The sequence below is a fragment of the Zea mays genome, chromosome 8 (assembly GCF_902167145.1).
Source record: "Zea mays cultivar B73 chromosome 8, Zm-B73-REFERENCE-NAM-5.0, whole genome shotgun sequence".
Classification (NCBI taxonomy): domain Eukaryota; kingdom Viridiplantae; phylum Streptophyta; class Magnoliopsida; order Poales; family Poaceae; genus Zea; species Zea mays.
In genome coordinates, this window is record NC_050103.1 from 110,001,207 (window position 1) to 110,072,993 (window position 71,787).

General features: G+C 50.7%; 2 protein-coding genes across 2 annotated transcripts; both read right to left on the minus strand.

Annotated features, from left to right (window-relative positions):
- Nucleotides 1-10,556: 10,556 nt before the first annotated feature.
- Nucleotides 10,557-11,575, minus strand: LOC111589953 (uncharacterized). Its single transcript, XM_023300867.2, has one exon. It carries the CDS (start codon nt 11,415-11,417, stop codon nt 11,052-11,054), a length of 366 nt encoding a protein of 121 aa, XP_023156635.1. The 5' UTR covers nt 11,418-11,575; the 3' UTR covers nt 10,557-11,051.
- A 20,676-nt stretch (nt 11,576-32,251) lies between these two features.
- On the minus strand, nt 32,252-37,779 carry LOC118473125 (uncharacterized). Its single transcript, XM_035961743.1, has 2 exons — nt 37,258-37,779; nt 32,252-32,500 (listed from the first exon to the last, which is right to left on the minus strand). The coding sequence occupies exons 1-2, from the start codon at nt 37,742-37,744 to the stop codon at nt 32,388-32,390; spliced, it is 600 nt and encodes a 199-aa protein (XP_035817636.1). The 5' UTR covers nt 37,745-37,779; the 3' UTR covers nt 32,252-32,387.
- Between the last annotated feature and the right edge of the window lie 34,008 nt (nt 37,780-71,787).

The window sequence follows — 71,787 nt, forward strand, 5'->3', positions numbered from 1 at the left end:
CGCCACGCCAAGACCGATGGGTGCGTCCTCCATCGCCTTCGCCGGAGCGGGTTGCAGAGCGGTTGCGTGAGTCCGAGACCCAGCAGCCGCTCCGTCCAATGCGGTACTGCCCCCTCCATGGATGGGGGCCGTGTCCTGCTCGCCAACCGCGGGCTCCTCCAACGGATGCAGACACCGCCGCCCCCGCTGTTCGATCGAGCGGACTGCTCGTTCAAGTCACCTCTCCAGCGCGCCCTCGTGCCCGGACACGGCTGACTGCGCGGAAATCAACCGGCCCTCGCGGTCGCCCCGTCGGCCAGATCGCATCCACGTCCACTGCGGCGGTTGCCGTCGACGCCACCTCTTCCTCCTCCGACGATGAGAGGATCGCCTTAGTCCTCGGCGACGGGGTGCAGCAGCGACTGCCTACTCCGACTCCCGACGATGGCCCATCCGGAACGGTCTCACCGCCGGCGCTCTTGAGCCCAAGCGGCAACAGAGTGGTCCGTCGGCTCGTGCACCACCTTTCCCCACGGCCAAGTGCTCCGGGGTCGTGGTCTGCAACCGCAAGACCGTCCGACGACGACGTCCGTGAGCGCTCGCGCTCGCCGCCTCGTCGTCTTCCATGAGTGTGGCCTCGCTCGGCCACGGCGTGCTCGGCCCTGCGCGCGTGGACCGCCCCGGCAGCAGGCGGCGCGGCCTCGGCAGGGCCCACGGCGACTCGCCCTGGCCTGCGCGGCTCGCCCGTCCCGGCAGCAGGCGGCGCGGCCTCGGCAGGGCCCGCGACGGCTCGCCCTGGCCTGCGCGGCTCTGCCCGCCCCGGCAGCAGGCGGCGCGGCCTCGGCAGGGCCCGCGGCGGCTCGCCCTGGCCTGCGCGGCTCTGCCCGCCCCGGCAGCAGGCGGCGCGGCCTTGGCAGGGCCCGCGGCGGCTCTCCCTGACCTGCGCGGCTCGCCCGCCCCGGCAGCAGGCGGCGCGGCTGCTTGCCCGGCGCCCGGCAGCTCGCAGCCCGGCCTCGGCAGGGCCCGCGGCTGCTCGCCCGCCTCCGTCACCCGCGGCCGCGCGGATGCCCTGCGCCCTGACCGACGCGACGGCAGCCCTGGCCTGCGAGGATTCTCTGCGACGGACGAGGACGGCGCGGCCTCTGCCCTTGGCGGCTTGCACAGGCAGCGGCGGCTCATGGGGCAAAACCCTAACTGCCATCCCTTAAAGAGGCCACGCACGCCCATAGATGGGCCGGTTTACTTACCCATGTCGTAGGCCCAGTTAGCCATTTTCCTTTTTATTTTAGCTATTTTCAGTTTTCTAAATCCTAGAAAATTAGATTGCTTTGATTAAAGAAGTTTATAAATCCTTCAGTAGCAGCTTCTGTCACGAATTTTTCCAAAGTTTTAGTACTTGGAAATGGTGTCAATAAATATTTTCTTTACATGTGATATTTATTGTCATGTGTTCTATTTTTTGCATTCCTTAAAATGCAAACTCAAAACAAAAAAATTCATCTCAATTTAACCAAAAAGGTTTAATACGAGCAGAATTAATTTTTTTTGATAGAACATATAGAATAATTAATATTCATCTCAATTAAGTTATTCAAAACTTAATACGAGCAAGAATATTTATTTATTTATTAAATTCCATACGCAATTCTGCTACTCATATATTCATCTTATTAAGTTACTATAGGTACTTAATTTCATTTGAATATTTTATTTACTACATAATGAAATTTTCGATCTCTTGCATCGCTTTGCAATTGAGACCTTAAATTATCATTCATTTATGCAATATCGCATTATATTGCATATTTTTCATCTCAATTGGATTTTTCTCTTAAATCCAATACGAGCAAGAATACATGTATGTTGTGTACAACACACATATTACAACACACCCATGATGATTTCTTAACGAAATTCTCTGGTTGCTTGTGTAGGATCATGGCCCGCGAGTTCGAAGAACTTGCTCTTGATGGTCACAACTATCCTACTTGGGCGTTGGATATCAAGATCAGCTTAGCCTCAAAGAATATTCTGAGTGCATTACTCCCTCCCAACGAGAGGGTTGACCCACTGCATGATGCTTATAAGTACAACGCTTTGTACATTATAAGACATCACCTCCATCCTGATCTGAAAGTAGAATATGTGATGGAAGAAGAGCCAAATGTATTATGGTTATCTCTTAAAAACAGATATGAGCAGCAAAAGGCTGTAATCTTACCAGAGGCGAATCATGAATGGACCCATATTCGTCTTCAAGACTACAAGTCTATTGGTGATTACAACCATGTTGTTCATAAGATCTGTGCTCGCTTGCGTTTCTGCGGCAAGGAACCATCAGATGCGGATAAGATTGAAAAAACACTTCAGACTATAATCCCATCTGAAAGGGTCCTGCAGCATCAGTACCGTGCTCGCAATTATCAGACTTACTCTGAACTCATACATGATCTACTTCAGGCAGAAAAGCATGATGAGCTTACGATGAAAAATCATAAGCAACGTCGTGTTGGAGCTGCTCCTATGCCTGAAATACATCATGCTGTGAAGAATGAGAAGAAAGGGGATGGCCCCAAAAGCCATCCCAAGAAGTCTGATAATTCAAAGAAGCGCAAACGCAACAAGCGTCCGGATAAGCAAAATACAAAGGCTCCGAGGAAAGACACCCCCACTTCCAAGCAAGAGAAGTGTAAGAAGTGTGGATGCTACAACCATCCTACTAAGAAGTGTCGCATTCCTCGCCATTTAGTGGAACTGTACCAGCAATCTCTTAAGGGCAAAAATGCTGAAGGACAGGGATATGAAGCTCACTTCACTACCCCACCTAACTTGAAGGATGGAGCTGGTTGCTCAAGCATGGCTACAATGGAACCAAGCACGACCAATCCTCCGCTTCTGACCGACACCGATCACATGGACTTGGACAACGCCATCATCGAATATGCTTCGAGTGATGTGTTTGGAGACCTCAACTAGGATCCTTATGCTCCACCAGATATCATCTATCTGTAGTCTATGAGTGTGTGCAACATGTGTGCTGTAATAAGTACCTAGACATTGGTATTTGTGTGTATACTCCATACTCTACTGTATAACTATGTATGTACTTATATGTATAATTAATTGAGTTCTTGCAATTCTTGATTATATAGATTATGCGGAAGTCAATCCAATGGAGGAAGAATTATGCCTTGTAGACAGTGGTACCACCAACTCTATTCTTCGGGAAACAAAATATTTCCAAACTCTCACAAAGAGGTCAGGAAATATCTTGACAATCGCTGGGCGCGATGCGAAAATAGTTGGCTCTGGACGAGCGACTATTACGCTCCCTATGGGTACACAAGTCACTATCGAGGATGCTTTATTGTATCCCGATTCAACTCGTACCCTTCTGAGTTTTCGAGATATTCGGAAAAGTGGTTTACATATTTCTACTCATACAGAAAACAATGAGGAATTTCTCCTCATTTCCAAACCTTCTGAATATGGCACTAACATTCTGGAAAGAATACCTTCACTTCCATCCGGATTGTACTACACATACATAAAACCAGTACCTCATGTTACGTACAAAGTGATTTTTCAGAATGTAGATTCATTCATGACCTGGCATGCACGCCTTGGTCACCCTGGAATAGGGATGATGCGGAAAATCATAGGTAATTGCATCGGTCATGATTTAAAGTCTGCCAAATTTCCTAAACCATCTGATTTTATATGTACATCATGTGCAACGGGAAAGCTAATCTTAAGACCATCTCCTCTTAAGATTCACGCTGAACCACTCAAGTTCCTTGAACGAATTCAAGGTGACATTTGTGGACCCATACAACCATTATCTGGACCGTTCAGATATTTCATGGTATTAATTGACGCATCTACACGATGGTCACACGTGTGCCTTCTGTCTACACGTAACCATGCCTTTGCTAAAATCATGACGCAAGTCATTCGATTGAAAGCACATTATCCTGAACATAAAATCCAGAAAATCCGCCTAGATAATGCGGCTGAATTCTCTTCTAGAGCATTCAATGATTATTGTATGGCCCAAGGAATACACATTGAACATTCTGTGCCTTATGTACATACTCAAAATGGTTTAGCTGAATCTCTTATTAAGAGGATCAAACTTATCGCAAGACCTTTACTTCATGAATGCAATTTACCTACATCCTATTGGGGTCATGCAGTTTTACACGCTGTTGATCTTATTCAACTTCGCCCAACTGCATATCATACAACATCTCCGTTGCATCTGGTTCGAGGAAACCCTCCAAATATATCCCATCTGCGGAAATTTGGATGTGCGGTCTACACCCCTGTATCACCGCCTCAACGAACAGCTATGGGACCTCATAGGAAATTGGGCATCTATGTGGGATATCAATCCCCATCGATCATCAAATACCTAGACCCCCTTACAGGGGATTTGTACACAGCTCGTTTCGCTGATTGCATCTTTAACGAGGACCATTTCCCGGCATTAGGGGGAGAATTCAAGTATCCTAATGAATGCCAGGAAATCAATTGGGATGACAAATCCATCCTGTCCTCAGATCCTCGAACCCAGGAATCTGAGCTTCAAGTTCAGAAAATTATAGAATTGCAACACTTTGCTAACAATCTGCCTGATGCGTTTACTGACTATAATGGTGTCACAAAATCCTTGAATCCTGCTGTTAATGCGCCCAGTCGAGTGGAGGTACCACGAAAAACCATTCAACCATCTTCTCAACCGAAGAGGGTGAGGGCTGCTAAGCAGGATAATGCTTCTACTAAGCGTCAAAGGAAAGAGAGGAACATTCGATCCTCCAAATCAGTAAACAAAAGTCAACCACCAGTTGATGGACACCAAGTGGATACTGTACATCCACAAACCAGCACTCATGTGCACAATTCAGATGTTGCTGGTACATCGGAACACCCCATATCTACTCTTCCTGTAAATCAAGAAGACTTTCATGGGGTACAAGAGATTTCCATTAATTATACTAGTTCTGGAGAATTGTATGATCGTAAAACTACGGTCATAAATTCATGTTTCTCATCAATCATAGCTGGTAACCTTCTATCTGACCCAGATCCTAAATCCATGGCAGAGTGTCAACAACGCTCGGACTGGATCAAATGGAAGGAAGCAATTAACTCTGAATTATCCTCACTAGCAAAAAGAAAGGTATTCACCTCTGTGATACCTACACCTCCTAGAATCCATCCTGTTGGATTCAAATGGGTTTTCACCCGGAAACGGAATGAGAACAATGAGGTTATGAGATATAAAGCGAGATTAGTTGCTCAAGGGTTTACCCAGAGACCAGGAATTGATTACAATGAGACATATTCTCCTGTTATGAATGGAATAACTTTCCGATATTTAATTTCATTGGCAGTACAAAAACGTCTACTTCTGCAGTTGATGGACGTCGTGACCGCATATCTTTATGGGTCACTAGATTCGGACATATACATGAAGGTTCCTGATGGAATACCTGTACCGAATAATGGCAAAAATCGTAACATGTTTTGTGTCAAACTCACCAAATCTCTATATGGCTTAAAACAGTCAGGGAGAATGTGGTACAACCGACTGAAGGAATTCCTTATGAATAAGGGTTATTCTAACAGTGATGATTGCCCATGTGTCTTTATAAAGAAATCTTCTACAGGTTTCTGCATCATATCAGTATATGTGGATGACTTGAACATCATCGGCCATAAACGTGATATTGATGAGGCACGCAATCTTTTAAAGACGGAATTTGAGATGAAGGATTTGGGTAAAACCAAATTTTGCTTGGGTTTGCAACTTGAGCACCTTCCCACGGGCATTCTCATTCATCAGTCTGCTTATGCGCAGAAAGTATTGAGTAAATTCAATATGGATAAAGCATATCCGTCTAAGACTCCTATGATCGTCCGTACCCTAGAAAGGGATAAGGATCCTTTTCGACCACGAGTCGAAGGAGAAGAAATTTTGGGTCCTGAGTACCCATATCTTAGTGCAATTGGAGCACTTATGTATCTAGCAAACAATACAAGGCCCGATATTTCCTTTGCGGTAAATTTACTTGCTAGATATAGTGCATCCCCTACCAAACGCCATTGGACTGGAATCAAAAATATTCTTCGATACCTCCATGGCACGGTAGATCTCGGTCTATTCTACGGAAGAAATCAAGATCCTAGCCTTGTAGGGTACACAGATGCTGGTTATCTTTCAGACCCCCACAATGGAAGGTCTCAAACTGGGTTTGTATTTCTGAATGGTGGAAGTGCTATTTCTTGGAAGTCATCCAAGCAAACTCTAGTAACAACATCCACTAATCATTCAGAGATTATTGCCTTGTATGAAGCCTCACGTGAATGTATCTGGCTTCGAAGGGTGATTAATCACATTCAATCATCATGTGGGATTCATCCCATTGAATCACCCACCATTATCTATGAAGATAATGCTGCTTGTGTTGCTCAGATGCAACAAGGTTATATCAAGAGCAATGTCACCAGACATATCTCCCCTAAGTTATTCTACCCTCATCAACTTCAACAGAGTGGTGAGATTAAGGTCATGCAAACTAAGTCTTGTGACAACCTCGCAGACTTTTTCACTAAGTCGCTACCTTATTCCACATTTCGGATATGTGTTAAGGGTATTGGTATGCGTCGACTTAGAGATTTGCTTGCATCAGGGGGAGTATCTCTTGACTAATCTAATACTGACATCACATTGTACTCTTTTCCTATATGAGTTTTACTACCATGTTTTCTCATGTTAGGTTTTTAATGAGGCAATGTCAACACAAGCATATGTCAGTCTCTTGATTTTTCCCATCAGGGTTTTTCGACAGAGATACCAAAGACATACCATATACTGTTGATTTTCTCCAAATTTTTCCCACTGGGTTTTTCTGGAGTTTACACAGTATATTATCACAAACCACCTTTTTGCTTACAGGTTTCAAGGGAGAATATACATAATGGACAACTGCTTAAGGGGGAGTGTTACGAAAAGTAAGCAGTTGTTGACTGCTTTCTAACCGGCATTTCTCCAAGGGACGTGCCCCTGCACGATCCCCATGTACGGACGTGGCTTTTGGCCACTCCTTTAGTGTCTCTTTCCTTTGTATAAATATCAAAAGCAATAAAGGATACAGTGCCCCTTTTCATTTCATTCTCGCACAGTTTCTACTTTACAGAATCGAGTTTTTATCCTTGCAAGGTAAACCTAAACACACGACATGTAGGGGCACTCCGTCCCCACACACATCAACCGTCCCCATCGATTCCCCGTCAGCAGATCAGGGCTCACCGCCTTGGCGTACAATGCCTCACTGACCCCGACTGCCGTCGTGCAGTGACCGCACTTGTACCCACCATAACCGGAATGGGAGACCACGTCTCAGGTCGCGTGAGGGGTAAAGTCCACTGCCAGGTTCAATCAGGTACTAGGCTTACCGATTACCATATTTCTCAGCATGTGCTTAGTACGTTCAAACGCTTGACACAGGTATCCGCACGTTAATCCTTATTCCAATTTCCGTCTCGTAGACCACGCGTCCCCATGGACCCGTGTCCACAGACCATCATCATTCTGTATCAAAGTGGATACAACCGATTCCTGACCTCGCGCGAGTGCTAGAAAAATCACTCGACTTCTATCGAGATCCCTAATTAGCAAAGCAGCTACTCGACCTAGCATACTAGTATCCATCTCAAAAAGGAATCCTTAGTTCATGCAACTAGGGCTTCAACCAACTCCTACACTTAAGTGCACGGTACAAGCCTACAAACATTAAGTGTAGTAAAATAGCATATATAAACGGTTATGCATAAAACCGGGGCTTGCCTTTAATTTAACACTTAGATAGTGTTTGCTGGGGTGGGTACTCGCTTGGCGAGCATCCACTGGGTAAGTCCACCATTCTTTAGGTCGTCCACCAACTGCATCTTGTGGTTGGCACCACATCACTGGCTCGATCATCGTCCCTCGGTCCTAAATGAGATGCAATATGCATATGTATGAATATAATGAAATAGAACAAGATACTTTAAGTACATGCTAGCGAATTAAACACTAAGTAGCGAGACATCACAAACAACCACACCCACTAGCGTTAGCTAACTACATATCGTCGAGCGCACAACATTACACCACTAAAAAGACGACAAACATTTTGGATATTTACGCAACACAATACTACATCACAATTAACTAGAGAAAGAAACGTATAAAAACATGACACATATGTTATCTCAAGCTTAGCCATGGCAATTCTATATGAATTTAGTGTTAACCAACCATTTTTAGCCAAAAGGGTGAACTAACAATTAATTGAGCACATGCAGATTTTTAGGACAGCAGCACAGCAGTTACTAGTTTTAATCATATCTCTTCAAATATTCATCCAAAAATAGCAAACTAGGATTTTCTGGAAAGCTTAAAAAGTGAACTATAACTTTGGTATTTTCACCTCAACCTGATTCAACACATAGCAAGGTCAAAAAGTGCAATCACAGCAGCTCTGTCCAGATTTGGACAGATTCAGACTTGCAACTTCAAAAATTCACAACTAGAGATTCAGACATCCAAATAAGTTGATCCTAGACTTTCTGGAAAGGTAATAAAATTGTCTACATATCATTTATAAACATCTCAAGGTGATTCAATATTTAACTAAGGATAAACATCACTAAAAGACTTTGCTGTCCATAACTGGACAGATTCAGTCTTCCTATTTGAAACATTCATAACTTAAGCTTCAGACCACCAAAAATAGTGATCCAAGACTTTTTGGAAAGCTTGGCAAAAGAACTACATAACTTTTATAATCACCAAGAAGTGATTCCAGGTTTAATCAAATCAAACATTACAGTTTTCAAAATCTGTTCAGACAGAGGACAGAACAAAACAACCAGTTTGTAAATTTCATAACTCTTAAACCGTCAGTCCTATGGTTATGAAATTTTAACACAAACAAGATGAGAAAAGCATCTACAACTTTCTTATAACGACCATGAACAGGTTGCAACATTAATTTGAGCAAACAATGCAGTTTCTGAAATCTGTACATAATTCGGACAGATTCAGTTACTGAATTTGTGAACAGCATAACCAACAAGTCGACTTGCAAATTTTATTCAAGTCATTTAGTGCACTAAAATTACTACAATCAATTAACAACACATTCTTCACGACAATCACTCAACAATTTGCGTTTTAAATTAGACATCACATGAGCACTACTACTTTTTATCCGCGACCATAAACATACACATTTAGACTACAATAAGAAAATCATCGTGAATACAAGTTTAACCAAGTCATCTAAAATTCGGCAAACTAGCGCAACAACATAGGCCGCTATACATCCTACACGTCGGCTTGCCTCTTATCATCGCAATCCGAGACAACACATATATAACAAACACTTAACGAAATCGACTCCTATTTAACATGAGTTGGCTAATCACAGTAGAAGACCTAGCGAACCATTTTAGACATCGTAACTCAAGAACATGGGTTGGAGCCGATTGATCAGTGTTTCTCAACCATTGCTCAACTTGAATTAGTTAACACACAAGTCACCTAAATAGCATATTTTTGGGGTCTATCGTGGAGGCATTTACACATGGTGTAAAACTTCATAAGACTTACATTGGCTACTAAAGAACCTAAAGCACTTATGTGCATATGTTATCGAATTGTTCTTCAATTTTATCAAGGACGGACTCATGAACGCTACTCGCCTCCAATAATTATTGAGCTGCGATAACGCTCATATTAGACCTCCAATCGATTAACAAGACATTTATTTATCCAAAGGGAATGGAATGCAATAATTGACCAAGCAAGGCATCGATCCGCCATACAATAGAAAGCATGACGACACCGACAGATGCTATCAACCAATCGTTTTAAAATATTAAACTTACTTCTCGCTTGCCATTACATCACTCCTAAATCACACGATCATCATGAGCATCCTTCACACGATTATATAATAGCAATTTAAACGTCATGTTACACCATACATACATCTTTCCTCGTTGCGAGTATAACCATAATGCGGCATATACTCGCACACCTCAACAAATATCTTACGCCACCACTACTATATCACACCACGGCACACACACACCTACGTGCACTAATTAAATCCTCGCATCCCATGTATTTCCAATTTACCTATCACATTAAACAACGCAACATGTTTGCTTACCAAAACGTGAAGGCAACCTTGCTACGACATATAACCAAAACATTTTATACCCACACACACTCCAACACCAATGTACACCATATCGATAAAAATATAATTATACAAACTACAAATCGCACACATCAAACAACACATCGCATAAATTCCTATCGAAATATAAAAACATTCGAGTTATTTTCTACTTCTTTTTCTTTCGCCACAAACTTCAATCCATACCAATACAATTTTTAAACATGCACCACCTCGACCAAAACATAATTAGACAACTGCAAATCGCATACAACACATAACCTTTTGTTCTCCAATCGCAAACACGATCCTACCAATGCGCATAACCAAAACATTTTACACACATCCATTCAAATTAATTAAACGAGTCGATCGAGAGCGACATGCATCGGCTCACCATAAACAAACTCAATCGGTGTTTGTAAGGACGATGGCGATTCCGACTCGTGCATCGCTCCGAACATCGACGAGCGTCGAGCGGCTTGCCTTCTTCTCCATGCAAAACACGGGATTCCTCTCCTCCACAAAACAAAAATAAAACAGCACACATACACAATTAATGATATGAAGATAACGCCGATGCGGAATCAAACAAGGATTGTCGTGGTCTCACCGGGTGAACGACGACGACGACGGGGCTGCGCAAAAACAGCAAACACCTGATGGGCATCCCGGCGTGTTGTTCGCTGCGCAACACAAAGCAGCGAGCCGCGCGGCGACATCGGGGCTGCTGCACATTTTGCCGAGCACCCAGCAAGCATCAACGGCGCAGGCGCAGCAACACACACGCAGGAAGGAAACCGAGTCGCAAGGTATGGAGGGAATGCTCCACGGCATCTACTGCAGCGCGCCATGGGAGAGGGCTGCGTCTGCGAGGAGAGGCGGGGCGAGCTGCTGCTGTGTCCTGCCGTGAGGGGAGATGGAGCTGAGCTCCCTGTTTGCTGCGCGCCGTGGACAGCAGGGGAGGAAGAAGACCCAGTTGCTGTTGCTGGGCGCCGGCCATAGTGCTCCCTGCACGCAGGGGGAAAAAAGAAATAGAGCAGGGAGGGCGCCGAGGCAGAGGGGAAACTGCAGGGGGTGGCGCCATGGGGAGGAGTGGAGCTCGAGCGCCGGCCATGGAGGAGAGTAGGGCGTCGGCGTGCTCCCAGGGAGCTCAGCCATGGACTCGGCTGCCAAGGAAAAGGAGAGAGCAGGGGGCGCCATGGGAAGCTCCAAGTAGGGGGAAGAAGGGAGAGGGGCGCCATGGGTGGGAGCTCCGCTAGAGCAGGGGCTCGGCCATCCTGCGTGGAGGAGGGAGGAAGTTCCCTGCGCTGGCTGCTGCTGCCGTGAGCAGCGAGGAAGAAGGCAGGGAGTATGGCTGGTGGCGGCTAGGGAAAAAATGGAGGGTGGGAGTGCAAAATAGCCCAAGTGCAAGGGAAGGGCACCCCTATTTATAGAAGATGGCTAGGGTTAGGGTTTCCTTAGTGGGCCAAATGGGCTGGGTTGGGCTGGCCCAAACACGTTATCGGGCTGCGCTAATTTATTTTCCGGAATAAAAATGCTCTCGCGGAATTCGTCGCTACAGAAAAACAGAGCGAAAAGAGTTCGGACGAACGGAAGGTTGAGCGATTAATTCGGACGAGAGTTTGACTTGAATTCGCTCGGAAATAATTCCCTACGCGTGGTTCGAAAATAAATCGTCCCGAGATACGACCGGCTTTCAGATTTATGATTGAAAGAGATGAATCGCGACATTTAAAAATCATCGCCGAGGTTGATTTTTAATTCGGGATCGAACACAGAGGTATGAGTCGAGTCGGATAAGAATTAATTAGAGGGCGACGTACTGAGTATCCCGTTTGAGAAAGCGGATCCGAATAATTTAGTCGAACATAGATCAAGGTTCGAAAAATTAGACTCGGGCTCAGATCAAATAACAGTCGTCGAGAGTTTGATTAAATGAGCTTCAGATGAGATTTATAATTCGAGAATGATTTATCGAGTTCGTATTCGTGTCGAGAATTAACAGTTTTAACAGGCTCCAAATTCGGCATTCGTCGAGATCGAATAGCTCCGAACTCGGTGAAGTATTTACGATTAACTTGATGAAAGAAGATAAATGTGATAAGAAGATAGAAATTTTTACTGAGCGTCCGAGATTAGGACAAACCTCCCGACAGAACACAAAACTGACACCTGGGGTGTCACAAAACCCCTCCCCTAGCTGGGCTGAATCCAGCCCATGCCGCGGCCGCTCCCCCCCCCTTGCGCCCGTGACTCCCTCCCCTCGGCCCATTTCCGGTCTGCTCCCGCGCGCGCGCCAGCCCGCCCTGCGCTCTCTCTCTCTCTCTCTCTCTCGATGACGAACCGATCCCACCCGCCAGCCGCCCTCTCTCTCCCACGCTCACTCCCACTGGCAGACCGGCCCCAGCTGTCAGCCACTTCGTCGTCCTTCTTCCTCCTCCCCGCGTATGACCCATCACGGTCACCTCCGGCCATCACCTCCGTCCCCTCCTTCGTCTTCTCGCCGCACAGGGAAGTTGGGCACCGCCCCGTCCTCGCCGCAGCGGCTGCGTCCTTGCACGGCACCGCCACCGTGCGGTCTCGTCATCGCCGCTGTGTGGCATTAACTCCGGTACGGTGCGCCTCACCGGCACCGCGGAGCTCCGCCGCTCCCCTTCCCTCGGGCGCCTATAAAAGGGCCGCCCCGAGCTCCTCCTTCCCCGCACCGGCCTCAGCCACCCCTCTCCTCCCTCGTCCGAGCTCAATTCGTGGAAGAGCCGCCGCCGCCGTCTTCTCCCTCTCCGGTGAGCCTTCCCCTCTCTTCCCCCTCCCCTCTGGATTGCGTAGCAAGGAATTAGCTAGGCCTATCAGCTTCGCCACACCGCCGTGAGTCTGGAACGCCACTCCCCTACCCCAATCCCCGCCCGGAGCTCACCGGCGGCGACTCCCGCCGCAAAGCTCCTCCACCTCCCCGCGGACAGCCCCATCCCGGCCCCCTCTAGCCAAATTGAGCCCACCTCTAGGTTCGCCAGCCCCTCCCCGTGCTAAGGCACCTGCACATTGTCCAAGAACCGGGCCACCGGCGGCGAATCGCCGCCGAGCCCACCGGCGGCCGGGTCCTCCCCCGCGGACGGCCGGTTCGTCCCGCCGTCAACCGCTGACGCCGTTCTCTCCCCCTTCCGCTCTCTCTGGCGTGTGGGCCCCGCGGCGACGCTGTCGCTCTCGCGCGCCCGCGCCGTCTCCTGCCTTGGGCCGCAACTGGGCCGGCGCACTCGCGCCCGCGCGCGCTCTGCGCTCGGCTGGGCCAGTTCCCCCCCCACGGCCCACCAAAGGCTTAATTCCTTTTTCTTTTCTTTCTTCAGCCTTTTTCCCTTTAATTAGTACTTCTTAATATTTTGTGCACAAAAAATTATCAAAAATGATTTCTAAGGTCACATGCAATAATGATGTTAGAAAATGACACACTATAATTTGTAAACCACTGTTGATGTATTGTTTTATTGCCTGTTTTCCTAGAAGAAGCGGGGACCGAGGGCCCGGAACCCATAGCCCCGGAAGAAGGGCCGGAGCTCGATCACCCGGAGGTAGATCTTTTGTGCCAGGAAAGCTTCGACGAAGGCAAGTCCATCCTTCCCTTGATGCATAAATTTCCTATTCTCTCTACCACTGCCTAGGCCGGGAATTCAGGGGGAATATTGCATTGTGAGTGAGAGATGGCCCGCATTAACATATACATTCTGGACACGAAATATGAATTGGGAAGAAGGGCAATGTGTTTCTTCAAAAAAAATCTCTTTTTGAAAAGTTATGCAATGAAGGGTACTCACCCTCATCACCTTGGGAGTGGGATGATCAGGGACTCCCTGGTTTAGGGGAGGGCCTAAGGTGTTGGCTCAGCATGTTTAGGCGTGAGCAGAAGGATTTTCCCCTCATATAAGGATCGGCTTGTCATTTTCACTACCTGTACTCCTTTGTCGTACAACCACTTGAGACTGTGTGGGCAGTCACTCAATCCGAACTCGTGCGGTCCAACCCCAGGGTTAAGAAGGCTGGGGAGCACCGGGAGGATAAGGAGGGGGAAAGTTTTGTCCGGTTTGGACATGGTGGTGGCCTGACTCCTTCTGGATAACCGTTAAGGTTAGGACGTACGAGGAAGGAAAGAGATCCGGCATTCGGGTCTCACGACGGTGAGATCGCAGAAACCGGGCTAGTGGGTAAAGTGTACCCCTCTGCGCAGAGTCGAAAACCTATTCGAATAGTCCGTGTCCACTGGTATGGACGGGTCTGGTATGGCATGACAATTAGAGATTTCGTTTCTATAAGTTTCATGAAAAGGGAAATGTGTGATTAAATGGGTGTTGAGAAAGAAACTAAGGCCACGGGAGCGGGAAGCTCAGTGGTGGTTGAGTTTTGGTTACTTTTAAGACTATGGGAAAAACCTTTCAGCACTTGCCTTTCTCTAAGAAAATGATGAGTGACTTCAGCTCCACCAAATAAAGCATGTATATTATAGGTCTCTTTCTCTCTACGGGAGCGGGGTGGGCTTGCGGAATACCTAGTGTATTCACCCAGATTTATTTATGTTTTTCAGCATCCGAAGACTTCTTTTCTGCTATGCTTGATTGAGAGGGCTGTGTCTGCACCCAGTTCTGCCTGTGGCTTGGGCTAGTATATTTTTCCTACTGCGCTTCCTATTTTGGCTCTCTAGAGCTTGTACCCCGGTATTGTAATAATTTTTATCGAAACTCTGTACTATTTGAAGTAAGGAATGTGTTTACTAGCCTCCTGGGACTAGTAATTGTATCACATTTGAGTCCCAAAGGATCGGGACGCTTCAGGTGGTATCGGAGCCCATAGGACTGGTCATAGGTCGCAGCCCTGACCCTAAAACTTGCCCAAAAAAATACCTCTTTCCCCAAGAAAAGTCTTCTCTCCTCCTCCCCGATTTTAACAGACCCTTCTTTTCCTATTCCAGATGGGAAGACTCTCTGGCCATTAGGACATCCTACTGCTCAGAGGTGGAAGGGTTCCCACATCTGTTGTGAAGCTGTGCGCTTCGCATGGGAATCCGCAAGAAGCCGAAATACGTCTGGACGGAGTATATCGAGGGCGGAATGGAGAAATGCTCTATGGCAGTCTACCTGGGAGAAAGCCGAAACTATCCAAACCATCCTTCCTTCCAAGTCACTTTTACCGGATACCGCTTTCCAGATACTTGCCAGAATGTTGCCCGAACAGCCCTCCGACAACTATGCCAGAATTACAATAAAGTGATCTTCGAAACCCCCCTTCGCTACTTTCCACCCAGCAACAAGAATACCCCCACCTGAAGGAAAAGACTTTAGGCCCTGTCAGGAGGAGATCCTATTGAGGATGATCCCACCATCGTCTACATGGCTGGATACCTTCACACCCTTGATAACCAATATGATGACCTCACCCTCCACTGCACCTCCCTAACCTCCCGGGTGGAAAGCCTGGAGCAAAAAGTCAGGGAACTTTCAGGGGAAAAGGCATCCCTTCAAGAGAGCCTCTCAATAGCTGAAGGCGAGGAGACCAATACCCATGAGGCGTACCGCACCCTAAAGATGGACTATGACAAGAAACTGAAGAAGCTCGCCCCCGCAAGAAAAATCTGCAAGAAGACCAAAAGCCAAGGATGTCAGACTGAGCAGAAGGAAGAAAACCCTCCAACCCTACCCCCTGCCGGGTTAGGGAACTCGTCCGACACCGAGGAGATGTCCCTGGCCAGCCTTGATGACCTTCTCAAGGAATTTGGGGACACTTTAGAGAAGGAGTTCGGGAGTACCCTAGATAGCACTCGTGTGTGATGAACTTATGGTAGCAGTGTGCTGTATTGTAATGGCTTGATGTAATGAATAAAATAACTAGTTAAAAAATGGCTTGTGCATGATAGTGACTCTCTTCCCATGGCAGATGGCTTCGGATAAAACCACGCCTACCGCCTCCGGGGTTGGAGCAGGATTTCCTCTAAGAGCTGAAGGAGAGGCTGGCGGAGAAGGGGGTGAGACCCACCTCCCCGCACCTCCGGAACTACCACTAGACCTAGCCCAAGTTCTAGCCAATCAAACCCGACTCATTGAAGTCCTCACTAGAAGTCTGGAAAACCAGCGCCCAGGTGGTGGAAGGCCACAGGACAGGATGGGAGAATTTTTGAGACTCAAGCCTCCCACGTTCGCGGGGTCTAGCAATCCCCTCGATGTAGATGACTGGTTTCGCACGATCAAGAGGAAGCTGGAAGCCATCGGATGCCCCGAAAATCAGCGTGTCCAACTGGCAGCTCATCAGCTTTCAGGAATGGCTTTAGCATGGTGGGACACTTTCAGTGAGGCCGTCAGAGATGCTACCTGGGCAGAATTCGAAACAGCCTTCCGTGAGCACCATGTACCCCAGGGGATAGTTCAACTCAAGGAGGATGAATTCCGGGAGTTAACTCGGGGCGGGAGAACAGTCAGTGAGTATGTGCACAAGTTCACAGAGTTGGCCCGTTACGCGCCTGAGGATGTCAGCACCGAGTCCAGAAAGATGGCCCGTTTTCTGAAAGGACTAAGACCCGAGCTTAAGACCATCCTCGCCAGCCAAGACTTCCTCAGCTTCTCTCACCTCTCCAACAAGGCTATCCAAGTGGAAAGGGCAAAAGAGGAAGAAAAAGGGCACCTCAAGAGGAAATTCCAAGTCCTCTGAGATCAACAGCAAGAACGTCACCAGAGAGCTCGACCCTTTGGACTTCCACCCAGGGGTCCAAGCTTCAATAAACCATCTGGACCCACTCCGTCGCGCTACAGTCAGCAGAGTTAGAGCTCCCTTCAGGCACCCTCCGTTGCAAGCAACCAACCGCCAGCAAATGCCTGTTGGCACTGCGGGGACCCCAGTCACTTTAAGAATAACTGCCCTCAGTTAAAGGCACCCGGACCGACTTACTCCAACTCGGTGAATGGCCCCAAGATTCCCTCGGCACCTACCTCCAAAGCACCTCCTTCCAACAGCCAGCAGAGCAGGACTCAGTACCAGGGCAGAGCCCGAGTCAACCACGTCGACGCTCAAGAAGCCCAGCAAGCCCCGGGGGTAGTGCTCGGTGAGTTCCTTGTTGAATTTACTCCAGCTACTATGTTTTTTGATTCGGGAGCATCCCATTCTTTTATAGCCGCTAAGTTTGTGGAAAAACATGGCATCCCCTCTACACCCCTAGCTGTCCCTTTGGTCACCCGAACCCCGGGATCAGACCTCCTATGCAAACTCAGGTGCTCCCAAGTCAGAATTCTTTTAAGTGGGGTAGTGTTTCTGGCAGACTTAACCATCTTTCCATCCCAAGGGATTGATGTGATCCTAGGAATGGATTGGCTAGCTAAGCACAAAGGTATCATCAGCTGCGCAAGCAAGACTATTCTTCTCACAGATCACCAAGGAAAGGCAGTTTCCTATCAAGCCCAGCCGCCCGCAAACGATCCTATGATGTTTAATCTGGCAGCAGAAAACATGTCTGTAATTGAAGAGTTTGAAGATGTATTTCCAGAAGAGTTGCCCGGGATGCCACCAGAAAGAGGAGTGGAGTTCTATATAGATCTCATTCCTGGCACTGCGCCCATCACAAAGAGACCATACCGCATGGCTCCCACAGAGTTGGCAGAATTGAAACTTCAGATTTCAGAAGTGCAGCAAAAAGGGTACATCCGTCCTAGTTCGTCCCCCTGGGGAGCACCCATCCTCTTTGTTACTAAAAAGGATGGGAGTATGAGAATGTGTATTGATTATCGGTCCTTGAATGAAGTTACAATCAAGAATAAGTACCCACTCCCTCGGATCGACGACCTCTTCGACCAGCTGCAAGGAGCCAAATACTTCTCCAAGATAGACCTCAGGTCAGGGTATCACCAACTGAGGATCAAGGAAGCAGACATTTAGAAGACTGCATTCGTCACCAGATACGGGCAATATGAATTCACAGTGATGCCATTTGGGCTAACAAACGCACCCGCCTTTTTCATGAACCTCATGAATAAGGTATTTATGGAAGAATTGGATAAGTTTGTCGTGGTCTTTATCGACGACATCCTCATCTATTCCAAGAGTCGCAAGGACCACGAGCGTCACCTCTGAATCGTTCTCGGAAGACTCAGGGCACATCAACTTTATGCTAAACTCAGCAAGTGTGAATTTTGGTTAGAAAAGATAGCCTTTCTCGGGCATATCTTGACTGCAGAAGGAATAGAAGTGGACCCATCCAAGGTAGAAGCCGTTTCAAAATGGAAACAGCCCTCCAACGTCAGTGAAGTACGAAGCTTTTTGGGAATGGCAGGGTATTACCGCCGCTTTATCAAGGGGTTCTCCAGCATAGCAAAACCTATGACCGAACTTCTCAAAAAGGACAATAAGTTTGTGTGGACTCCCAAATGTGAGGAAAGTTTCCAGATCATCAAGGAAAAGCTTACAACTGCGCTAGTGTTGACACTGCCAGATATACACCAGGATTTCGTCATCTTCTGTGATGCTTCAAGGCAAGGCTTATGGTGTGTCTTGATGCAAAATGAGAAAGTTATTGCCTATGCATCCTGCCTACTCAAGCCACACGAGCAGAACTACCCTACCCACGACTTGGAATTGGCAGCCATCGTGCACGCCCTAAAGATATGGAGGCATTATCTGATCGGGAACAAATGCCACATCTTCACTGATCACAAGAGTCTGAAGTACATCTTCACGCAACCGGACCTCAACCTCCGTCAAATAAGATGGCTTGAATTGATCAAGGATTATGACCTCGAAATCCACTACCACCCCGGGAAGGCCAACGTGGTAGCAGACGCCCTCAGCCGAAAACCTTTCGGGATTAAAGGAACCAACTTTCTGGAAGATCGGAAGAAAGAATCAGCTCAGCTAAATGCATTTCTGGGAGACAACGGTAGCCTGGAAGTCAAGCCAAATCTAGAAGATCTCATATGCAAGGCTCAATGCCTGGACGTAGAGACAGCCAGACTTATAGAAAGAGCTCGCAAGGAGCAACTTCCGGACCTTAGGACATATGAGCAAGGAGTCCTCTGGTTCAAGAACCGCCTGTGTGTACCAGTGGGAGAGGCACGGGAAGTCCTGCTCAATGAAGCCCACAACTCAGCTTACTCCATCCACCCAGGAACCACCAAGATGTACCTGGACCTCAAAGCCAGATACTGGTGGAAAGGGATGAAGAAGGAAATAGCACAGTATGTGGCCCGGTGTGACACCTGTCAGCGAACAAAGGCCGAGCATCAGAAGCCTGCGGGCCTACTTCAACCCCTCCCAGTACCCGAATGGAAGTGGGAAGAAATAGGCATGGATTTCGTGACCGGACTGCCCCGAACACAGAAAGGAAATGATTCCATATGGGTAATAATCGATCGTCTCACCAAGGTGGCCCACTTCGTTCCAGTAAAGACCACTTTTGGAGGGGTCGCCCTTGCCCGAATATACCTTAAAGAGATAGTCAGGCTCCATGGCATTCCGCAGAAGATAGTATCAGATAGAGGAACGCAGTTCACTTCAAAATTTTGGAAGGGCCTCCAGCAAGCAATGGGCACCAAGCTAGATTTCAGCACCGCTTACCACCCCCAGTCGGATGGTCAAACGGAAAGAGTCAACAAGGTCATCTAAGATTTGCTAAGAGCCTGTGTGCTAACATTCGGCAGGGATTGGGAGTCCAGTTTACCGTACGCAGAATTCTCGTACAACAACTGCCATCAGGCCAGCATCAAAATGTCACCATTCGAAGCACTGTACGGATGAAAATGCCAAACTCCCCTAATGTGGTCCAATGTAGGGGAAAGGACACTGGAAGGACCCGACTTTGTTAAAGAAGCCGAAGAGAAAGTCACTTTGATCCGCAGGAGGTTACTTGAAGCTCAGAGTCGACAGAAGAGCTACGCAGACAATAGACGAAGGGAACTCAGATTTGAGGAAGGAGATTTCGTTTATCTCAAGGTCTCCCCGATGCGTGGTGTCAAAAGGTTCCAAATGAAAGGAAAGCTAGCACCACGTTTTGTCGGTCCCTACCCCGTCATTGCCCGAATAGGACCCGCAACATACCGTCTTGAGCTACCAGAATCCATGTCAGATATTCACAATGTGTCCCATGTGTCTCAACTCCGCAAATGCCTAAAGGTACCAGAAAACCACATCGAGGCAGATGCAATTCAGATTCAAAAGGATCTCCAGTACCGGGAAAAGCCAGTGAAGATTCTCGACTCAGCAGTCAGAAGGACCCGCAACTCAGAAGTGAAACTCTGTAAGGTTCAGTGGAGCAGAGATGGAGAAGAGGAAGCCACCTGGGAAAGTGAGGACTCTCTAAGGAAGGAATACCCTTACCTTTTCCCGAGCCCCGTCTGAATCTCGAGGGCGAGATTCCTTTAAGTGGGGTAGGTTTGTAACATCCCAAAATCCTAACCTAGGTTTGAAACCCTAAACTACCCCTCTCCCCTTTTCATCCTCTAATTCCAAGAACTCCCTTAGATTTTCTTTCATCATATGCATACACTTTGTTTGATCACAAGCACCTCACTTAGATTTTATTTTTCAGCACCTAAGATTATCTATTAAAATTTATTGTTCAAAAGAAAAAGATATAAAAATGGATAAAGAAATTAGAAAATAAAAAGAAAAAGAGAAAACCCCTCCCCTAGCTGGGCTGAATCCAGCCCATGCCGCGGCCGCTTCCCCCAACCCCCTCGCGCCCGCGACTCCCTCCCCTCGGCCCATTTCCGGCCTGCTCCCGCGCGCGCGCCAGCCCGCCCTGCGCTCTCTCTCTCTCGCTGACGAACCGACCCCACCCGCCAGCCGCCCTCTCTCTCGCACGCTCACTCCCACTGGCAGACCGGCCCCAGCTATCAGCCACTTCGTCGTCCTTCTTCCTCCTCCCCGCGTACGGCCCATCACGGTCACCTCCGGCCATCACCTCCGTCCCCTCCTCCGTCTTCTCGCCGCACAGGGAAGTTGGGCACCGCCCCGTTCTCGCCGCAGCGGCCGCGTCCTTGCACGGCACAGCCACCGTGCAGTCTCGTCATCGCCGCTGTGCGGCATTAACTCCGGTACGGTGCGCCTCACCGACACCGCGGAGCTCCGCCGCTCCCCTTCCCTCGGGCACCTATAAAAGGGCCGCCCTGAGCTCCTCCTTCCCTGCACCGGCCTCAGCCACCCCTCTCCTCCCTCGTCCGAGCTCAATTTGTGGAAGAGCCGCCGCCGCCGTCTTCTCCCTCTCCGGTGAGCCTTCCCCTCTCTTCCCCCTCCCCCTCTGGATTGCGTAGCAAGGAATTAGCTAGGCCTATCAGCTTCGCCACACCGCCGTGAGTTTGGAACGCCACTCCCCTACCCCAATCCCCGCCCGGAGCTCACCGGCGGCGACTCCCGCCGCAAAGCTCCTCCACCTCCCCGCGGACAGTCCCCTCCCGGCCCCCTCTAGCCAAATTGAGCCCACCTCTAGGTTCGCCAGCCCCTCCCCGTGCTAAGGCACCTGCACATTGTCCAAGAACCGGGCCACCGGCGGCGAATCGCCGCCGAGCCCACCGGCGGCCGGGTCCTCCGCCGCGGACGGCCGGTTCGTCCCGCCGTCAACCGCTGATGCCGTTCTCTCCCCCTTCCGCTCTCTCTGGCGTGTGGGCCCCGCGGCGACGCCGTCTCCCTCGCGCGCCCGCGCCGTCTCCTGCCTTGGGCCGCAACTGGGCCGGCGCACTCGCGCCCGCGCGCGCTCTGCGCTCGGCTGGGCTAGTCCCCCCCCCACGACCCACCAAAGGCTTAATTCCTTTTTATTTTCTTTCTTCAGCCTTTTTCCCTTTAATTAGTACTTCTCAATATTTTGTGCACCAAAAATTATCAAAAATGATTTCTAAGGTCACATGCAATAATGATGTTAGAAAATGACACACTATAATTTGTAAACCACTGTTGATGTATTGTTTTATTGCCTGTTTTCCTAGAAGAAGCGGGGACCGAGGGCCCGAAACCCATAGCCCCGAAAGAAGGGCAGGAGCTCGATCACCCGGAGGTAGATCTTTTGTGCCAGGAAAGCTTCGACGAAGGCAAGTCCATCCTTCCCTTGATGCATAAATTTCCTATTCTCTCTACCACTGCCTAGGCCGGGAATTCAGGGGGAATATTGCATTGTGAGTGAGAGATGGCCCGCATTAACATATACATTCTGGACACGAAATATGGATTGGGAAGAAGGGCAATGTGTTTCTTCAAAAAAATCTCTTTTTGAAAAGTTATGCGATGAAGGGTACTCACCCTCATCACCTTGGGAGTGGGATGATCAGGGACTCCCTGGTTTAGGGGAGGGCCTAAGGTGTTGGCTCAGCTGGTTTAGGCGTGAGCAGAAGGATTTTCCCCTCATATAAGGACCGGCTTGTCATTTTCACTACCTGTACTCCTTTGGCGTACAACCACTTGAGACTGTGTGGGCAGTCACTCAATCCGAACTCGTGCGGTCCAACCCTAGGGTTAAGAAGGCTGGGGAGCACCGGGAGGATAAGGAGGGGGAAAGTTTTGTCCGGTTTGGACATAGTGGTGGCCTGACTCCTTCCGGATAATTGTTAATGTTAGGACGTACGAGGAAGGAAAGAGATCCGGCATTCGGGTCTCGCGACGGTGAGATCGCAGAAACCGGGCTAGTGGGTAAAGTGTACCCCTCTGCGCAGAGTCAAAAACCTATTCGAATAGTCTGTGTCCACTGGTATGGACGGGTCTGGTATGGCATGACAATTAGAGATTTCGTTTCTTTGAGTTTCATGAAAAGGGAAATGTGTGATTAAATGGGTGTTGTGAAAGAAACTAAGGCCACAGGAGCGGGAAGCTCAGTGGTGGTTGAGTTTTGGTTACTTTTAAGACTATGGGAAAAACCTTTCAGCACTTGCCTTTCTCTAAGAAAATGATGAGTGACTTCAGCTCCACCAAATAAAGCATGTATATTATAGGTCTCTTTCTCTCTACGGGAGCGGGGTGGGCTTGCGGAATACCTAGTGTATTCACCCAGATTTATTTATGTTTTTCAGCAGCCGAAGACTTCTTTTCTGCTATGCTTGATTGAGAGGGCTGTGTCTGCACCCAGTTCTGCCTGTGGCTTGGGCTAGTATATTTTTCCTACTGCGCTTCCTATTTTGGCTCTCTAGAGCTTGTACCCCGGTATTGTAATAATTTTTATCGAAACTCTTTACTATTTGAAGTAAGGAATGTGTTTACTAGCCTCCTGGGACTAGTAATTGTATCACATTTGAGTCCCAAAGGATCGGAACGCTTCATTAGGCTCCGAGCAACCCTAATTTGTTGGGCCTCGGCCAACCCCACCTGGGCTGGGTGTATCATCTGGTATTAGAGCTAGGGCCCATTTTAAGAAGGTGGGAATGATGAGGACATCCTCCACTATTACCCGTTGGCAAAGATGCAATTGGCCCAGTTGGCCCAATTGTAGTCGGACGGCGACCGTGTGAGCCTCAGAATTATCCCTCCTCGCTTAACTTGGGAGGAGGAAGCCACTTTAAAAGGGAGAGCCACCCTTCCCCGATTGGACTAGTCTTTTGGGGCGATTGGGCCTTTCCCTGAGTTGGGTGTGCTTGATGAACTGTTGGGCTCCGGGCAACCCTAATTTGTTGGGCCTCGGCCAACCCCACCTGGGCTGGGTGTATCAGCCCAGGAGCGGAAGGAGCCCTGGCTGGTGCGAAGGAGATGCCAGGGGCGCCATCGGGGGCGAAGCGGTGAGGAATGTCGGTGGTGGAGTGGTAGGGCGTGGCGTAGTGGTATCCGTGGACATCCTCGATCACATGGAGATGGTGTCATTCCACGGGTTGTAGAAGGATGGCCACTAAGCGCCACCCCTGCCTTTTAGAGCACGAACACCACCGCGAACTCCCTTGCCACCGCCCTTGTGGTTGCGACCGCCTCGACCACCTCCAGAGTTGGAAGCCTGACAAGGAGCTCCGGAGGCTAGCGGAGGCAGAGAGGGGTGGTGAGGAGCCCCCCCCCGAAGACCGATGGAGTGACCCGAGTAGCGCTATAGATGGCCATTGTAGCATCGGCGGTAGACTCGAGCTCCTCAGGCCATGCAAGGTGGGGGACGACTTCTAATGATTGAGGATGGCCTTTAGGTGCCCATAGCGAGGGCTCAGGCCATGCAAGACGTTGAGGACAAGACTCTCATCCATGAGATAAGCCCTAAGGACACAAAGAGAGTCCGTCAACGTCTTCATCTGACGACAATACTCGGTGATAGAAAGGTCCCCTGAACAAGTTGGTGGAAGGCAGCCTCCAAGTATAGCTTCCAGGCCCAGTAGTTGTCGCAGAAGTGAGTGTCGAGCGCGACCCAGACCCGTTGGGCAGTGTTGTCCAGCTCACCGGTAATATCTTGCAGCTCAGCGGTGATGGTGCCGAAGATCCAGGTGAGCACCACCTGGTCCATCCAAAACAAGGACTCAGACGACTCAGTGGTGACATAGAGGATGTGGTCTTCGAGGGCGTAGATACGCAAGATCTGCAAAACCTGTTGGTGCCATCGGGCGTAGTGAAGATAGTCAGGGCCAAGAACGGCAGTGACGAGTGCTCGAATGCTGAGGAGACCTGAAGCCTGCGCGTGGAGCATGCTGCGGATGATCGTGGCAGAGGTTGGAGGGGGGCGTGTAGTCACCAGCGCTGCCGTGATCGGATGGTGGAGTGCTGCCCTAGACACCCTTGCCTGCGAGACGACGGTAAGTCTCGGTGAACTGATGCTCGAGGGCATCGACAACTGCCTACTCCTTCTCCAAGGCATGTGTGGTGTCCTGCGCACGCCGACAAGCGACCACCATAATGGCTTGGGCGACTAAGGTGGCAGTGGCGTCGTCAGTAGGCAGGCGCTGCAAGGCGGTCAGAGGGGCGAAGTATGTTGAGGCAGTGGTGCCAGTGCGACCCCGACAACCAAGTTATGGGCCTCGCTAGTCATGACGTCGTATGGGAACCCCAGGGCGAGCATGGCAGTTCGGAAGGCACGCGACATCGGTGATGGGGATGACGTTGGAGGCGGGGATCATCGGGGACAAAGCTAGAGTCACTGTAGGAGGACAGGGGTTGCCGAGCACACCAGAAAGTGCGTCGGCCAGCATGCACTGATTGCTGTCCTCGGAGAAGGGGAGGCCGACAAAGCTCGTGCCGGGGAGGACCATGGGGGATGCCCGAATGTTGGAGCGCCTGCGCCGAGGCTGACTGTGTTGGAGCCGCTCAGGCCAAGGTCAAGCACGAGAGGGCGAGGGTGCCCGCGCTAAGGCCTCTCGCGTCGGAGCCGCTCACGCCGAGGGGAGAGGAGGCAGCGCCAGGAGTAGGTGCGCCGGATGTGGCCGCACTCGGAAGGGTAGGGCCACGCCGAGGGGAGAGGGGCGCATGTCCCGCCGGCGTTGGGTAGGGCAGAGTACGCATTAGGGACGGTCACGGGGATGCCGAGGTTGCCCGCGCTCGAGCCACCAGTGGCAGATCCAGTGGTGATGAGGGAGAACCCTGGAGCCCCCAAGGACGACGCACGGCCGGGAGGCGTGGCACCTGCTCCATGGAGGAAGAAGGGAGGGGAGAGAAGACCCTTGTGGGGGGCCGGTCGGCCTTGGTAGGGGGAGGACAAGAGCGCCGACGACTGGGAGAGAAGGTCAACGATTGTCTACAAGAGAGAAAAAACCCCAGGCTGGTACCTTGCTGGAAACCGTGAGTGCATTCCAAAGAGAGAGTTGTACAATATAAAGGGGAGTCCCTAATGGTGCAGGTCATGGCCCGCCCATGCTGTAGAACCCTAGTCGCCACCCAGGCTGTGGCACTAGTCACACCGGTGGCAGGCGTAGGTCATGGCCCGCCCATGGATAGTGAATTGCCCCGCATGGTTTCAAGGTGAAGCAACATTGACTTTTGGAGCAGATTGGATGTCCGAAGGCTCTAGCCATGTTGCAGCAACTCCGTCGACCACGGTTGGTGAATAGAGGACAGTTGAAGTGGTGTCGACTCGGCGTAAGTGTGAATCATCTAGGCCCCTAAGTGGTGTTTTGGTAATTAATGACAACTGACTGTGGACTAACAATTCTTGGAAAAATAAGAATGCAGGACTGGACCACAAGATACAGTAAAGTCTTTGGGGACTCATAAACATTGATTATGGATCAAGTGAAGGCAAAGGTAAAACATAGGTTTTTTGCTTTTGCTAGTCAGCAGGTGCTTAGAGAATATATTGACCGGATTAATAGGATAGACAATCGTACTATTAAGAGAGGTCAATGAACTTGCATGGTGTAAAACTTAGTGCCTCGTAGAGCATAAACGGTAGCATGTGCATGAGGGCAAACAACGCTACGGGTTTCAAAATTAGAATTCTTTTGAACTAGTGCAAAATCTTTTTTCTCTGTGGTCGGCGGACCGTCCGTGACTCTGCCAAAGAGGTCTGCTGGTCGTCTATCTATGTCTCCCTTTGGCGGACCGTCTGGGCCAGGAGGCCGGACCGTCTGCATAAGATGAATTGAGTTTGGGCAGGGACGGTGTGTTTTTGAGACCTTGTACTATGGACCGTCCGGGATTTTTAGCCGGACGGTAAGTGATCCATGTGCGGAGCGTCCGGCCATGAATGGCGGACAGTCCGCTCGAGTTACTTTGATTGACCAGCGCTCTGTTATTCCAAGTTGTCAGATCTTAGACCATCCGACCCTGAAGGGCAGACTGTCGGGCCTTTTGACTTTTCTGATAGCTCTGACATGTTTCAAACGGTCGATATAGCCATTACTGGTACGGTGGACTGTCCGGCCATAGGGCGCAGACCATCCGCGTGTGCGCAGAAGCTGTGTTAGTTGCACATAACGTCTATGTATGTGTTGAGGGCTATAAATAGAAGTGGAGTTCGTGTGTGAGGGCTCTCTTGGCTACTTCTAGCACACATTGAGCTCATTTGTGATCCTCCCACCCAAATACTCACACTAGTTGATTGAGATCGCATTCTAGTGAGTAATTGAGACATTCTAGTGCATTTGCATTCGTTGTGATCTTTCGAGGCACTAGGTGGTACACCGGACAAGCGTCATCGACTTGTTACTCTTGGAGGTTGCCGCCTCCTAGATGGCTCGGGTGTTGTCTCCGTCTAGCTCTCCGTGAAGATTGTGGAGGAGCCACGGGATTGATTGTGAGGGGTTCGCGCCCACCTCGCCAGAGCGTCAAAGGCGACGCTAGTGGAATCGAGGTATTGAGTGAGTTCTTGTCCACTTGGCTCAAAGATCAAGCCGTGTCTTGATAGAGGAGCAAGTGAGAGCTTGATTTCCACCTCAACGTGGATTAGGGGTGAACGACAAATCACTGATACCACGAGATAAATTTCGGTGTCTCTCTCTCAACTTTCATACATTACTTACAAGTAGTTGGTAATTTGTATATTGTCTACCTTGTGTGGTGTTAGCTTAATTTGCTCATTATATTTTGTTGTCTCTTCAAGGCTAGTAATTTTGTATCTCTTGTCGTTTTGATTAAATTTCTCTAGTGTATTTTATTTTTAGTCAAAACCGTCTATTCGCCCCCCTCTAGCCGGTGTCCTAGATCCTACAGTAAGGGTGGACATGCTTCTCGTCCTCCACTAGTCGCAACCCGATCAGTTGATGTCGACCTCACTAATAACAAGTAACGATCTTCAAACCATTGACTAATAATAGCATGTCATACAAATGATAGTGTCACCATGAATATAGTTTAATGATAATGCCACATGATGGTTTTACGAAATAGTACTGCTGATTGGAGTGAGAACACTAAAATTGTGTGTGAATTTTTTGTCGATGAAGTTCAAGTGGAAAATCGTGACAGCACACCAGTGTTTTAAAGGCGTCGCCTAGGCATCAAGGCGCTCAAATAATTCTAGGCGCCTTGCTTGCCTTGCCTACCTAGGCGTTAAGGCGATGATCATGTTTACTTGCTCGCCTTACCGCCTTAAGAACACTGCAACACACATCTAAATAAATCTAGGTACAAAAATGTGATTGAAAGGTTCCATCAAAGAGCCGATATTTTGTATGACCGAAAAAAATTCAAGAACAAGTGGGACAAGTTGAAAATAGATTAAGGAATTTGGAAGCAATTATCTAACAGGGAAACCAGCATAGGATGGGATGCATCTCACACACATACTATCATGCCCGAGTCATGGTGGAAGAAGATGTCTAATGTAGGTCTCTCATTCATTTTGTTATCATTCCATTAATTTGCAAATAATAGTCCTTAGACACTATCATTGCCATACACTATGTGCATGTAGTTAAAGGCTCAACCAAGTTCAGGCATAGAGGCTTTTTAAATTTAAACAAACTAGAAATAATATTTGAATATATTCGCAACACTGGTGATGACCATTGGAATCCATGTAGTGGTGTTGCACCTAGCCAACATGAGCATACTCAGTGTCATCACCACAAATCAAGGTAGATGATGACGAGGAAGAAGTTAACTACAATGATGATCGTGAGCCAGAGGATGTGACACCCACAAGTTCTAGATCAGTGAGAGTAAGAGTGACCTCATAAGGGAAGGGGAAGAAACGAAAAATCAGTGGTGGTCGATGGTTTCAAGATAAGATCGGAGAGCTTGTTGCTATGAATGAGAGGGCTACTGCTTCTTGTGAATCAATGGCTAGTAGGGAGCCAAAATCTAATTTTTCCATTAGGCCCCGTTTGTTTCCTTTCATTTTGAGGAATTGGAATCTTACTATTGAAATATGCTATTTTTTAGAATGTGACATTCCACCACTTTTCAAAGTTACCATATAAGTCTATCTCAAATTCATGGGGTGAGAGATGGAAATTGATTTTATAGATTTACATGTTATTTTTCCGGTGTACAACTTATAACACACTCTTCTACTTGCTTCGTTATAACATGAATGTAGTATATAACTGTTGGGGGCCTTCGGCTTCCGAAGGTCCTCAAAAACATGATTTAACAATGTTTCTGGAGTAAAGTACATTAACAGGCACCTTCGGACTCGGATCAGAGCCACGGTACGAAGAAGCACAAAGGTTGGCGCAGTGCCGAAGCTGTGTGTAGAAGAGCTTCGGAGTAGCGGCGGAAAAAGAAACCGACTTAAAGATGAAAAACCAGATTAGACCTCAAAGAGTTATCATAGAGTTATTAATAAATGTAAAGGGCATTATTGTAATTTTCCATGGGCTGCGACCCGTGCCTATAAATAGGTGAACAATATCCCTGTACTGGACACGATGACTTGGCATTTGCTTTTGCGTCACGCTTGTACTTTTACCTTCTTTTAAGCCGAAGGTACATTTGTAATTTGATATCATTTCTATTTTTCCATAATAATAATATAGAAATGAGTTGATAATAATATATAATTGTTTACATTATCCTTTACATTTCATATGTTTTCTTCTTCATTATTATATGTTGTGTTTACGAAGGTATGTCCTTCATAACCTTCGTCCGAAAATCATTATATCCCCCAAGGGAAATAATGCTTCGAAGGACGAAGGACTTTAACGTTTAACATTTTTTGTGTTGCCTTGTTCTTAACTCATAGCATTTGAGAACAAGTCCCCAACATTGGCGCCCACCTCCGGTGAACTCACTTCCACTCTTTGAGTTTTTGAACACCTTCGGCAATCATAAACCTTCGCTATGGCGCCGAAGAAAGCTTCAGCAACTGGGGCTGCAGCTCTGCAACCGCTGGACCCCAATCAGGAGACTCTCTCCCTTCGGGAGGCCCGAAGCCAGAAGAGGAAGGCTGTCAGCCCGACACCGCTAGAGGATGAGCTAGATCAAGAAATCAGAGACATGGAGATGCTTCATCAACAGGTGCAGAGGAAGAAGGAAAAGATGGCCAGGCTAGCTGACCTGCAAAGGCAGATAGACGAAGCCTCTGAAGAAGTTCGTCATCTTACTCAGGATGAGCAGAACCGAAGGCCTCAGCATAAAGACCTTCATCAGGAGGATTTCTTCAACGAAGATGACTGGTATGAGAATTTCCACCATGGAAATTTTGCTTTTGATGATGCTTCTCCTCTGTCCACTGAGCTGCAGGCTACACCTTGGCCTCCGTCCTACAAGCCGCCTCAGCTTCCCATATTCGACGGCCATTCAGACCTGAAGCAGTTTTTGATGAGCTACGAAGCAACAGTATCTTTGTATGGTGGCAATACTGCAGTCATGGCAAAGTCTTTTGTTATGGCTGTCAGGAGTGTTGCTCAAACCTGGTATTCCTCCCTTCGACCAGGAACGATCACTTCATGGCAAAAGCTGAAGGACATGTTGTTAACCAGCTTCCAAGGGTTTCAGACGAAGCCGGTCACTGCTCAAGCTCTATTCCAGTGCACCCAGGATCACGAAGAATATCTTCAGGCGTATGTCCGGAGGTTCTTGCGTTTGAGGGCACAGGCACCAACAGTGCCCAACGAAATTGTCATTGAGGCCATGATCAAGGGACTTCGGCCAGGACCTTCAGCTCAGTACTTTGCTAGGAAGCCTCCTCAAACTTTGGAGAAGCTGCTCTAGAAGATGGACGAGTATATTCGTGCCGACAATGATTTTCGTCAAAGAAGGGAGGAGGCTTTCAGGTTTTCCGAAATGACCAGGGGCTTCGGAGGAAGATTTTATCCGAGGCACGTTAGGTCAATTCACAACTCTACTCAAAATGATGATAAGGGGAGTCAGCAGCAAAGGCCACAGTGCTGCTCATAGGCTTCGGGGCAACAGCAAAGCTCCTTCCGGTCGCCAGCTCCAAGAGGCAGAGGCGCCAGGGTCTGCGACGGAAGATTTGGAGATCAACCAAGGAGAATATTTTGCTTATTCTGTGGTGAAAACAAGGGCCATACCACCAGGATGTGCCATGTTACCATCCAGAAGCAAAAGGAGATAGCCGAAGCTGCAGCACAACAGGGTCAGCCGAAGCAGATCATGCACACTGCTTCGTATCATTCGCCTTATATCCCAGAATATGTAGGCAACCACCCTGCAGTTTCTGTTGCTTCGGCGAGTCAACCTCAAGCTTCCTGGCAACAGCCTCCGCCTCCACCACCGATGCAACAAGGCCAGCAGCCAGAAGGGGGCCAATATGCTCAACAACAAAGGGACTTTAGAGAATAGTCCGAAGCTCGCACAGTCAATAGCACTGTGCCAGAGTCGAAGCACATTTATTGACAAATATCCTACCTTGATAGTAGTCTTTTCCATTCAGTTTTATTTTCTGTGTAATAAAGGACACTTTTCAAATCTCATGTAATAGTTTCATTGTTTGCCACAAGGAAAATATATCTTCCCCACAGGCTTAAGTTGTTGAAGCTTAAAGATTTGCGATAGCAAGGAGGACCTTCGAATTATCAAAAATTTATTTTAAAAGGCACGGTATGAATTCTTCGAAGCAACAAAAAGTCGTTCTAAGGAACGCAGAGTAAGTTTGCTGAAGTTACAAAAAGCCGTTCCAAAGGGAGCGCAGTGTAAGTTTTCTGCTCCAAAGTCGTTCCAAACGGAATGCAGAGCTTACAGCGAAAAATAAACGCTGATACCGCCTAAGTAAAAGGCGAAGCGCGAAAAGTCAACGCGAATACCGCCGAAAGTAAAAGGCGAAGAAGCTCCTAAGGGAGGCTTACAGCGAAAAATAAACGCTGATTCCGCTGAAGTAAAAGGCGAAGAAGCTCCTAAGGGAGGCTTACAACGAAAAGTCAACGCTGATTTAAAAAGATTATGTGTTTTATTGCGGGGATGTGCGTGTATCTTCGGAATAAATACCATTTTACATAGCATAACATCATCACATCATTTCGCATAGCATAAGCATCATACATCATGCTGCATAAAGCACAAGAAGGGGACACAATATCGATCTTCGGAAGAATACTTTGAAAAAGGGAAAACATGCTAAGTCACAAGGAGATACAATATTGATCTTCGGAATGTAGCTTCGGAGAATATTTTCACGAAGCATGGATATTCTTCATCAGAACACTATGGGTATTGTTGTGATAAATGAAAATTCTTCTTCACGAAGCATGAAAAGAAGGGAAGGTGTTTTTTCGTCAAAGACTCAAAAAAGGTACGTATGTAAAATTTCATGCATCGTAAAGAATTGAACCATAAAAAACAAGTATATTACATTTAGAGTTACAAGATATTACACATATTACATTTCAGAAGTTTTTACAATAACACTTAGTCTTCCCTAAGTACAACTTACGCAGCTTCGTTCAGGAGTTGATTAACAACTTGATCCATGATAGCTTCAGCCATCTTTTTAATTTCGTCGTCTTCTTTCGGGTGAGGGCCCGGAGACGCTTTAGTAGGATCTGAAGGAGGATAGGATATGGCTACATTGTTATTACAAATTGCGAACGAAGTTTAAAATCAAAAATTACAACACAATAAAAACCATTAGTTAATACCTATTTGCCCTTCGGGCTCTGCGCTTTTCTCAGCAGCCTATGCTACTTTTCTAGCATCATTGATGCCCCTTTCGCTTTTTTGGATAATTTCTCGGGCCATTTCTCGACCACCATTGTCCCAGACATCGGTGAAAAATTTTCCACCAACCATGCTAGCTTCGGCTGAAGGATCTTTTGCATCTTCGAAGGACAAGGTAGCTTCGGATTGCGCTAAAATCTTTACATGCTCGCAGCCCTTTTTCTCCAAAATGGTGGCAATCCCCCTGGCACCCGAAAAAGCACATATGTCTGCGCGGCTATTTAGAATTTCCTCAAAGGCCTCAGCTTCGTGATTAATCCATTCGATGGGACCTTCAGGGTTCCCTCTTGTAAAGTTTTCTTCGCTCGAGAATGCGCCAACGCTGGCGAAGCTAGCTTTCATTTTCTTAACACACTCCATAGATTTGACATAGCATCTTTTCTTGGATGAACGAAGCTCTTCAACAGTTCCTTCTAAATGATTTGCCCATTGGTCACTAAGTTCTCGCTTCGTTTCTTCAAGTATGCGTTCCTCTTTAGCTCTGGCTAGTTGTTTTCGAAGATTTTCAATTTCACGCTTCTGAGCCTCAGCTTGACCTTTAAAAGTAGCTTCGTCTTCTTTTATTCTATTTATCAATGAATGTAATATTTTATCTTTTTCGAGACCTTCGTTCCTTAGTTCAATTACTTCGGAACGAAGGTTGCTCAGGGCCATAACACACCCTTCGTCTTCGGCATCTTTTTGGGCCCTGAGGGCATTGCTAAGTATAAGGCCCTGCAAAGAAAAATGTGTGTGCGTCAATAAATTTAAGAAAACGAAAAATTTTGGTCTCAAGAAAAAATACAAAGACCTCATTTTTTTGCACCTTTAAGCTATTGTACGCCAAGCTGTCGGCCAGCTCGTTTTTCGACAACACCGAGAGCCCGTCTTCTAGTGTTGGGAATCCGAAGCTCTTGCTCATCTCCCGACAGACAGAAATCTCCTTGCTGTCAGGGAGACAATACAAGAAGTCTTCTTCTCCGCTGCCGTTAAATATCAACGCCCCCTTTGGATATTTTAGTTTTTGGGCGTAAAACTGGGCCTCTTGCTTTTCTTTTTCAGACAACTTTTTCCCCGAAGCATGTCGAACAATATAATCAAGGGCTTTGGGGATGCTTCGGGGGCAACAACACTGATTTCTTCAACAAGAATTGGCTCCGTCATTTTTTCTTCCTCGGTTTTCAAGGATTTTACCTTCGTGGGCTCTGAAGGCTCAGCTTCAGCCTCAGTTTGTTGCTTTGGAGCTTTAGTATCAAAAATTTCAGTTTCCGCTTCGGAAGTTTCAACAGTCTTCTTCGGAGTTGTGCTTGAGGACTTAATTGTCTCCAGAACATCTAGCACATTGACCATTCTTTTTCTTTTTGGGGTCACTGTTGGCCCCTTTTTAATTCTTGCTGCTTCAATTTCTACTGAAGGACTTAAAATTTCTGATATTTTTGATCCCTCAGTTGATCCTTTTGCTTCTTCCATCTTTTCTGTCGATGGCGCTTCGGCCATCTCTTTGGTTTCTGGTAATAAAATCTTTGGTTCCTCCAATTCTGTTGTTGTTGGCGCTTCGGCCATTTCTGCGACTTCTGGCAGCAAGGTTGGCTCTTCAGCCTCGGTGGCCGAAGAGGTCTCTCCGGTGAACTCAGGCACCGAGGCTGGTTCAATATAGCGTGGCCGATGTGTGAGGACCTTTATCCTTTTTCTTTTCGGTGCTGGCTCACTAGGAGCAGCTGCAGCTTCTTCTTTCGCAGAAGTCGTGCCTTTTCTTTTCTGCCCTCGAATGGGAAAACGATAGTCAGGGTAGACGAACCCGATTGCATCAAATACCCGGTTGAGTCTTTTCCTTTTTCGGCCTCCGAAGGCCGCTGACAATGCAGTGTCTTCGGCCTTCGAGTATGCCCCAAGCAATTCATCACTTACAGTCTCAATGCTCTTTAACCAATCATCATCTGGTTCAACGAATTTGTCTCCATACTTGAATGTGTACTTCAGCCGGACTAGCCCACTTTCGTCAGTTTCTTTAATAGTTTCTTGCGGCATTTCCCAGTTATCCGCAAGAGGCCACACTCTGAAGGCTATATGTTCTTGTGTCAAATCCCTCGTCCCAATAAAAGAGCAAACAACTCTGAAGGCTCTCTGGCATTCTTCGGCTGCTTCGTTCATTTCCACCTTCGGCCTTCGCAGGCCGAAGCTTTGCCAGATGGGGTGCATAATGATCTTCTTTATATCTTCTCGAGAGTTCAAATCATTCTTCACGTAAAACCATTCCGTCATCCAGTCGCCAGGCCACCTCTTGCGAAAGGTCGGCACTGGGCAGCTTGACCCAGAGCGAGAGCCGAAGCTATAGCAGCCAAAGTTGTTGTGATATTGTTCCTTACCCCAGGGTTTTGTCTCATATAACAATTCGTGTATATTGCAGAAGCTCTTTGCATCAGGTTCCAAGCCTTGGCTCCTTACAGCCCACACGAAAATATTCATCCTTATGATCGCTTCGGGGATAAGTTGGTGAAGGCGGATTTCAAATATCTTCAACACCTCCACAACAAAGCGGCTCAGGGGAAATCGTAGTCCAGCTTTCAAGAAGCTTCGAAATACTACAACTTCATTTTCTTCAGGAGTTGGGCAAGTCTTCTCTCCCTCGTCGGCCCTTACAATAGACAAATCCCGGAAATATCTTCCCCTCATGTTGGCAAGATGACTTTCTTTAATACTTGATTTGCCGAAAACCGCATGGCTTGGTCGCCAAGGTCGATCTTCGGAGTCTTCGCCACCACTATCTGCGTCATAGCTGTCGCTATCACCAGTATCTTCAGACAAACCTTCCAAAATTTCTTTAGTGATCTTCTCTGTATTAGTCTTCGACATAGATCGAAGAAAACCTAGATGCATCTCTTCAGAAAGACTCAGCTTCATTTCGGCAATAACCTTCTTCTCCTCAGACATCTCTTCGGAATTCTTGCCTTTCGCTTTCGAAGCTTAAAACTAGGGAGGCAACAAAATATTTGTGGGCAGTAAACTATTTGAGCAGGCAAAACAGATGGCAAGGGAGCGTGCCAAATAAATTGTGGCGAGCTTGTATTTATACGCCCATTATGTTGAAAAATGGAGGGTCCCACTTGTCAAAGACTGTTGCTATTCTAGCAAAGGGAAGGTGTTTTTTCGGACCTTCGGCTTATAGCCTTCGTCCATTTCGCAATCTGAATTTATCATTGACAAATTAATATTGCGAGGGGCTACTGTTGGGGGCCTTCGGCTTCCGAAGGTCCTCAAAAACATGATTTAACAATGTTTCTGGAGTAAAGTACATTAACAGGCACCTTCGGACTCGGATCAGAGCCACGGTACGAAGAAGCACAAAGGTTGGCGCAGTGGCGAAGCTGTGTGTAGAAGAGCTTCGGAGTAGCGGCGGAAAAAGAAACCGACTTAAAGATGAAAAACCAGATTAGACCTCAAAGAGTTATCATAGAGTTATTAATAAATGTAAACAGCATTATTGTAATTTTCCATGGGCTGCGACCCGTGCCTATAAATAGGTGAACAGTATCCCTGTACTGGACACGATGACTTGGCATTTGCTTTTGCGTCACGCTTGTACTTTTACCTTCTTTTAAGCCGAAGGTACATTTGTAATTTGATATCATTTCTATTTTTCCATAATAATAATATAGAAATGAGTTGATAATAATATATAATTGTTTACATTATCCTTTACATTTCATATGTTTTCTTCTTCATTATTATATGTTGTGTTTACGAAGGTATGTCCTTCATAACCTTCGTCCGAAAATCATTGGGCCTGTTTGTTTCGGCTTCTGGCAGCTTCTGGCCACCAAAAGCTGCTGCGGACTGCCAAACGCTCAGCTTTTCAGCTAGCTTTTATAAAATTCGTTGGGGCAAAAACCATCCAAAATCAACATAAACACATAATCGGTTGAGTCGTTGTAATAGTAGGAATTCATACCTTTCTAGATCCTGAGCCCTATGAACAACTTTATCTTCCTCCACACGTAATCGTAATGATACTCAGATTCTCCCCACAGCCAGATTCTTCCCACAGCCAGATTTTCAGAAAAGCTGGTCGGAAAAAAGCTGAACCAAACAGGCCCATTATATCCCCCAAGGGAAATAATGTTTCGAAGGACGAAGGACTTTAACGTTTAACATTTTTTGTGTTGCCTTGTTCTTAACTCATAGCTTTTGAGAACAAGTCCCCAACAATAACTATCTCTTTCATATGATTTAAGATAATATACAAATATATTACATATAAATATATGAACTTAATTAGTTTTGTCTAAATTATAATTATTAAAATGAAATTCAATTCTAACGAAAAACAAACGGGGCCTTAGAGAAGTCATGGCATTAGTGAAGGCATGTGGTGCCACCCCTAGGACAAATGAGCACACCAACCTCCTGCCTATTTTTACTTTGATAGTCCACTACGGCAATTCAACTAGGATGTGTTTGATTTTGAGTTTGTTTTCATTTATAGATTCGAAAGGATACAATTCATTAATTTTTCTAATAAATTCCACATCCTTTGATCTGATTTTCGGATCGAGGACATCCCTGGCAAAAATTTGTCGAAGTAGACGACATGTAGACACCATACCTTGACAAAAACGCATGTCCATGAATGATTTTGGCATGGCCCGCAGTGATGCAAGCCTCATAAGACTCCTCCCCGAGATTAGTAGCAGAATCAGCAACGTAATCGGCCTTTGCAAAGCCATCGACCATCCACTGATTCCGCTCCATGTTTGGTGGATGCTCGTCGCCGACGAAGCGCCCCAACGAAGACTCCTCAGCGGTGGCACGGTGTGACCCGGGCTCTCCAGCGGCGTCTTGGGGAGACGAGGACGCGCGGCGATCAGGAGCCCCTCGATCAGTACAGCACGACGCGATGCGTCTGGATCGGGATTAGCGGTGTGGTGCGACTTAGGCTCTCCCCCGGCCACCCGCAGCGGTGCGAGAGCTAGAGTTAGGGTTTCTTCCTGCATCATCAGTGGTGCGAGCCAGGACCTCATCATCTGGTTCTCTTTGCTCTTTATCGTCGGCTTGTAGGCAACGCCCGCCGCTGTCGTAGGATAAGCTAGCATAGCAATGTGTCTCTGCTAAGTGCCTGCACGTGCGTAAAGACTCTGGCACATGGTAGGATGATTCTTCGTTATTTGTTTGTTTCTTTGATTTCCCTTGCTATCGCATTCTTCAGTTCTTAGGCCATGTTTAGTTTCAATTAGTCTAAATTTTAGTCCTAGGACTAAATTTTAGTCCATACTTGTTTGGTTCTAGGGACTAAATAGACTCAAATGCTCTTGGAATATATTCATGTGGGCTTTTAGTCTTTTTTAGCACCTATGTAAAGGACTAAAGACTAAATCATTTTAGTCAATATTTTAGTCCTAGTGTTTGGCAAAAAAAGAGACTAAATGGGACTAAAAACTAGAGATTAATCTTTAGTCCCTCTAACCAAACACCCCCTTAGCCTCTCCTGCGGTGGACAAAAGTTTCTTCAATCATACTACATTTATGTATCAACTCCTTCTAGCTGCGAGTGCATCTGATGATGGGAGTGGATTCCATTATGAGGAATGGAGAAGGAAGGCTGTGGATTCCATGATGAGGAATGGAGAAGGAAGGCTATTGGAATAGCACGACCTGTTCGGAATAATATATTGTGCACATTTCTTGTTCTTGTAAAATATTATTTCACTTATTATATTGACAAGAATGAGGCAAGGACCACAATCACTACACGACGATTCACTTACAGCGACCTACGGTTGGTTGCTAAAGCGACCTTCAGCGACCTACGGTTAGTCGCTAAAAACTTTTAGCGACCCATAAGTATGGTCGCTGTAAGTGCCGTCGCTAAAGGCTTTAGCGACAAACATCTTTTTAGCGACCGACCGTCTGTTGCTAATATTGTATATTTAGCGACTAACCGTGAGTTGCTGTACTATAGATTTAGCAACCAACCGTAAGTCGTCATACTATATATTTAGCAACCAACAGAAAGTCGCCCTTGTTACAGTTGTTATTAATAATAATATACATTTAATTAAGCACCACAAATCACAGATTTTTATACACAAATCATAAAGACATACACAGTTAATCAGTATATCACAGTCATAGATCCATCACATAAACACAAAAGCACCACAATTATATGTTCACAAAAGCATCACAATTATAATATCATTCACAATTAGATCATTTACAGATAGCTAGATCATTCACAAAAGCTCCAGATATGATCAGTCACAAAAGCACCACAGCGACATCACTCCAGCTTGAAGCAGTTCAAAAGCCCACAACTACATCACTAATGTTTCATATCACTCCAGCTATTGTTCAAAAGCCCACAACTACTACATCGCTCTAGCTGCTCCAGAGTTGATCAGTCACAAAAGCACCAAAGCTACACTAATGCTTCAAGCAGTTCAAAAGCCTTCAGACAACCACTCCAGCTTCTTATATCCTCCTGTTTTAAGGTACAAGCTTTCTTTGTCCAGAACACCCTAGAAAAAAGTACATCAAATTAGTATATTGTTGCTACATTTGCAAATAAAAATACAGTTTTGAAGCCTTATCTACCTCCACTAGACGGTTGTCGGGGACCATAATTAGGGGTACCCCCAAGACTCCTAATCTCAGCTGGTAACCCCCATCAGCACAAAGCTGCAAAGGCCTGATGGGTGCGATTAAGTCAAGGCTCGGTCCACTCAAGGGACACGATCTCGCCTCGCCCGAGCCCAGCCTCGGGCAAGGGCAGCCAACCCCGGAGGGTTCACGTCTCGCCCGAGGACCCCCTCAAGCAACGGGCACACCTTCGGCTCGCCCGAGGCCCAGTCTTCGCCAAGAAGCAACCTTGGCCAGACGCCACACCGACCGACCGCACCGCAGAAGCATTTAATGCGAGGATGGCCTGACACCTTATCCTGACGCGCGCCCTCCAGGCGACAGAGCCGAAGTGACCGCAGTCACTTCGTCGCTCCACTGACCGGCCTGACGAGAGGACAGCGCCGCCTGCGCCGCTCCGACTGCTGTGCCACTCGACAGAGTGAGGCTGACAGCAGCCAAGTCCGGCCTCGGGCGCCATAGGAAGCTCCGCCTCGCCCGACCCCAGGGCTCGGACTCGGCCTCGGGCCCGGAAGACGACGAACTCCGCCTCGCCCGACCCCAGGGCTCGGACTCGGCCCGGAAGACGACGAACTCCGCCTCGCCCGACCCCAGGGCTCGGACTCGGCCTCGGCCCCGGAAGACGACGAACTCCGCCTCGCCCGACCCCAGGGCTCGGACTCGGCCTCGGCCCCAGAAGACGACGAACTCCACCTCGCTCGACCCCAGGGCTCGCACTCGGCCCTGGCCTCAGCCGACGGTCTCCGCCTCGCCCGACCCGGGCGGGCTCGGACTCTACCTCGACCACGGAAGACATACTCGACCTCGACCTCGGAGGAGCCTTCGTCTCGCCCGACCCAGGGCTCGGACCGACCACGTCACAGGGGGGCCATCATTATCCTACCCCTAGCTAGCTCAGGCTACGGGGAACAAGACCGGCGTCCCATCTGGCTCGCCCCAGGTAAACAAGTAATGATGGCGCCATGCGTGCTCCATGACGACGGCGGATCTCAGCCCCTTACGGAAGCAAGGAGACATCAGAAAGGACTCGACAGCCCCGACAGCTGTCCTTCCGCCAGGCTCCAGCGCTCCTCCGACGGCCACGACATCTCATGAACATGGTGCCAAAACCTTTCCGGCTGCCACGACGGCATGTACTTAGGGCGCTAGCTCCTCTCTGCTAGACATGTTAGCACACTGCTACACCTCCCATTGTACACCTGGGCCCTCTCCTTACGCCTATAAAAGGAAGGGCCAGGGCACTCGTACGAGAAGGTTGGCCGCGCGGAGAGGACGGAACGACGCGTGCAGGCCTCTCGCTCCCTCCCACGCGGACGCTTGTAACCCCCTACTGCAAGCGCACCCGACCTGGGCGCGGGACAAACACGAAGGCCGCGGGTTTCCCCTTTTTACGCCTGTCTCCCTCCGGCTTTCCCCCCTTCGTGCACCATCTCGCGCCGACCCATCAGCGACAATTTACTCGTCGGTCCAGGGACCCCCCCGGGGTCGAAACGTCGACAGTTGGCGTGCCAGGTAGGGGCCTGCTGCGTGTTGACGAACAGCTTCCCGTCAAGCTCCATATGGGTAGTCTCCAGCAACCTTTCCAGCCCGGGACGGTGCTCTGTTTCGGGAGTCTTGAGTTCATGTCCCTCGACGGCAGCTACGACATGATACTCCTTCCTCCACCGCGCAACAGCGACAATGGCAGCCGACAACCCGCCCGCCGGCGGCGGAATCAACGACGTCTTCCCCACGTGGCGGAAGAACAACATTCGGGTTTGTCCCGTCGCCTCCCCCACCGACGGAGGAGGAGGCGGGGCAACCAAGGCCAAGCAGGAGGCGGCACCTCGTTGGCTGTCGAGCGAGTCGACCTCGCCGACGCCCCAACGGGGGACACGTCGGGCATCGACCTCGCGTCTGAGACGAAGACGAGCGCCGTTTCCCCGCAACACGCCAACTCCAAGCAAACGAACGACGCCGGCACGCTCGCAAAGGACTTGTTGGGCGTCACCCTCGTACCTGAGACGACGGTGCGGTCTGCCCCTGACGTGACTTCGTCACCGCCCGTCGACCAAGAGGTACCGACCGATTCCCATCTCGTGCCTTTTGGATTCAGCCTCGACCCACCAAGCGACTTCGCTTCGGTGGACGCTTTCATAGAGGCGTGTCCAAACCCTCCGGGGTACGGTGTGCGGTCACCCTAGGACCGGCTGACAGCTGTCTCGACCTACGGGCCCTCGGGTTCCGAGGAAGATGACGAGCCCGACTTTTGTTGGGATTTCTCCGGACTTGGCAACCCCAGTGCCATGCGGGACTTCATGACTGCATGCGACTACTGCCTTTCCGATTGTTCCGACGGTAGCCGCAGCTTCGGCGACGAGGACTGTGGCCCAAGTCGTGAATGTTTCCACGTCGATCTAGGGGGTCCCGGCGAAGGCAACCATCTTGGTATGCCGGAAAACGGTGATCCCCCTAGGCCTACGCCTCGCGTTGACATCCTTCGGGAGCTAGCTGTGGTCCAGTCCCTACGGGGGGTCAGGACTCACAGCTCGAGCAAATCCGCGAGATGCAGGCCAGGCTCGACGAGGGAGCAGGAACACTTGAGTCGTTCCACCGGGACATCGGGCAGGAATGGGCAGGCAAACCTCCGGCTGGAGAAGCGCGTCATCTACCCCAGGATATCCAACACCGCATCGCCGACGACGTCAGGTGTAAAGCCCAAAATTTGTGTGAGAAAAAAATATAATAAATAAAGAAAGTAAAAGAAACTAAATGAAAAGTGGAAAGATCTTCAAATGAATTAGATTATTATTATTTTTAGGTTGAGTGACATTCTTATGGAGGGTAAGTAAAATCACCTTTTAACGAATGTTACATATTAGGAATTACTTTTCTAAAATAAATCTTTTCTTATTTATGGCGTGTATGTAGAGAGAGATAATGTTATTGGTTTAAAAATAGTTTTAACAATGAGCGAATTAGGTTGATGCTACATATTCTGGAGCATTGTTTGCCTAAATAAATGATTAACATGTGAAACAGATAAACTTGGCATATCAAGCTGGTGTTTTAACTGAACATTTACCCCAAATTATAAACACAGATTTGAATTTAACTTGGATTTGAAATTAAGAACTACAAGGAGGAAAACAGGAAATAGAAAAGGGATAATAAAAATAGAACCGTGTTGGGCCAATTCCTCACCAACGGCCCACGCCCACTCCCTCTTCACTTCGCCTGATGGGCTGAAACACGCCCCGCCGGCCCAACTCGCGCACCTCGCGCTTTCCCACGTGGCCAGCCGCTGCTTGGCTCACGCTAGCCACTTCCGTGCGGGCCCCACGCAGTCAGCTCGCTCTTCCCCGCTTGGCCGTGATGAACTCTGTGGCTGCGATTTACGACAACAAACCTTGAATCTGTTAAGGTTCTACCCAATCCCGCCTAAATTCTCGGTCGCGACCCGACTGCACTCGCGCGTCATCTGCCGGAATCTGCGTGCGGCAAGAACCGATCCCAACCTGGTCAGCGTTGTCTTCTCCCCAGCGGTAAACTCGGACCGACTTCAATCGAACGCCGCAAATTCCAGGGGAGCGGACTCGGGCGTTCCCCAGGGATATAATGGGATGGCCAGAATTTCGTCGCCGTGCGACTGGATCCGCTACTCGCCGCGACTACCTTTGTCACTGCTTCGACCGTCGTTGAGGTATCCTTTATCCTGTTCCCCTTCATCAGTGCGTCCTCTAGAACCCATCAGAACTCGTGATTGGGTAAGCCTGGGAGCCGGACTTGCCTCGCTCTAATGATCCAACGCTATAGGTCGTGTCTGCGCCGCCACACACATGTAGCGCATGACCGAACCGAAGAGAGGGCATGACTGGGGCACCCACCGGCGGCGATGCGTAGGATCGCGCTCGCCCGTGTGGGCTGTTTCTTCGGCTCTGGTTGGTCGTGGCCCTTGGGCAGGCGCGGTGTCAATGCTAGCCGAGCCGTAGGTAGATGATGGTGGCATGGCCATCGGTAGAAGGAAGAAGAGTTCCGGGCCATTGATTTTGTGATGAACAGCCACGATTAGATGAAGGGTTGTGATGGTGGGAGCCGTGGGATCGGTGATAGGTGGTGGAGATTTGATCTTGCGTACCCCTTCGTCGAATGAATCTGAGCCGTAGGATGGTAGTTTGATGACCGAGATTAGATCCCGTCCTCATAAAATCCTAGTCGCAGGATTTTAATCGGAAGCCCCACGTTGTATACCAGTTCGTAGTGAATTGGGACATAATCCGCACCGTCCATTTGCGATCTGGCGGTCCAGATTTGAGAATACCCCTTCGGCCATACACTTTTCCTAAAGAGCCCCTATTGAGTTACGAAATGAACCCGCAGTCCATCACTATATAACCCTGTGTCTCGGAAATTTTTATAGTTTAGCCCCTGCACTCCTCTGTTTTTATGCGCGCAGTCCAGACTCAAAGGAAAATTCAGAAATTCAATTAGAAAATGATTTTTAGTATATAAATAATTCCAGAAACTCATTTTTATTCATAGAAAATTCATACTAACTCCTTTTTAGTCCATTCCAGTTCCTATAATTTTGTAATAATGTTGTTTATCACATAGTGACACTGTTTTAACATGAAAATGGTATTAAAATTTATTTCTTAATTAATCTCGTATCAAATACATAAAACCTTAGGAAATTCGTATCTCCTTCGTTTTAAATCCGATTTGACTCGTTCCAGTTGCGTTAGTCTCGTAGCAACGCGTAGATTATTATTACTCAGTTTATTCTTATGTTTGGTGTGATGTTAGATTTGCCTATACCATGTTTGTTTGTATTGCTACGACTAGCGTGAGGTCACGAGTCACCTGAAGATCATCTTGGTACCTGGAATCTCAAGTCCCAGGCAAGTTGTGCCCTTGATCACTTCTTTTTACCCAGCCATTTTCTGATTAATCATAATGATCTGCATAGGTTAATTTTGATGGGACCCAATAGGTTACCCTAGTTTGATTATCTTTATACCTTGTTACCACTGAACTTTTTGGGTAGTACTTGCTAGTGCTTTATGTGGTTTTGGGTATGAAGATACATTACTCATGATTATACTTTTGTTATCCGTTGTTATTTATCGTTCATGATAAGATCATTATGTTAATTGGAACATGGAGCGACCACCCGGGAAAACAGTGCTACCACAAGGGTATAATGGGACGCCCTTGGCTGATTAATTAGGAAAGCTAGTGGAGGACTACCTTACCCGAAAGGGGCAAGGGAAGTAGGGGAGTGGTCAGTGTAGGGAGGCCCTCGGGAGGATTTTGCTGCGATGGCGGTCCTGCAAGGGAATTCCTGCATTGGAGCTTCCTATAAACTGTAGCGGGTTTTCTGAAGCTAGTGGAACTTTGTAAAGGCCTCGTAGTGTTACCCTGCCTCGCCTCCTCGGTAGAGGCGTATGGGAAGTCGTGATCTCTTGGCAGATGGGTAACATGACTTGTGGGTAAAGATGCGCAACCTCTGCAGAGTGTAAAACTGGTATACTAGCCGTGCTCACGGTCATGAGCAGCTCGGACCCTCACATGATTAATTTATGGAACTTAAATTCAATTTATCATATGCATTGCATCGCAGGTGATGTTGTTACTTCTGTTCTACTCCTTAATTGGGTTGGTATTTACTTATACTTAGTAATTGCTAATAAAATTTTGACCAACTTTAAAAGCAATGCTCAGCTTCAACCATCTCCGTTGGTAAGCCTTACACTTCACATGAGCTCTCACCTTAGGCGAGTTCATTCACATTATTCCCCACAACTTGTTGAGCGATGAACGTATGTGAGCTCACTCTTGCTGTCTCACACCCCCCCCCACAGGTCAAGAGCAGGTACCACAGGATGAGGCGCGTGGAGGATGCTGTGATGAGTTCGTGAGTGGTCTAGGTCGTCGTCTCCCAGTCAACTTTGGGTTGCTGGATCGTTTCCTCATATGATGTAATTATTTAATTATTTTGTATAGAACTCCTGTTATATAGTAAAGATGTGACATTCGATCCTGTGCCACTATGCATCATATGTGTGAGACTTGGTCCCAGCACACCTGGTGTTTATGTTCGTGCCCGGGCTTTGGACCCCTAAAACCCGGGTGTGACAGAAGTGGTATCAGAGGAATGTTGACTGTAGGACGAAACCTAGATAGAACTGGACAACCAATATCTACTTACCTTTGCTACTCTGATTCTTTTCTAAACTTATCTTAATCTTTTCTCATCTATTTCCGCTTTACTCTGATTATTCTTACCTTTTCCTTCTAAAGACAAATGTGGATTTCACACTTTGAAATCCTATGCCTAAAGTGACTTTAGGAACAGGAGACCTAATCTTAGGAACAAACAAAAAACTATTTTTTTGTATCTATTAACTTGAATGTTTGTTCTTATGATACTTGTTTGATTTGGATCTTTGATTGAGTGTGAGTTGTAGAGTAATGTCCACAATTGCATCTGCATATACGTATAGGCATAAATAGAATTCATAAGATAACTAAACAACTTAGATTATTCTCCATTAAAGTGTACCATTTTAATATAAGATCCAACTTATCTTACAAGACTCTCCCTTATCTTAACAGATTCTCCCTTATCTTAAAAGATTCATTCTTATCTTAACAAGATCCATCTTATCTCGAAATGATTCTATCTTACCCTAATAGATCTAACTAATCTCAAAAGATTCTATCTAATTCTAATAAATTCATCTTGTCCTAGTATGTATACCTAACTCAACCAATAGTGTAATGACAAATTGATTAATTATCTGTCCCCACCTAACAGCAAACAAACTTTTAACCTACATCATGTAGACTATCTCATCTTGACAAAATGCTATCCTACCTTTGGATATTTACCTTATACGACTAGTTACCCCAATTTGGACATAAAACAAAGATTAAGCCCTGCTAAAGAATCTTCAGATCACAACCAGCTGCTAGCTTATTTATTCCGCTTATCGAATAAATTCCCTAGCAAAACTATTTTGCCATATGCCTCTAACTCTCATGGTCAATACCAGGAAGGAAAGATTATCAGGCAACAACAAACAGAAATGAATCCTCCAAATCCTCCACCTATTGAAATTGATCAAGTGGTTGCCGCTCAAAGGCTAGTAATACAACAATTGACAGACATGGTGACCGAAATGCAAAATCAGATAAGACAAGAACACGAGGAAATACGTCAGGTCCGTTTGGAGATACGTCAAGAAATAAGGCAATCACGGTTGGAAAGACAACGACAACAACAACCTCCACCACCACCGCCAGCTCCACCAAGCTACATAAACATATATATACGTTACTACTATTTGTAAGACCTAAATGTTACTTTAGTTAAGTATGATACTATTTCAGGAGGAATAATAAGGTCTATTTGACCCCATGAGTTGCTAATAAATTATGCATCATGCCGAGATTTTTGTTTGTGCATATGTGTGGAGACAATATGGTTATACACCCTTTCCTTACAAATCTCGAGGACGAGATTTCTGTTAAGGGGGGTAGGATTTGTAAAGCCCAAAATTTGTGTGAGAAAAAATATATAATAAATAAAGAAAGTAAAAGAAACTAAATGAAAAGTGGAAAGATCTTCAAATGAATTAGATTATTATTATTTTTAGGTTGAGTGACATTCTTATGGAGGGTAAGTAAAATCACCTTTTAACGAATGTTACATATTAGGAATTACTTTTCTAAAATAAATCTTTTCTTATTTATGGCGTGTATGTAGAGAGAGATAATGTTATTGGTTTAAAAATAGTTTTAACAATGAGCGAATTAGGTTGATGCTACATATTCTGGAGCATTGTTTGCCTAAATAAATGATTAACATGTGAAACAGATAAACTTGGCATATCAAGCTGGTGTTTTAACTGAACATTTACCCCAAATTATAAACACAGATTTGAATTTAACTTGGATTTGAAATTAAGAACTACAAGGAGGAAAACAGGAAATAGAAAAGGGATAATAAAAATAGAACCGTGTTGGGCCAATTCCTCACCAACGACCCACGCCCACTCCCTCTTCACTTCGCCTAATGGGCTGAAACGCGCCCCGCCGGCCCAACTCGCGCACCTCGCGCTTTCCCACGTGGCCAGCCGCTGCTTGGCTCACGCTAGCCACTTCCGTGCGGGCCCCACGCAGTCAGCTCGCTCTTCCCCGCTTGGCCGTGATGAACTCCGTGGCTGCGATTTACGGCAACAAACCTTGAATCTGTTAAGGTTCTACCCAATCCCGCCTAAATTCTCGGTCGCGACCCGACTGCACTCGCGCGTCATCTGCCGGAATCTGCGTGCGGCAAGAACCGATCCCAACCTGGTCAGCGTTGTCTTCTCCCCAGCGGTAAACTCGGACCGACTTCAATCGAACGCCGCAAATTCCAGGGGAGCGGACTCGGGCGTTCCCCAGGGATATAATGGGATGGCCAGAATTTCGTCGCCGTGCGACTGGATCCGCTACTCGCCGCGACTACCTTTGTCACTGCTTCGACCGTCGTTGAGGTATCCTTTATCATGTTCCCCTTCATCAGTGCGTCCTCTAGAACCCATCAGAACTCGTGATTGGGTAAGCCTGGGAGCCGGACTTGCCTCGCTCTAATGATCCAACGCTATAGGCCGTGTCTGCGCCGCCACACACATGTAGCGCATGACCGAACCGAAGAGAGGGCGTGACTGGGGCACCCACCAGCGGCGATGCGTAGGATCGCGCTCGCCCGTGTGGGCTGTTTCTTCGGCTCTGGTTGGTCGTGGCCCTTGGGCAGGCGCGGTGTCAATGCTAGCCGAGCCGTAGGTAGATGATGGTGGCATGGCCATCGGTAGAAGGAAGAAGAGTTCCGGGCCATTGATTTTGTGATGAACAGCCACGATTAGATGAAGGGTTGTGATGGTGGGAGCCGTGGGATCGGTGATAGGCGGTGGAGATTTGATCTTGCGTACCCCTTCGTCAAATGAATCTGAGCCGTAGGTTGGTAGTTTGATGACCGAGATTAGATCCCGTCCTCATAAAATCCTAGTCGCAGAATTTTAATCGGAAGCCCCACGTTGTATACCAGTTCGTAGTGAATTGGGACCTAATCTGCACCGTCCATTTGCGATCTGGCGGTCCAGATTTGAGAATACCCCTTCGGCCATACACTTTTCCTAAAGAGCCCCTATTGAGTTACGAAATGAACCCGTAGTCCATCACTATATAATCCTGTGTCTCGGAAATTTTTATAGTTTAGCCCCTGCACTCCTCTGTTTTTATGCGCGCAGTCCAGACTCAAAGGAAAATTCAGAAATTCAATTAGAAAATGATTTTTAGTATATAAATAATTCCAGAAACTCATTTTTATTCATAGAAAATTCATACTAACTCCTTTTTAGTCCATTCCAGTTCCTATAATTTTGTAATAATGTTGTTTATCACATAGTGACACTGTTTTAACATGAAAATGGTATTAAAATTTATTTCTTAATTAATCTCGTATCAAATACATAAAACCTTAGGAAATTTGTATCTCCTTCGTTTTAAATCCGATTTGACTCGTTCCAGTTGCGTTAGTCTCGTAGCAACGCGTAGATTATTATTACTCAGTTTATTCTTATGTTTGGTGTGATGTTAATTTTGCCTATACCATGTTTGTTTGTATTGCTACGGCTAGCGTGAGGTCACAAGTCACCTGAAGATCATCCTGGTACCTGGAATCTCAAGTCCCAGGCAAGTTGTGCCCTTGATCACTTCTTTTTACCCAGTCATGTTCTGATTAATCATAATGATCTGCATAGGTTAATTTTGATGGGACCCAATAGGTTACCCTAGTTTGATTATCTTTATACCTTGTTACCACTGAACTTTTTGGGTAGTACTTGCTAGTGCTTTATGTGGTTTTGGGTATGAAGATACATTACTCATGATTATACTTTTGTTATCCGTTGTTATTTATCGTTCATGACAAGATCATTATGTTAATTGGAACATGGAGCGACCACCCGGGAAAACAGTGCTACCACAAGGGTATAATGGGACGCCCTTGGCTGATTAATTAGGAAAGCTAGTGGAGGACTACCTTACCCGAAAGGGGCAAGGGCAGTAGGGGAGTGGTCAGTGTAGGGAGGCCCTCGGGAGGATTTTGCTGCGATGGCGGTCCTGCAAGGGAATTCCTGCATTGGAGCTTCCTATAAACTGTAGCGGGTTTTCTGAAGCTAGTGGAACTTTGTAAAGGCCTCGTAGTGTTACCCTACCTCGCCTCCTCGGTAGAGGCGTATGGGAAGTCGCGATCCCTTGGCAGATGGGTAACATGACTTGTGGGTAAAGATGCGCAACCTCTGCAGAGTGTAAAACTGGTATACTAGACGTGCTCACGGTCATGAGCAGCTCGGACCCTCACATGATTAATTTATGGAACTTAAATTCAATTTATCATATGCATTGCATCGCAGGTGATGTTGTTACTTCTGTTCTACTGCTTAATTGGGTGGGTATTTACTTATACTTAGTAATCGCTAATAAAATTTTGACCAACTTTAAAAGCAATGCTCAGCTTCAACCATCTCCGTTGGTAAGCCTTACACTTCACATGAGCTCTCACCTTAGGCGAGTTCATTCACATTATTCCCCACAACTTGTTGAGCGATGAACGTATGTGAGCTCACTCTTGCTGTCTCACACCCCCCCACAGGTCAAGAGCAGGTACCACATGATGAGGCGCGTGGAGGATGCTGTGATGAGTTCGTGAGTGGTCTAGGCCGTCGTCTCCCAGTCAACTTTGGGTTGCTGGATCGTTTCCTCATATGATGTAATTATTTAATTATTTTGTATAGAACTCCTGTTATATAGTAAAGATGTGACATTCGATCCTGTGCCACTATGCATCATATGTGTGAGACTTGGTCCCAGCACACCTGGTGTTTATGTTCGCGCCCGGGCTTTGGACCCCTAAAACCCGGGTGTGACAGAAGTGGTATCAGAGGAATGTTGACTGTAGGACGAAACCTAGATAGAACTGGACAACCAATATCTACTTACCTTTGCTACTCTGATTCTTTTCTAAACTTATCTTAATCTTTTCTCATCTATTTCCGCTTTACTCTGATTATTCTTACCTTTTCCTTCTAAAGACAAATGTGGATTTCACACTTTGAAATCCTATGCCTAAAGTGACTTTAGGAACAGGAGACCTAATCTTAGGAACAAACAAAAAACTATTTTTTGTATCTATTAACTTGAATGTTTGTTCTTATGATACTTGTTTGATTTGGATCTTTGATTGAGTGTGAGTTGTGGAGTAATGTCCACAATTACATCTGCATATACGTATAGGCATAAATAGAATTCATAAGATAACTAAACAACTTAGATTATTCTCCATTAAAGTGTACCATTTTAATATAAGATCCAACTTATCTTACAAGACTCTCCCTTATCTTAACAGATTCTCCCTTATCTTAAAAGATTCATTCTTATCTTAACAAGATCCATCTTATCTCGAAATGATTCTATCTTACCCTAATAGATCTAACTAATCTCAAAAGATTCTATCTAATTCTAATAAATTCATCTTGTCCTAGTATGTATACCTAACTTAACCAATAGTGTAATGACAAATTGATTAATTATCTGTCCCCACCTAACAACAAACAAACTTTTAACCTACATCATGTAGACTATCTCATCTTGACAAAATGCTATCCTACCTTTGGATATTTACCTTATACGACTAGTTACCCCAATTTGGACATAAAACAAAGATTAAGCCCTGCTAAAGAATCTTCAGATCACAACCAGCTGCTAGCTTATTTATTCCGCTTATCGAATAAATTCCCTAGCAAAACTATTTTGCCATATGCCTCTAACTCTCATGGTCAATACCAGGAAGGAAAGATTATCAGGCAACAACAAACAGAAATGAATCCTCCAAATCCTCCACCTATTGAAATTGATCAAGTGGTTGCCGCTCAAAGGCTAGTAATACAACAATTGACAGACATGGTGACCGAAATGCAAAATCAGATAAGACAAGAACACGAGGAAATACGTCAGGTCCGTTTGGAGATACGTCAAGAAATAAGGCAATCACAGTTGGAAAGACAACGACAACAACAACCTCCACCACCACCGCCAGCTCCACCAAGCTACATAAACATATATATACGTTACTACTATTTGTAAGACCTAAATGTTACTTTAGTTAAGTATGATACTATTTCAGGAGGAATAATAAGGTCTATTTGACCCCATGAGTTGCTAATAAATTATGCATCATGCCGAGATTTTTGTTTGTGCATATGTGTGGAGACAATATGGTTATACACCCTTTCCTTACAAATCTCGAGGACGAGATTTCTGTTAAGGGGGGTAGGATTTGTAAAGCCCAAAATTTGTGTGAGAAAAAATATATAATAAATAAAGAAAGTAAAAGAAACTAAATGAAAAGTGGAAAGATCTTCAAATGAATTAGATTATTATTATTTTTAGGTTGAGTGACATTCTTATGGAGGGTAAGTAAAATCACCTTTTAACGAATGTTACATATTAGGAATTACTTTTCTAAAATAAATCTTTTCTTATTTATGGCGTGTATGTAGAGAGAGATAATGTTATTGGTTTAAAAATAGTTTTAACAATGAGCGAATTAGGTTGATGCTACATATTCTGGAGCATTGTTTGCCTAAATAAATGATTAACATGTGAAACAGATAAACTTGGCATATCAAGCTGGTGTTTTAACTGAACATTTACCCCAAATTATAAACACAGATTTGAATTTAACTTGGATTTGAAATTAAGAACTACAAGGAGGAAAACAAGAAATAGAAAAGGGATAATAAAAATAGAACCGTGTTGGGCCAATTCCTCACCAACGGCCCACGCCCACTCCCTCTTCACTTCGCCTGATGGGCTGAAACGCGCCCCGCCGGCCCAACTCGCGCACCTCGCGCTTTCCCACGTGGCCAGCCGCTGCTTGGCTCACGCTAGCCACTTCCGTGCGGGCCCCACGCAGTCAGCTCGCTCTTCCCCGCTTGGCCGTGATGAACTCCGTGGCTGCGATTTACGGCAACAAACCTTGAATCTGTTAAGGTTCTACCCAATCCCGCCTAAATTCTCGGTCGCGACCCGACTGCACTCACGCGTCATCTGCCGGAATCTGCGTGCGGCAAAAACCGATCCCAACCTGGTCAGCGTTGTCTTCTCCCCAGCGGTAAACTCGGACCGACTTCAATCGAACGCCGCAAATTCCAGGGGAGCGGACTCGGGCGTTCCCTAGGGATATAATGGGATGGCCAGAATTTCGTCGCCGTGCGACTGGATCCGCTACTCGCCGCGACTACCTTTGTCACTGCTTCGACCGTCGTTGAGGTATCCTTTATCCTGTTCCCCTTCATCAGTGCGTCCTCTAGAACCCATCAGAACTCGTGATTGGGTAAGCCTGGGAGCCGGACTTGCCTCGCTCTAATGATCCAACGCTATAGGCCGTGTCTGCGCCGCCACACACATGTAGCGCATGACCGAACCGAAGAGAGGGCGTGACTGGGGCACCCACCGGCGGCGATGCGTAGGATCGCGCTCGCCCGTGTGGGCTGTTTCTTCGGCTCTGGTTGGTCGTGGCCCTTGGGCAGGCGCGGTGTCAATGCTAGCCGAGCCGTAGGTAGATGATGGTGGCATGGCCATCGGTAGAAGGAAGAAGAGTTCCGGGCCATTGATTTTGTGATGAACAGCCACGATTAGATGAAGGGTTGTGATGGTGGGAGCCGTGGGATCGGTGATAGGCGGTGGAGATTTGATCTTGCGTACCCCTTCGTCGAATGAATCTGAGCCGTAGGATGGTAGTTTGATGACCGAGATTAGATCTCGCCCTCATAAAATCCTAGTCGCAGGATTTTAATCGGAAGCCCCACGTTGTATACCAGTTCGTAGTGAATTGGGACCTAATCCGCACCGTCCATTTGCGATCTGGCGGTCCAGATTTGAGAATACCCCTTCGGCCATACACTTTTCCTAAAGAGCCCCTATTGAGTTACGAAATGAACCCGCAGTCCATCACTATATAACCCTGTGTCTCGGAAATTTTTATAGTTTAGCCCCTGCACTCCTCTGTTTTTATGCGCGCAGTCCAGACTCAAAGGAAAATTCAGAAATTCAATTAGAAAATGATTTTTAGTATATAAATAATTCCAGAAACTCATTTTTATTCATAGAAAATTCATACTAACTCCTTTTTAGTCCATTCCAGTTCCTATAATTTTGTAATAATGTTGTTTATCACATAGTGACACTGTTTTAACATGAAAATGGTATTAAAATTTATTTCTTAATTAATCTCGTATCAAATACATAAAACCTTAGGAAATTCGTATCTCCTTCGTTTTAAATCCGATTTGACTCGTTCCAGTTGCGTTAGTCTCGTAGCAACGCGTAGATTATTATTACTCAGTTTATTCTTATGTTTGGTGTGATGTTAATTTTGCCTATACCATGTTTGTTTGTATTGCTACGACTAGCGTGAGGTCACGAGTCACCTGAAGATCATCCTGGTACCTGGAATCTCAAGTCCCAGGCAAGTTGTGCCCTTGATCACTTCTTTTTACCCAGCCATGTTCTGATTAATCATAATGATCTGCATAGGTTAATTTTGATGGGACCCAATAGGTTACCCTAGTTTGATTATCTTTATACCTTGTTACCACTGAACTTTTTGGGTAGTACTTGCTAGTGCTTTATGTGGTTTTGGATATGAAGATACATTACTCATGATTATACTTTTGTTATCCGTTGTTATTTATCGTTCATGATAAGATCATTATGTTAATTGGAACATGGAGCGACCACCCGGGAAAACAGTGCTACCACAAGGGTATAATGGGACGCCCTTGGCTGATTAATTAGGAAAGCTAGTGGAGGACTACCTTACCCGAAAGGGGCAAGGGAAGTAGGAGAGTGGTCAGTGTAGGGAGGCCCTCGGGAGGATTTTGCTGCGATGGCGGTCCTGCAAGGGAATTCCTGCATTGGAGCTTCCTATAAACTGTAGCGGGTTTTCTGAAGCTAGTGGAACTTTGTAAAGGCCTCGTAGTGTTACCCTGCCTCGCCTCCTCGGTAGAGGCGTATGGGAAGTCGCGATCCCTTGGCAAATGGGTAACATGACTTGTGGGTAAAGATGCGCAACCTCTGCAGAGTGTAAAACTGGTATACTAGCCGTGCTCACGGTCATGAGCAGCTCGGACCCTCACATGATTAATTTATGGAACTTAAATTCAATTTATCATATGCATTGCATCGCAGGTGATGTTGTTACTTCTGTTCTACTGCTTAATTGGGTTGGTATTTACTTATACTTAGTAATTGCTAATAAAATTTTGACCAACTTTAAAAGCAATGCTCAGCTTCAACCATCTCCGTTGGTAAGCCTTACACTTCACATGAGCTCTCACCTTAGGCGAGTTCATTCACATTATTCCCCACAACTTGTTGAGCGATGAACGTATGCGAGCTCACTCTTGCTGTCTCACACCCCCCCCCACAGGTCAAGAGCAGGTACCACAGGATGAGGCGCGTGGAGGATGCTGTGATGAGTTCGTGAGTGGTCTAGGCCGTCGTCTCCCAGTCAACTTTGGGTTGCTGGATCGTTTCCTCATATGATGTAATTATTTAATTATTTTGTATAGAACTCCTGTTATATAGTAAAGATGTGACATTCGATCATGTGCCACTATGCATCATATGTGTGAGACTTGGTCCCAGCACACCTGGTGTTTATGTTCGCGCCCGGGCTTTGGACCCCTAAAACCCGGGTGTGACATCAGGGCAAGGCCGCCACTGGCTTCTAGTGGGGTCGGCCAGAACCTGGCTGCGGCAGCAATACTACGCCGCGCGATGCCGGAACCATCAACCACTGAAGGGCGGCGTATCCAGGGGGAGCTCAAGAATCTCCTGGAGGATGCCGCGGTCCGACGGGCCGAAAGCTCTGGCTCCCGAAGGCAGGGCTACCCCTCGGAGCATCGTGCCGCGACTTCCCGATTCATGCGGGAAGCCTCGGTCCATACCGGGCGCATGCGCAACACAGCGCCTGCGACCCCGGGTCGCCTCGGCAACGAGCACCATCACCGCAACCGTCGAGCCCACCTCGACGAGAAGGTGCGCCGAGGCTACCACCCCAGGCGTGGGGGACGCTACGACAGCGGGGAGGATCGGAGTCCCTCGCCCGAACCACCCGGTCCACATGCTTTCAGCCGGGCCATACGACGGGCGCCGTTCCCGACCCTGTTCCGAACCCCGACTACTATCGCAAAGTACTCGGGGGGAGACGAGACCGGAACTGTGGCTCGCGGACTACCGGCTGGCCTGCCATCTGGGTGGAACGAACGATGACAACCTCATCATCCGCAACCTCCCCCTGTTCCTCTCTGACACCGCTCGGGCCTGGCTGGAGCACCTGCCACCGGGGCAGATCACCATCTGGGACGACCTGGTCCAAGCCTTCGCCGACAACTTCCAGGGCACGTACGTGCGCCCTGGGAACTCCTGGTATCTCCGAAGCTACCGCCAGCATCCGGGAGAGTCTCTCCGGGACTACATCCAGCGATTCTCGAAGCAGCGCACCGAGCTGCCCAACGTCACCGACTCGGATGTCATCGGCGCGTTCCTCGCCGGCACCACCTGCCGCGACCTGGTGAGCAAGCTGGGTCGCAAGACCCCCACCAGGGCGAGCGAGCTGATGGACATCGCCACCAAGTTCGCCTCTGGCCAGGAGGCGATTGAGGCCATCTTCCGGAAGGACAAGCAGCCCCAGGGCCGCCAGCTGGAAGATGTCCCCAAGGCGTCCACTCAGCGCGGCACCAAGAAGAAAGGCAAGAAGAAGTCGCAAGCGAAACGTGACGCCGCTGACGCGGACCTTGTCGCCGCCGCTGAGTACAAGAACCCTCGGAAACCTCCCGGAGGCGCCAATATCTTCGACAAGATGCTCAAGGAGTCGTGCCCCTATCATCAGGGGCCCGTCAAGCATACCCTTGAGGAGTGTGTCATGCTTCGACACTACTTTCACATGGTCGGGCCACCTACGGAGGGTGGCAAGGCCTGCGACGACGATAAGAAGGGGGATCACAAGGCAGGGGAGTTCCCCGAGGTCCACGACTGCTTCATGATCAACGGTGGGCAAGTGGCGAACGCCTCGGCTCGGCACCGCAAGCAGGAGCGTCGGGAGGTCTGCTCGGTGAAGGTGGCGGCGCCAGTCTACCTAGACTGGTCCGACAAGCCCATCACCTTCGACTAGGGCGACCATCCCGACCGCGTGCCGAGTCCGGGGAAATACCCACTCGTTGTCGACCCCGTCATCGGCAACGTCAGACTCACCAAGGTCCTCATGGACGGAGGCAGCAACCTCAACATCATCTACGCCGAGACCCTCGGGCTCCTGCGGATCGATCTATCCTCGGTCCGAGCGGGCGCGGCGCCTTTTCACGAGATCATCCCCGGGAAACGCGTCCAGCCCCTCGAACAACTCAATCTACCCGTCTGCTTTGGGATACCCTCCAACTTCCGAAGGGAAACCCTCACGTTCGAGGTGGTCGGGTTCCGAGGAACCTACCACGCAGTGCTGGGGAGGCCATGCTACGCCAAGTTCATGGCCGTCCCCAACTACACCTACCTCAAGCTCAAGATGTCGGGCCCCAACGGGGTCATCACCGTCGGCCCCACGTATCGACACGCGTACGAATGCGACGTGGAGTGCGTGGAGTACGCCGAGGCCCTCGCCGAATCCGAGGCCCTCATCGCCGACCTGGAGAGCCTCTCCAAGGAGGCGCCAGACGTGAAGCGCCATGCCGGCAACTTCGAGCCTGCGGAGACGGTCAAATCCGTCCCTCTCGATCCCAGCAACGACGCCTCCAAGCAGATCCGGATCGGCTCCGAGCTCGACCCCAAATAGGAAGCAGTGCTCGTCGACTTTCTCCGCGCAAACGCCGACGTTTTTGCGTGGAGTCCCTCGGACATGCCCGGCATACCGAGGGATGTCGCCGAGCACTCGCTGGATATCCGAGCCGGAGCCCAACCCGTGAAGCAGCCTCTGCGCCGATTCGACGAAGAAAAGCGCAGAGCCATAGGCGAGGAGGTCCACAAGCTAATGGAGGCAGGGTTCATCAAAGAGGTATTCCATCCCGAATGGCTTGCCAACCCTGTGCTTGTGAGAAAGAAAGGAGGGAAATGGCAGATGTGTGTAGACTACACTGGTCTAAACAAAGCATGTCCAAAAGTTCCCTACCCTCTGCCTCGCATCGATCAAATCGTGGATTCCACTGCTGGGTACGAAACCCTGTTATCGGCGTTTCGAGACCGGGGGGTCCCTGAGCCGATGAGTGAGTGTGCCGCGTGCCCCAGCCCAGATGGGTCGAGCGCGTGGGCGAGCGCGAAGGGGGGAGAAGCGAGGTGGCCGGAGACGGGCGTGAGAGAGGTGGAAATCCCGCGGCCTTCGTGTTCGTCCCGCGCCCAGGTCGGGTGCGCTTGCAGTAGGGGGTTACAAGCGTCCACGCGGGTGAGGGAAGCGAGCGGCCCCAAGAGAGCGCCTGTCCCGTCCTCGTCCCGCGCGGCCAACCTTCTCTGAGAAGGCCCTGGTCCTTCCTTTTATAGGCGTAAGGAGAGGATCCAGGTGTACAATGGGGGTGTAGCAGAGTGCTACGTGTCTAGCAGAGGGAGAGCTAGCGCCCTAAGTACATGCCAATGTGGCAGCCGGAGAGATCTTGGCACCCTGCTGGCGTGATGTCGTGGCTGTCGGAGGAGCAACGGAGCCTGGCGGAGAGACAGCTGTCGGAGCGGTTGAGTCCTTGCTGACGTCCCCCTGCTTCCGTAAGGGAGCTGAGAGCCGCCGTCGTCACAGGGCACGCGGGGCGCCATCATTGCCTATCTGGCGGAGCTAGCCAGATGGGACATCGGTCTTGTTCTCTGCGGCCCGAGTCGACTCGGGGTAGGGTGATGATGGCGCTCCCTGTTGACGTGGCGGGCCCGCGCCCGAGGCCAGGCGACATGGGGGCTCCTCCGAAGCTGGGGTCGAGTCTGTCTTCCGTAGCCGAGGCCGAGCCCGAGCCCCTGGGTTGGGCGAGGCGGAGATCGTTCGGCAGAGGCCAGGGCGGAGTCCGAGCCCTGGGGTCGGGCGGAGCGGAGTTCGCCGTCTTCCGGGGCTTAGCCCGAGTCCGAGCCCTGGGTCGGGCGGAGTGGAGTTCGCCGTCTTCCGGGTCTTAGCCCGAGTCCGAGCCCTGGGTCGGGCGGTGCGGAGTTCGTCGTCTTCCGGGTCTTAGCCCGAGTCCGAGCCCTGGGTCGGGCGGAGCGGAGTTCGCCCTCTTCCGGGGCTTAGCCCGAGTCCGAGCCCTGGGTCGGGCGGTGCGGAGTTTGCCGTCTTCCAGGTCTTAGCCCGAGTCCAAGCCCTGGGTCGGGCGGAGCGGAGTTCGCCGTCTTCCGGGGCTTAGCCCGAGTCCGAGCCCTGGGTCGGGCGGAGCGGAGTTCGCCGTCTTCCGGGGCTTAGCCCGAGTCCGAGCCCTGGGTCGGGTGGAGCGGAGCTTCCTATGGCGCCTTTGGCAAGGCCTGACTGCCTGTCAGACTCACTCTGTCGAGTGGCACTGCAGTCGGAGTGGCGCAGGCGGCGCTGTCCTTCTGTCAGACCGGTCAGTGGAGCAGCGAAGTGACGGCGGTCACCTCGGCTCTGCCGGGGGGCGCGCGTCAGGATAAAGGTGTCAGGCCACCTTTGCGTTAAATGCTCCTGCGACTCGGTCAGTCGGTGCGGCGATTTAGTCAGGGTTGCTTCTTAGCGAAGGCAAGGCCTCGGGCGAGCCGGAGATGTGTCCGCCGTAAAAAGGGGGGCCTCGGGCGAGACGGAAATCCCTCGGGGTCGGCTGCCCTTGTCCGAGGCTAGGCTCGGGCGAGGCGTGATCGAGTCACTCGTATGGACTGATCCCTGACTTAATCGCACCCATCAGGCCTTTGCAGCTTTATGCTGATGGGGGTTACCAGCTGAGAATTAGGCGTCTTGAGGGTACCCCTAATTATGGTCCCCGACAGTAGCCCCCGAGCCTCGAAAGGAGTGTTAGCACTCGCTTGGAGGCTTTCGTCGCACTTTTTTGCAAGGGGACCAGCCTTTCTCGGCTGCATTTTGTTCCGGTGGGTGCGCGCGAGCGCACCCGCCGGGTGTAGCCCCCGAGGCCTCGGAGGAGTGGTTTCACACCTTCGAGGTCTTAGTGCCTTGCGTAATGCTTCGTCTGGTCTGGTTGTTCCCTCATGCGAACTGGCCGTAGCCCAGGTGCACGGTCGGGGCCCAAGTTCTCGGGCTGGTATGTTGACGCTGTCAACGGTTCGGCCGGAGCCAGGTTTGCGAGAGCAGCCCCCGAGCCTCCGCACAGGGCGAGAGGGCGATCAGGGACAGACTCGGCTTTTTTACATACGCCCCTACGTCGCCTTTCCGCAAGGAGGAGGGGGGAGAGCGCCATGTTACCCTCGATGGGCACCGAACATGGTGTCTCCGGTGAGCTGCAAGCGGGTAATCCGAGTGGACGTTCGTGCCCCGTTCGTTGGGGTCGGCTAGGGGCCCAGAGGCACGCCCAAAAGTACCTGCGGGTGATCTGCCGGACCCGGTCCCCTGGCGACGGGGTCCGAGGGCTGGATGCCTCCCTCCGATGGGATTCCGTTACAAGATCGCTCCCGCTGGTCTCGGAAATGTCCTAGGGTACCTCGGGAGCGCAGCCCGAGCCTCGGTTATGTATTGAACGTACCCCTGGTCATCCCTCGCTCGGCGTCTGAGGCGACTGTGAACCCTTCGGGGGCCAGCCTTCGAACCCCTGATCAGTAATGGGCGCGGAGCCCGAGTAGCCTGAGGCGGCCGTGGAGCCCTTCGGGGGGCCGGCCTTCGAACCTCTGACCAGTAGTGGGTGTAGGGCCCACGCGATCTGAGGTGACTGTTGAACCCCTCGGAGGGCCAGCCTTCGAACCTCTGATCAGTAGGGGGGGCTCGGAGCCCGGTTCCTTCATAGGGAAGGATCCTTTTCGGGGTATCCCCCTTTCCCGGTCCCTGTTGCAAGAGATAGAGAAAGAGGAAAAAAGGAAAAGGATACGAAATCGAACGACGTGGCATACCTTTTTTGGCGCGGTTATTACGGCGAAGGCGAAGCGTCGCCCGCTTCTCCTGCCAGGAGCGCTGCCTGTCCCGTCGCGAAGTTAATGCGACAGGGCGAGTGGTTGGCGGGGCGGCCGTTGCGCGTGCGCGAGCCGTTCGAGGGACGGATCACGGGCGCGCCGTCTTCACGCCGTGAGAGGAGGCTCTCTTGCTGCCCCTGGATGGGACGTGAGCCTGGCTGACGACGTGACCGCTGCTCCCGCCCGCCTGCCACCGTCATTACTGCCGGCCCACTTTTGGCCGCATTGACCGTCGCGCCAGGCTGGCGCCGCTGGGTCGTGCGCTGGGTCGCCTCGAGTCGCGGTATTGGTTCCGCAACCGAAGAGGCGCGACGGTGGCGCAAGTGGTGGTGCAGTTACTTGCATGCAGCAACTGGTGCGCTGGTCGCGTGACGCGTGGGCCTGGGCCTCCATGCTGGCGCGTTGGGAGTCGGAGAAGCGCGTCCATCTGGCGCGATTGCATGCCGCCTGCATGGCTGCCCGCCCCTTTCGCCTGTTGGTCTGGGCAAAAGTGGGGGGTCGCTTGTAACCGCTGGGCGGTTGTGTGCACCACGCGCGGCGGTTTGGCTTCTTCTGCTCTGAGCCGGTTTGCATGACATGCGGGACCCAGCCCCGCGCCGCAGGGAAGGGCCTTGGAGCGTGTTGGAGAAGACTCAGCCCGTGACGTTTGGGGGCGCACGCAGGGAGAGTTGCCTTTAAAAGGAGGGTGACCCCTTTCGAAAGGCGACCATGTCTTCTTCCTCCCTTATGCGTCGTGTCTTTCCATCTTCCAAGCCCCCGGATGGGGGGTATCCGCCGTCTTCCCGCCTCATCGTTGGAGGAACGCAACTCCGTGGGAGTTGGTACCTTTCAGCCATCGTTCGGCTTCAAGGATTTTCATCACGCAGCCCGGCTGTATCCCCCCGCCGGTGGTCACCCAAGACGGTGACCTCCAGCTTGATGGTGGGGGAAAGCGAGCCGGGCTACGGCCTCTCCCCCTCCCTCAGCCTCAAGGATTTTCATCACCAAGGCTGGGGAGGGGAGTGTGCCGAGTTGGGGTCGGCCCCCGCGTGGGCGGCGGCCCGCTCCTTCACTCAGTGATCGGAGGGAAGGGCGGTCGTCGTCCGTGGCGCTCGCAGCTGCACCGTGCCTGGCTCTCGGACGCGAGTGGCTTCGGAGCCGCTCGCGGCGCCGGCGTCCGCCACGGCAGCTTGAAGAGGTTCTTCTGCCGGCGAGATAGCCAAGGCCGGCCACGGACCGACCTTCAACTCTACGGCCTTCTGCCCGCCCTTGCCTCACAAGTTTTTGGCATGGGCGGGGGCCTCCCGGCAGCAGCACCCGCCCTGAGGTCAGTGCTGCCGCTGTTCGACCCCCCGGAGCAGAAGTTGTCGTCGTCGCCGCTGCTGGAGCAGGTGGCGGCGTGCCATTCGTCGGTCTTCCGTTGCTCCGCAGACCTTCCCCCATGGAGTGGGGTTGTTCGTACCCGCGGAGGGGGAACCGGAGTTCCGTTTGTAATGGCACTTTGAATGCCATTGTCTTTGTTCATCGTGGCTGTCGAGGCCTGAACATGTATGTAATTTCGGCACGGAGCCGTGTTTTTTCCTCATTTTCGAGCACTAAGCCTCGCCTGTTGATTATCTGAACCGCTTCACCAAGCATGAGTCGCCCCGTGTCAAGGTGACGAGTGAGGTATCCGTATCCCGGAGGCGTAGGAGTCCCTCGGCTTGATCGACCTTGTTGTCTGAGGCTCCTCTAGCTTAGTTAAAGGGACCCCTTGGCCGCTCTTCGATGAGTCGAGGCCAGGGGTAGCGATATCAGTACGAACAGAGGCGGAGTTGGCTCGAAAATGGGAACCTGGTTGGCCGGAGCCTAGCCGGGTTGTCCGTCAGCGGGACCGACGCCGGAGTTGACCAGCCGAGGCCTCGGGTCGGGCTGGCGCCCTTGGAAGATGGTTGGCCGAGGCCCCTGAGGCAACCGGCCGAGCCGCCTGCTCGGGCCGGATTCCCGGAGAAGTCCCTGGACCGTGTCGTCGTCCGAGGCTGGGTCGGTCCTTGCTGAAGGTGTCGTCGATGCCGAGGGTGTTACGGCCCCCCTCCAGCGTGAAGACCCGAGCATGCAGGATCAGATCGCCTTGTAGCGTGTGCCTTCTGCGGCCGCTGAGGCCAGAAAACACACCCTCGCTGCGTTGTAAAGCTGCGTTGTAAAACACACCCTCTTATTTCGAGCATCTGGACTTTTTGTCGGTAACAGGGATGCTTGTGCGAGCGAGAGTTGCTTCTCGCGGAAGGTGATGAGTGAGGTATCCGTATCCCGGAGGCGTGGGAGTCCCTCGGCTTGGTCGGCCTTGCCGCTTACTCGTACTTTTACCCGTCCATGAGGCCCTGTCCCCGACTCAGTCGAGAAGGCTCGAAGGATCCGCTTCGGCAGAAGAGCTTCCGAACGTAAAGACTTGTTTGGTCCGCGGGATCACTTTATCCGAACGCGAGTTACTTATCGCAGAAGGTGATGAGTGAGGTATCCGTATCCTGGAGGCGTAGGAGTCCCTCGGCTCGGTCAGCCTTGGCTGCTTACGTGTACTTCGTCGTTTCCAGGATCCGCTTTTCGAAGTAGTCAAAAAGCACGAAAGAAATTCTGCTAAAAGAGATCTTTTTTCGAGGAAAATTTCGACGCAGAGGGGGTCTCCCCCCTTTTAGCCCCCGAGGGAGGGTCGGCTTTGCCGAGGCGAGGCCGACCCTTCCTTGATGACTAAACTTTTGCGTGGGTGCGAGGTATATGAACAACTTGAAAACATCTTAAGGGTAGAAGCGACGTAGCTGTTTGATGTTCCAAGCGTTGTCGTAGATCTCGCCTTGATTGTTGGCCAGCTTGTATGTTCCGGGCTTCAGAACCTTGGCGATGATGAATGGCCCTTCCCAGGGGGGCGTGAGCTTGTGCCTCCCTCGGGCGTCTTGCCGCAGCCGAAGCACCAGGTCGCCCACCTGGAGGTCTCGGGGCCGGACCCCTCTGGCGTGGTAGCGTCGCAGGGACTGCTGGTACCGCGCCGAGTGTAGTAAGGCCTTGTCCCGAGCCTCTTCCAGCTGGTCCAGCGATTCTTCTCGGCTAGCTTGGTTGCTTTGATCGTTGTAGGCCCTCGTCCTCGGGGAGCCGTATTCTAGGTCAGTGGGCAAGATGGCCTCGGCCCCGTAGACCAGGAAGAACGGCGTGAAACCCGTGGCTCGGCTTGGCGTTGTCCTCAGGCTCCAGATCACCGAGGGGAGTTCCTTCATCCATCGCTTGCCGAACTTGTTGAGGTCGTTGTAAATCCAGGGCTTGAGCCCTTGTAGAATCATGCCGTTGGCACGCTCTACTTGCCCATTCGACATGGGATGAGCCACGGCGGCCCAGTCCACCCGGATGTGATGATCCTCGCAAAAATCCAAGAATTTTTTGCCGGTGAACTGGGTGCCGTTGTCGGTGATGATGGAGTTTGGGACCCCGAAGCGATGGATGATGTTGGTGAAGAACGCCACCGCCTGCTCGGACCTGATGCTGTTCAGGGGTCGGACCTCGATCCACTTGGAGAATTTGTCGATGGCGACCAGCAGGTGCGTGTAGCCCCCGGGCGCCTTCTGCAAGGGACCGACGAGGTCCAGACCCCATACAGCAAAGGGCCAGGTGATGGGTATCGTCTGCAGAGCCTGAGCGGGCAGGTGGGTCTGCTTCGCATAGAATTGGCACCCTTCGCAGGTGCGGACAATTCTAGTGGCGTCAGCCACCGCCGTTGGCCAGTAGAAGCCTTGCCGGAAAGCATTCCCGACAAGGGCTCGAGGCGCTGCATGATGGCCGCAGGCCCCCGAGTGTATTTCTCGCAGGAGTTCCTGTCCTTCGGCGATGGAGATGCATCGCTGGAGGATGCCCGAGGGGCTGCGGTGGTAGAGCTCCTCCTCATCGCCCAGCAAGACGAACGACTTGGCGCGTCGCGCTACCCGCCGAGCCTCGGCCTTGTCGAGGGGTAGCTCTCCTCGGTGGAGATATTGCAGGTACGGGGTCTGCCAATTTCAATCAGGCATGGACCCGCTCTGCTCCTCCTCGACGTGCAGTGCCTCGCCCTCGGGGGCCGAGGGTACCTCGGGCCAAACCGAGGGCGCCTCGGGCCGGGCCAAGGGTGCCTCGGGCTGGGCCGAGGGTGCCTCGGGCTGTGCCGAGGGTGCCTCGGGCTCGGGCGTGTCGTCGATCTTGACGGAGGGTTGATGCAGATCCCGGGAGAAGACGTCCGGGGGAACTGTTGTTCGCCCCGAGGCTATTTTAGCCAGCTCGTCCGCAGTCTCGTTGTAGCGCCGAGCGATGTGGTTGAGCTCGAGCCCGTAGAACTTGTCTTCCAGGCGCCGAACCTCATCGCAGTAGGCCTCCATCTTCGGGTCGCGGCAGTGGGAGTTCTTCATGACTTGGTCGATGACGAGCTGCGAGTCACCGCGGGCGTCGAGGCGTCTGACCCCTAGCTCGATGGCGATCCGCAACCCGTTGACCAGAGCCTCGTACTCAGCCACATTGTTGGACGCCGGGAAATGGAGGCGTAGCACGTAGCGTAGGTGCTTCCCGAGGGGCGAGATGAAGAGCAGGCCCGCGCCGGCTCCCGTCTTCATCAGCGACCCGTCGAAAAACATGGTCCAGAGCTCCGGTTGGATCGGAGCCGTCGGCAGCTGGGTGTCGACCCATTCGGCTACGAAGTCCGCCAACACCTGGGACTTGATGGCCTTCCGAGGGGCGAACGAGATTGTTTCGCCCATGATTTCCACCGCCCACTTTGCGATCCTGCCCAAGGCCTCTCGGCACTGGATGATCTCCCCCAGGGGGAAGGATGACACCACAGTTACCGGATGAGACTCGAAGTAATGTCGCAACTTCCGCCTCGTCAGGATCACTGCATACAGCAGTTTCTGAACTTGTGGGTAGCGGATCTTGGTCTCGGACAATACCTCGCTGACGAAGTAGACTGGCCTCTGAACGGGCAATGCATGCCCTTCCTCTTGCCTCTCGACCACAATCGCGGCGCTAACCACCTGAGTGGTCGCGGCGACGTAGACCAAGAGGGCTTCTCCATCAGCTGGGGGCACCAAGATAGGCGCCTTTGTAAGGAACGCCTTCAGGTTCCCGAGGGCTTCCTCGGCCTCAGGGGTCCAAGCGAAACACTCGGTCTTCCTTAAGAGGCGGTACAGAGGCAGACCTCTTTCGCCGAGGCGTGAAATGAAGCGGCTCAGGGCCGCAAGACATCCCATGACCCTCTGTACGCCTTTTAAGTCCTTGATGGGTCCCATGCTGGTGATAGCTGCGATCTTCTCCAGGTTGGCTTCGATGCCTCGCTCGGAGACGATGAACCCCAGGAGCATGCCCCGGGGCACCCCGAAGACACACTTCTCAGGATTGAGCTTGACTCCTTTCGCCTAGAGACATCGGAATGTCACTTCAAGGTCGGAGAGGAGGTCGGAAGCCTTCCTTGTCTTGACTACGATGTCGTCGACGTAGGCCTCGACTGTGCGACCGATGTGTTCGCCGAACACATGGTTCATGCACCGCTGGTACGTCGCGCCCGCATTCCTCAAACCGAACGGCATGGTGACATAGCAGTACATGCCGAAGGGCGTGATGAAAGAAGTCGCGAGCTGGTCGGACTCTTTCATCCGGATTTGGTGATACCCTGAGTAGGCATCGAGGAAGGACAGGGTTTCGCACCCAGCAGTGGAATCCACGATTTGATCGATGCGAGGCAGAGGGTAGGGAACCTTCGGACATGCTTTGTTGAGACCAGTGTAGTCCACACACATCCGCCATTTCCCCCCTTTCTTCCTCACTAGCACAGGGTTGGCAAGCCATTCGGGATGGAATACCTCTTTGATGAACCCTGCTGCCATTAGCTTGTGGATCTCCTCGCCTATCACTCTGCGCTTCTCCTCGTCGAATCGGCGCAGAGGCTGCCTGACGGGTCGGGCTCCGGCCCGAATATCCAGCGAGTGCTCGGCGACATCCCTCGGTATGCCGGGCATGTCCGAGGGACTCCACGCAAAGACGTCGGCGTTTGCGCGGAGAAAGTCGACGAGCACTGCTTCCTATTTGGGGTCGAGCCCGGAACCAATCCGGATCTGCTTGGAGGTGTCGCCACTGGGGTCGAGAGGGACGGCCTTAACCGTCTCCGCTGGCTCGAAGTTGCCGGCATGACGCTTCACGTCTGGCACCTCTTTGGAGAGGTTCTCCAGGTCGGCGATGAGGGCCTCGGACTCGGCGAGGGCCTCGGCGTACTCCACGCACTCCACGTTGCATTCGGACGCGTGTTTGTACGTGGGGCCGACGGTGATGACCCCGTTGGGGCCCGGCATCTTGAGCTTCAGGTAGGTGTAGTTGGGGACGGCCATGAACTTCGCGTAGCATGGCCTCCCCAGTACCGCGTGGTAGGTTCCTCGGAACCCGACCACCTCGAACGTCAAGGTCTCCCTTCGGAAGTTGGAGGGCATTCTGAAGCAGACGGGAAGGTCGAGTCGTCCGAGGGGCTGGACGCGCTTCCCAGGGATGATCCCGTGGAAGGGCGCAGCGCCTGCCCGGACGGAGGACAGATCGACGCGCAGGAGCCTGAGGGTCTCGGCGTAGATGATGTTGAGGCAGCTGCCCCCGTCCATCAGGACCTTGGTGAGCCTGACGTCGCCGACGATGGGGTCGACGACGAGCGGGTATTTCCCCGGGCTCGGCACGTGGTCGGGGTGGTCAGCTTGGTCGAAGGTGATGGGCTTGTCGGACCAGTCTAGGTAGACTGGCGCCGCCACCTTCACCGAGCAGACCTCCCGGCGCTCTTGCTTGCGATGCCGAGCCGAGGCATTTGCCGCATGCCCACCGTAGATCATGAAGCAGTCGCGGACCTCGGGGAACTCTCTTGCTTGGTGATCTTCGTTCTTGTCGTCGTCGCGGGCCCTGCCACCCTCTGCGGGCGGCCCGGCCCTGTGGAAGTGGCGTCGAAGCATGACGCACTCCTCGAGGGTGTGCTTAACGGGCCCCTGATGATAGGGGCACGGCTCCTTGAGCATCTTGTCGAAGAGGTTAGCACCTCCGGGGGGCTTCCGAGGGTTCTTGTACTCGGCGGCGGCGACAAGGTCCGCGTCGGCGGCGTCGCGTTTCGATTGCGACTTCTTCTTGCCTTTCTTCTTGGCGCCGCGCGGAGTAGACGCCTCGGGAGCCTCTTCCAATGGGCGGCCCTGGGGCTGCTTGTCCTTTCGGAAGATAGCCTCGACCGCCTCCTGGCCAGAGGCGAACTTGGTGGCGATGTCCATCAGCTCGCTCGCCCAGGTGGGGGTCTTGCGACCCAACTTACTCACCAGGTCGCGGCAGGTGGTGCCAGCAAGGAACGCGCCGATGACATCCGAGTCGGTGATGTTGGGCAGCTCGGTACGCTGCTTCGAGAATCGCCGGATGTAGTCCCGGAGAGACTCTCCCGGCTGTTGCCGGCAGCTCCGGAGGTCCCAGGAATTCCCGGGGCGCATGTACGTGCCCTGGAAATTGCCGGCGAAGGCTTGGACCAAATCGTCCCAGTTGGAGATCTGCCCCGGAGGCAGGTGCTCCAACCAGGCGCGAGCAGTGTCGGAGAGGAACAGGGGAAGGTTACAGATGATGAGGTTGTCGTCGTCCGTTCCACCCAGTTGGTAGGCCAGGCGGTAGTCCGTGAGCCACAGTTCCGGCCTCGTTTCCCCCGAGTACTTTGTGATAGTAGTCGGGGGTCGGAACCGGGTCGGGAACGGCGCCCGTCGGATGGCCCGACTCAAGGCCTGCGGACCGGGTGGTTCGGGCGAGGGACTCTGATCCTCCCCGCTATCGTAGCGCCCCCCACGCCTGGGGTGGTAGCCTCGGCGCACCCTTTCGTCGAGGTGGGCCCGACGGTCGCGACGATGGTGCTCGTTGCCGAGGTGGCCCGGGGCCGCAGGCGCGGTGTTGCGCGTGCGCCCGGTGTAGACCGAGGCTTCCCGCATGAATCGGGAAGTCGCGGCGTGAGGTTCCGAGGGGTATCCCTGCCTTCGGGAGGCAGTGCTCTCGGCCCGTCGGGCCGCAGCGCCTTCCAGGAGATTCTTGAGCTCTCCCTGGATTCGCCGACCCTCGGTGGTTGATGGCTCCGGCATCGCGCGGAGGAGCATCGCTGCGGCTGCCAGGTTCTGACCAACCCTGCTTGATGTGGGCGGCGGCCTGACCCTGACATCGTTGGCGACGCGGTGCTGGAAACCCTGGGGCAGGTGACGTATTTCTCCGGCCGGGGGTTGGCCCGCCCATACCTGCCCGACGTCCCGACGGATCGGCTCAAGCGCTCCTGCTCCCTCGTCGAGCCTGGCCTGCGCCCCGCGGACTTGCTCGAGCTGTGGGTCGTGACCCCCCGCCGGAACGGGGACCATAGCTAGCTCCCGCGGGATGTCGGCGTGAGGCACCGGCCTAGGAAGATCACCATCCTCCGGCATGCTGAGATGGTTGCCTTCGGAGGGATCCCCTAGCTCGACGTGGAAACATTCGCGGCTTGGGCCGCAGTCCTCGTCGTCAAGGCTGCGGCTACCGTCGGAATAGTCGGAGAGGCAGTAGTCACATGCGGTCATGAAGTCCCGCATGGCACTGGGGTTGCCAAATCCAGAGAAATCCCAACAGATGCTGGGATCGTCATCTTCCTCGGACCCAGAGGGCCCGTAGGTCGAGACGTCCGTCAATCGGTCCCAAGGCGACCACATACGAAACCCCAGTGGGGTTGCACTCGCCTCAACGAGAGCGCCCGCCAAAGCGAGGTAGCTAGGCGGGTTGAGGCCGAGTCGAAATGACGTAGGATGGGAATTAGTCAGTACCTTTAGGTCGACGAGGAGCGACGTAGTCACATCGGGGACTGGTTGCACCATCGTCTCAAGTACGAGGGCGACGTCCCGCAAGCTCTCCGCGAGCGCGCTGGCGTCGTCCACTTGCTCGGGATTGGCGTGTCGCGGGGGGACAGCGCTCGCCTTCGTCTCGAACGCGAGATCGACGCCCGGCGTGCCTTCCGTTGGGGCGCTGGGGACGTCGATTCGCTCGACAACCGACGAAGCGCGGCCTCCCGCTTGGCCTTGGTTGCCCCGCCTCCTCCTCCGTTGGTGGGGGAGGGGACGGGGCGAGCTCGAATGTTGTTCTTCCACCACGCGGGGAAGATGTCGTCGGTTCCGCCGCCGGCGGGCGGGATGTCGGCCGCCATTGTCGTTGTCGCGCGGCGGTGGAAGGAGTATCATGTCGTAGCTGCCGTCGAAGGACATGAACTCAAGACTCCCGAAACGGAGCACCGTCCCGGGCCGGAGAGGTTGCTGGAGACTGCCCATCTGGAGCTTGACGGGAAGCTGTTCGTCAGCACGCAGCAGGCCCCTACCTGGCGTGCCAACTGTCGGCGTTTCGAGACTGGGGGGTCCCTGAGCCGACGAGTGAGTGTGCCGCGTGCCCCAGCCCAGATGGGTCGAGCGCGTGGGCGAGCGCGAAGGGGGGAGAAGCGAGGTGGCCGGAGACGGGCGTGAGAGAGGTGGAAATCTCGCGGCCTTCGTGTTCGTCCCGCGCCCAGGTCGGGTGCGCTTGCAGTAGGGGGTTACAAGCGTCCACGCGGGTGAGGGAAGCGAGCGGCCCCAAGAGAGCGCCTGTCCCGTCCTCGTCCCGCGCGGCCAACCTTCTCTGAGAAGGCCCTGGTCCTTCCTTTTATAGGCGTAAGGAGAGGATCCAGGTGTACAATGGGGGTGTAGCAGAGTGCTACGTGTCTAGCGGAGGGAGAGCTAGCGCCCTAAGTACATGCCAATATGGCAGCCGGAGAGATCTTGGCACCCTGCTGGCGTGATGTCGTGGCTGTCGGAGGAGCAACGGAGCCTGGCGGAGAGACAGCTGTCGGAGCGGTTGAGTCCTTGCTGACGTCCCCCTGCTTCCGTAAGGGAGATGAGAGCCGTCGTCGTCACAGGGCACGCGGGGCGCCATCATTGCCTATCTGGCGGAGCTAGCCAGATGGGACATCGGTCTTGTTCTCTGCGGCCCGAGTCGGCTCGGGGTAGGGTGATGATGGCGCTCCCTGTTGACGTGGCGGGCCCGCGCCCGAGGCCAGGCGACGTGGGGGCTCCTCCGAAGCTGGGGTCGAGTCTGTCTTCCGTAGCCGAGGCCGAGCCCGAGCCCCTGGGTCGGGCGAGGCGGAGATCGTTCGGCAGAGGCCAGGGCGGAGTCCGAGCCCTGGGGTCGGGCGGAGCGGAGTTCGCCGTCTTCCGGGGCTTAGCCCGAGTCCGAGCCCTGGGTCGGGCGGAGTGGAGTTCGCCGTCTTCCGGGTCTTAGCCCGAGTCCGAGCCCTGGGTCGGGCGGTGCGGAGTTCGCCATCTTCCGGGTCTTAGCCCGAGTCCGAGCCCTGGGTCGGGCGGAGCGGAGTTCGTCGTCTTCCGGGGCTTAGCCCGAGTCCGAGCCCTGGGTCGGGCGGTGCGGAGTTCGCCGTCTTCCGGGTCTTAGCCCGAGTCCGAGCCTTGGGTCGGGCAGAGCGGAGTTCGCCGTCTTCCGGGGCTTAGCCCGAGTCCGAGCCCTGGGTCGGGCGGAGCGTAGTTCGCTGTCTTCCGGGGCTTAGCCCGAGTCCGAGCCCTGGGTCGGGCGGAGCGGAGCTTCCTATGGCGCCTTTGGCAAGGCCTGACTGCCTGTCAGACTCACTCTGTCGAGTGGCACTGCAGTCGGAGTGGCGCAGGCGGCGCTGTCCTTCTGTCAGACCGGTCAGTGGAGCAGCGAAGTGACGGCGGTCACCTCGGCTCTGTCGGGGGGCGCGCGTCAGGATAAAGGTGTCAGGCCACCTTTGCGTTAAATGCTCCTGCGACTCGGTCAGTCGGTGCGGCGATTTAGTCAGGGTTGCTTCTCAGCGAAGGCAAGGCCTCGGGCAAGCCGGAGATGTGTCCGCCGTAAAAAGGGGGGCCTCGGGCGAGACGGAAATCCCTCGGGGTCGGCTGCCCTTGTCCGAGGCTAGGCTCGGGCGAGGCGTGATCGAGTCACTTGTATGGACTGATCCCTGACTTAATCGCACCCATCAGGCCTTTGCAGCTTTATGCTGATGGGGGTTACCAGCTGAGAATTAGGCGTCTTGAGGGTACCCCTAATTATGGTCCCCGACACCTGTCTTTCCTCGATGCCTACTCAGGGTATCACCAAATCAGAATAAAAGAGTCCGACCAGCTCGCGACTTCTTTCATCACACCTTTCGGCATGTACTGCTATGTTACCATGCCGTTTGGTTTGAGGAATGCGGGTGTGACATACCAAAGGTGCATGAACCACGTGTTCGGTGATCACATTGGTCGAACGGTCGAGGCTTACGTCGATGACATCGTAGTCAAGACGAGGAAAGCCTCCTACCTCCTTT

Excerpts from the sequence above, each read along its gene's own strand:
- LOC118473125 (XM_035961743.1), bottom strand. The coding sequence starts at position 37,744 with ATGCTAGCTTATCCTACGACAGCGGCGGGCGTTGCCTACAAGCCGACG. Across the intron at positions 32,501-37,257 it reads GGACATGCGTTTTTGTCAAG|ATCCTACTAAAGCGTCTCCG; the intron begins GTATGGTGTCTA and ends ATCCTCCTTCAG.
- LOC111589953 (XM_023300867.2), bottom strand. The coding sequence starts at position 11,417 with ATGGCGCCCCCTGCTCTCTCCTTTTCCTTGGCAGCCGAGTCCATGGCT.